A 72089-nucleotide genomic window follows, 5' to 3' on the forward strand; every position below is an offset into this window, starting at 1 on the left:
ATATCATCCTCTCAGCCCACCTTCTCTTTGAATGCTCAGGCTCTTCCCAGGCATGGAGAAGACAGAAGGGGCTGGCTGGGGAATTAAAGAGCTCAGTTTCTTGGCTCCTGTTCATCCACAGAGTGGTTTCCCTTGAGGACATTCTGATTATATACACACACATATACATTTAGAACATCTATAACTCTAGAGATCTCTCTCAGTACATGACCGGGCCTAGAAGAAGTAGCTGCTGCACAAAGGCAGGGAGCAGAAAAACCTGTGTGTTTATCTGATTTTGTGTGTCCAAAAGATTAGAGGTCTATTAACATCTGTCTGTCACACCAGCAGGACGAAGTTTGAGAGTCGCTCTGCCATCATCACCCAGAGCCCAGGAGCCTAACTCACTCTTTTTTCTTCACTTCATGCACTGATGAGCTAGAACATTATTAAGGACATTTGTGTCTAAATCCACCTTTTAGTATAAAGTCCAGGTTGTTTCAGCAGATCAACCCTAAAGATATGCAGGTTCATAGAAATGCACTGATGTGAATATTGATCAATATATGTGGACTGGCTAAAGTTCAAAGGTTTATGAAAGCAGGCACAATAGTGAACTTCTCCTCATTTTAAGAGTTCCTAAGAAGGCAAAAGTTTGCTGTCTTTTTATTCTTTTTGCCAATGAGTTTAGGATACTGTTCATAAATGAAAAATAGTGAATTGCCTTCTCTAGAAAAAAAACTCACTAAAGCTGTTAGTACTGTTAAAATCATTAAGGTGACTGTGGTGTTAAAAAAAATTAACTACAGATATGGTACCTTTAACATTTTGGGTTGTCACTTTGAAACTGATACCTTCCCATCGCCTGTGTTTTACGTAATGACCAGACCTATTTCCTTCTTAAAGACAAAACAAGAAATAGTTTTGAAAGATTCTGATTTTTTTTTTAACTTTAAATGGAAGAGTAGGTCAGTAATAACAGCCATTTAACATAGGTTGACATTTTATGGGGCAAGTAAATTTTCCCAGTTGCATTAGTTGGTAGTAATTTGAGTTTTAGAAATAGTAAAAAATCAGGTAAGTATTTCTCAACTCAATCAAAGAGGGAAACAGCTAAAGATTGGTAGAATTTACCAGCAAGGAGCCTATTTATTTATAGCTGGCCTCTTGAATCTTGATTTTTGGTAGAAGTTTTGCCAACATGCAAAACATGTAGAAGTGTGTTAGTATATGTAACTTCATTCACTTGTCCTAAGCGGAGTAATCTGTCCTAAAATATTGCAAATTTCCATGTTTCATTTTTCTTTTTTGGAATACAAGACAAGCTTCTAATGTTTTCTTTCACATTAATATTGATCATCATTATTTTAGGAGTATATCAGCCTAAGAGAAAATTTATATGAATTTAAGTAGGTCTAAGGTTAGGATAGTTGCAGAGTTTCTCAAGAAATGGCCAAACAGAGCTCAAGTAGAGCTTTGACTTAGGTATCTACAAATCAGGCATAAGAAAAATGAAGCAAAGCTGTCTTTGCAGATTACAATTCCTTTGTTTCTGAGAATATTGCTTTAAAAATAAAGTAAATTTCTGTATTATAGTAATGTAAGTTTCTCAAGCTATTCACATGTGATGAGGATGCCCTGCTACTGTTGCTTTCCATGGAATGCAGTTAATTCATAAAGAGTATTTTATTTAATGTCATTATCAAGTAACAGGTGCTACAGCCATTATCATCCCAAACTGGGTTCCCATTCATTCTAAATGGATATTATAATGATCTGAAGCCAACATATCAATAGTAACCCAGAAGACTGTGGCTGGGACTGATAATGCCTGTGAGATGACACATGAAAATGGAGGGGACACTTCCAGTATTATCCATGTTCAGCCTATTTTTCAGAGTGGTATGTCAGACTACAAATTTATTATCTGGCTAATGGTGTGCATTTGGCTTACATCAGAAATGCAGTTTTTGTGGAAGTTCCTTTCTTCCCTTTTGGTAGGTGTGGTCTCAAATGAAGAGCATAGTGGGGAGTCAGAAGATAACTTTGATTCATTCAGGGTGAGGGAGTGGCCATGTGAATGGATGGAGATAAATCATGATAAAGCATATGGAGAGGAAAATAATGGCAGAGTTGAGATTAGGACAAGGGGTCATAAATACAGCCAGATCATGTTACAGCAAAATGGCTGTGATTTCAGGACACCACACCATAAAGTTTAGGTGATCACAGGAGAAATTTGGCTGATTTATAGATTAGCTGAAAAGAAAAATCAGGTAACTATTCATTTGAAGTAGAATTTCAATAGAATTCTGTATTGTATTCAAACTCCTGACTTGAGAAAGAATATAATGCTGGCTGCTCTAATGGAAGTAATTATTGATAATGTGGGAATCTGACTGGGTAGAAAAGTTTTTGCCTCACTTCAGCAAATTTCCAGTGAAGGTAATTATTGACTAAAGATTCTACTTTATAAGAAACTAAACAGAAATGAGAAGGGAGCAGAAGACTGTAAAGAAAGTTGGGACTACATTTGAGTGAAGATTTTTCTTTTTCATTTTCCAGTCCTCTTCAGGGGAAGGGGGCCCGTGGATCTCAGGAGTGATGCTAAGGCCATGCTAGCAGGGTGGAGGGCTGATGGCAGTTTGCCACCACATGGTATGGATTACAAAGGAAGTGTGACCTGCACTGGACGAGTCATGGCCAGATGGTTCCCAGATGTGTTATTTATGAAGTCACGGCCTACTTAAACCACATTCCTGGTGTCTTGTCTTCTTTTCCTGCAATGTCCAAGACATTAATGAAGGAATGTATGAGAACCAAATAGCAGACCAGTTGTCAAAAACCAAATGGCCACAGAAATCCTTTCCTGTCTCTGGATATATGTAAATACATATTAGATTAACAAAGCCAGCTTTAAACAGCTGATCCCTGAAGAGTCATAGAACTGGCAGTAGTGCATTTTAAGGACAGTACTTATCTTGGCCTCATCATTTCCTCATGAATCTCTACCATAAAGCTTACCACATTATCCCTGATGATTCTGCTCTTATAACTTCTTCTTTCCAAAAAACTGTCTCTCTCTTAGTGCAGATTAAAAAAAAAAAAAATCTTATACATAAAATCCAGGTCATTCTTCAAAATACCAAGTAAATCTGGATGAATGCTGTAGTGTTTCAGATGATCTGACAATGTCAAATATAGTTTGTGGGTTGATTGGTTGGTTGGTTTGTTTGCTTAGATTAGTCAGGTCTGGCAGCATGCTGATGTGACTGACTGATCATGCAAGTTTCTTACCAGAAGGTAATTTATTCAGTTTGTGTAATGCATCTGAGGCAATGCAGTAACAGTGCATTAGAGCAGAATTTCCTATTGCTTTTGTTGGTGTGGGTTTTTTTGTCTTTTGTTAGAAATGAATGGAATATGATTTGGATTTTTTTTCCAGTTGCTATAGTTATGAGAAACAATTCCTGAGTCATTGCTAAGAAGGTAGAAAAGAACACTGCAAACAAGCTACCGCTTTGTAACATCCTAGAGACAGAACTGTAGCAATATGACTTGACATACAGAACAACATCAGTTGGCACAAGTTTTATTGATTACTACCTACCATGTGATGGGCCCTCAGGTTTTAATAAATAAGCTGGAATTCTACTGGTACAAGAAATAATGGAACTATGTTTAAAACAATTCAGAAATATTTATTCTGAATGCTGAAAGCTCATGACAGATTATTTTGCATACAACATTTTTTTGCAGCTATTCAAAACAGACAGCAACCTGTTTGCATTCTATTCCCAGAAAGTATGGGATATATATTCACATTGATTTTTCATTACAGTGAGCCGTGCTTCTTTCTCAATTTATTCCCTTGGTGAGCAGCTTTCCTAGGTGGAGGCCAGTGTAAATGAAATCTGAATATGTCCATAATATGAAATAGTGCTGCAAATATATTTAGGGTCAATGGGTTTTTTCTATTTATGTAGTACTCTACTTTAATGTAGATACCAAGAAAAATGAAACTCCTATAATCCATTTCAGACACATACAGAACAGCAAAAAAAGGATGTGTGCAGCATGTTTTGTATAGGCACAAGCACACAATGATAAAGAGATTAGTCATCTTCATTACGACAAAACATTTTATATCATTCATCTGACTGTTAGAAGGAGAGAAAAATTATGGTTATCATTATAGAAAACTCTGGAATCTGTTAGTTTCTTGTTAGAAGGATTATCCTTTGTTAATATTATATGAAGTTAATACTATGTGAAGTAAGGAAGGGAACAGTCACACACAGTCACAAACATATCTATGTTTAGGCTGAAGGCATGTGGGATTTTGTGCATACATTACAGGACATAGAGCTCACAGATTAAGACCTAATAGTTTGACAAAGAAGTGAGGAAGTAATTTATTGAAACAAAACCAAACTAACTACCTGACTTTTACCACTGTTTAAAATATGGCTTTTTGGCACAGATATGTCAGCCAGGTTAAAATCATTTTAGAGCAATAATGACTAGCAGGGAAAAGAACATCAGTTTTATCAAAACTCCCACAAATGGGAATTAGTAGAACAATGCATTAATATAGTCTAATTATTTCAGATATTTTTAGACATTAAATTCTTACAAAATTTATATTTCAAAACAGCGGACCAAATTAGTTTATACTGCCAGAATCTTATCTTTCCTGATTTCCAGTTAAAATTTGATTCCAGTACAAACTCATCACTGTTGTAAACTGTACAATAAGTGCAATAGATTTGATCAGTGTTTGATTCATCCCAATATGTTTTTATGAGGAGAGTACACAATTTCTTTTTTTCAAAAAATATTTAACCTATATTCTACTAGGACTGGTTTAGAGAGGAAGTGATTTATAACTTAGCTTTTACCTGACTCATGTAAAAAAGGTATTAATATGAGAAAGCATAGTTCCAGTCCAAACTTTTTGTTCTTAAGCCCTCAATACCCAATGATGAAATGTCTCTACTGTTTTCTGCACCTTTTGTAGAGATACCAACAAGGATAGTGCAGTTTGGAGTATTGTGTGTGAATACATATGAGCTGGCAACAGATAATGAACTAACAGCTAATTTAATCTTTCCATTACATCTTTGCCATTGCAGTATGACCTAGATTGAATTTGCTACTCACTTAAGATTTTCTCTTCCTCCTTACACAATCTGAGGTTCACTTTGATTTCTGAATGTTCATACCAGCCAATTTTGCAAAACAACAGGTCCTGGTTTTGGCAGCACAAAAGCGCTAGCAAAAGATGGACAGAAAGAGGGAAAGAGGCTGGACAATGAAAGAAGATAACTCAGAACATTAACATGAAATGATCTGGAAGATGGGACAAGTGTGCTGAAGACACAAAAAAGTGAGGAATGGTTGGTTTGTCAGAGGGTTGTGCAGCCATCCAAAGGGCTGACAGGAATCTCATGAAGTTCAAAAAGGGGAAGCAAAAAGCCTTGCCAAGCAACAACCCCATGACCTGGCATCTCCTGGGTGGCAAACACCTTGAAAACAGCCTTGCAGAAAAGAACCTCAGACTCCTGTGTGAGGAGTAACATGCCCTGGCAGCAAAGAGGGCTAGTGGCATCCTGGGCTGCATTAGGAAAAATGTCAGCAGGTCAAGGGATGTGATCTTTCCCTTTTCCTCAACATTGGTGAGGCCCTAACTGGCGCACTTTGCCCAGTTTTGGGTCCCCTAGTACAGACAAGACAAGGGCATATTGGTGAGAGTCCAAGAAAAGGCCAGATGAGTATCTGTAAGCACCTGAAGGGATGGAACAAAAGGACAGTTGTAGTCTTTCCAGTGCTGCCCCATGACAGCACCAGAGGCAAGGGGCACAGCTGGAAAAGCAGAAAGCTGAGCCTGAACATCAGAGAACACTATTTACCTGGGAGTGTGACTAAGCAGGGGCACAGGGTGCCCAGGGATATTGTGGAGTCTTTCCTCCTCAGAGACTTTCAAAAGCATCTTGCAAAACTGTCTTTACAGGGGGCTTGAACAGAGGTTTGGACCAGATGATTTGCAGAGGTCCCTTCCATCCTCAGCCACTTCATGATTCTGTGACCTTGAGAGAAAGAAATTCACTCTAATGAAAGTGCATTGATTAGATTAAAAATAATGCAATTATATATGGGATCTATATATTGCTCTAGATCAAAATTTGACTTTTTTTTCCCAAGGTTCTTTAAAACCTGTCTTTATAAATAAACATTTTTACTTCATATGGCAAACAAAATTCTCCACTGTTATGTATTTTATGGAAGTTTGTAATCTCTCTAGAGGATCCAAAACCATGACCATGAATAACCTAGTATCAACTTCCCACTTGTTTCATTAACATTTGAAACTTTGTTTTGTTTTCATTAGATTTTTTGAAACCTAGGAGAAAACCCTAAAATTACAAAACGGCAACATTTACTATGCCAAATTATTTTTAAAAATACCCACCTTACACAGATTTCTAATTTATATGCTTTTGTCATCTTTGGGTTTTAAATGTTGGGCTGTAATATTGACAAGATAATTTGCAGAGCATTACTCATGCCATTTAGCATAAGTCTTCACTGTTTCTTATTTCCTTTTGGAAATTTTTAAAACAGAGATGATTACCCAAAGAACAAGTCAGATCCTTTATCACAGTGAAAATTACCAGTAATAGATTAAATTTATAGATATTAGGAAAACATTACTTTAAAGTTACACTTACAAGAGTGTTTGTTGCTTTACATAGTGGTTTTCAAGGGTTTTATATAGTTTCTATTATTAATGCATATTGTTTGACTGGGAAATTGAAAGAAAGGTTGAAATCTGAGACAATATTAAAATACTTTAGAAACTTTAAAGCATTATAATAGTTATTTCAATAAAACTACTTCAAATATTTCTTCAAGAAGGAAACAATTTGGAGTTCAAGTTCAGCAGCATAATAACTGAAAATGTATAACAGTACTCTTATTCCCATCACTAAACTATAGATTACGGTCTTTTTCAGTTGTTGCCATTATAAATCCCTTTTCCCAGGGGTGCTAAGCTATCATAAAAATTTGCTTTGGGCAATGCTTTGAGATAAGTTCTTCAAAAAATGCATAGGGGATTGGCTTGCAACTCCCACTTGTGTTAATAGGAGCTATCAAGGCAAATCTCTCATGTATTCATGGGAGAAAAGGCTCCAGAGTATAAGAAACTTTCGGCCTGAGGATTATTTGTTTTTGATATATATCCTGATAAAAATATGCTCTAAAACAAAACACTTCAAGCCAGTGTTCTCAGTTATTTGCTGGGTCTGTTAACACTCAGTAGATCTTGTTAAATTAAAATTTCACTAATGAAGCCTGCAAACATAAATTATTTCCTAAAAGTTTGTGGAAGAAAAAAACCAGTTTGGCTGAAGAAATATAAATTTTCAAGGCAATAATATATCATTATCTGCACAGAAACACTATATACTAAGCTTTTTGCCATTTTCTATCTAATCCAAAATGCTGGTAGAAGTTCACTTGGACTTCAGAAGATGGAGATATAGATTGGTGTGGTTGATCTGAGTGTAAGCTTAACTTCTACATGCAGCTTCACATTTTCCACTTTGATGTAGGTTGCAGTGGTATATCAGCTCATCTTCCCCCTTCTGGGAGAAATTCCATTCCCCCAATTCCAACAGCTCGCATTTCATACAGTCCATCCACAACCAGGTCGTGGGTTTACTATAAATGAGTGTGCTGCTAAAAAACCTGACACACTTCATCTTCTAAAATAATCTGGCTATGTCTATGTCTCTCATGTCTGCATTCCCCAACTAGCTAGGCAGTAAAATATACCAGAAATTTCCACTGAGAACCATAATTTTCCGTTCTCTGAATTTCTTCTAGTCACTTACATTAAACATACAAGTGTCTGACTATTGAAAAAGTAGAAACATCAACTTCATACAGACATATCAACTTCATCAGTTTCAGCACATTGGAAAGTAGCTTAATTTTATGTGTTCTGAATCATTCCTTGAAGGAACTCTTTTTTCACAAACTGTTGAGGTTGCAGTGAAAAGAAAAATCAACCTTACAATCTAAGGACCACCTTTATGAGTACCACTTTTCTGCCTACACATTCTACATTCTTCTTTTTCTTAGGCAAGGATTTCTGTAAGAACATGCTTCTGTCAGAGGTTGACTATGTCAGCTCAAAATACTTCTTCAACACAATTATAAAACTACAAAGTCATCTCATGACCTGGGGAAGTGAGCAATTCAATATAATAGGTAAGGCTAAATATACTCTTTATTTTCTGCAGGCAGACATTACAAGTCCACTTCTTCATGCTTCTTTTCATTTCCCTACATCTTTCTGATAAACAGATGGCAGAAACTTTAAATAGTACTTGAGGTGAGATCTCACTAATGTCATCCACAACAGAAATCCTACTTTTCCCTCTGTACTGCAGAAATCTTACTTGCCACAATCTCAGATCATATTTTTCACTTCAATAGCCTCTTCACATTGCTTGTTCATGTCTTTTATGTGACTGATTAATAGCACCAAACTTTATCTTTTCTATTATTTCTGTTCTGTAAGCAACAAAGCCTTGCTATTTGTCCTAAACTCCACACCTACTACTGTTGTATGTCATCCCACCTCTTCTACTCCAATGTTTAGTTGTCCATTTTGCTCTGATAGTCTGAACCTCTCCCCTGTTTATGTAGTATCACTGCAACCATTTTACTTTTCCTACGAACAGTTTCCATGAACAGTATCACCTACATTCTTTTCTTACCCATATTACAATTCTTACACTAGTTTGTTTCAATTAACTTATTAAACAACTTCATATAGGACTTTGCAGTAAATCTGGTGCCAGATGTATTTTAGCTAGTACATTTTCTTTGCCTAGAAAACCCTTTAGTTTAGCCAAGAAAGGCACAATTACCCTGCATGATTGGCTTTTGCTGAACCTATTAGAATTTTCTTAATTTCTGATTTATACACTTAATTATACTATGATCCAGGTTTGTTCTGAAATCACCAGGAGGTAGGATTACTGTCAGTAATTACCCAGATCATGTATCTTCCTTCCTTATATATATATAACATTTGTTTTCCTGCAACAAATACAATATGATTTGCAATATGATGGACTCCTTAAAAATACTTGCTACCAATTTAAGTTTCTGTGAGGAAATAATGAGTTGAAATATGAAAAAAAAGTTAAACAACATTGTTTGTAGTCTTGTGAAAAATATGTTTCAATAATCAGTGGAAGATTATCAAATTGCATTTTGTTGACCTCTGGTTTGCAATGGGTAACATCTGAAAAATAAATAAATAAATCATGAATATTTATAATCTGTCTACTTTTAATGTAGTCCATCAAATTTAAATGAGACAAAGGATTAAAGCTACAATTTAAAAGCTTAAAACTAGAATGGCTTATTTTTAACCTTAGGACAATCCAGTGTTTAAATAAGACCAATTGGAACCGGGAATGAAAATGAACTCTTAATTTTATTAATCTCCTTACACTTTTGTGCATTGTTCTGAGTCACCAAAATATGCATAGCTTCTGAGCAGCCTGACACTTTGCTTTGCATTTCATGCTATATTTTAAGAAATATGTATCATATATCACTTGTTAATGGTTTCTGTGGGAGGAGATGAGTAATTAAGGACTTGTGAAATTGGGGCAGGGTACGTTTTTATAACTGATAACATAAGCTCACAGGATGGCTGCAGTTCAACAAAGGGCTTAGCTTGCTCTGTTCTATAAATAAGCACAGGAAATTAGATTAAAATTTTAAAATTAGATTGGCAAGATTTTTAAAACTGTGTCTTTCTTTGGGACCTCCACTATGAAGTACTTTTCAGAATCCTCACATCTGATGGCTTTTGAAAATACTTTTTTAGAAATATTTTATTTCTTCAACCTTAAAAAAAATATAAAAGTATAAATTTTTGAGAAGGATTTAGCTTGGCTTGGAAAAAAACCCAAAGAGAGCAAGCAGGACTACTCTTGCAATTGAATTGTCTGGTTAGACATGTAATATATAACACATTATGGAATTCAAATTTTCTTTATAAGGATGAATTGTAGTCAAACAAAACCTTCTGTATGAGTTTTTAGTGTATTTATTTGTAATATTATTAGGCAGAAGTTAATCCTTACAGTTCCTTCCCCTTCACTATTGTTTTGAAGTTTTATTTAGGAATGTAATGAATAAGTTTAATTTTTTTTTCCTAAACATTGGTAGAATATGAGATAATGCCATTTACAGTAATGGAGAATTTATCTGGGTTTGTAAATAAACCAGTTATATTCTTTAGGGCTTAGATGCTTGAGTTTCAGGCAGAGAGAGGAATGGGGACATTTTTCCTCCTCTGGTGTTTAAAAAGGTGTCTGGTATCTGGCAGCAGATATCTCCTCAATACAGCTATCATACTAAAGTGAGCTTGTAACTGCAGTTTATGACTATGTTGTGAGATTCAAGGTACTCTCCAAAGCCCTTGGGAAGCTCAAACTGTATTTAAATTTGGTGTTGTTCCTGAGTACTACACTCCATCTGTTTGGTTTCCAACAGGAGAAAAGTGGAGGCCAGGAAAGACACTGGTGTGGATGATGTGGATAACATGGAAGTTTTCAAAGTATACCTTACATGTGAACTGTATTTACTACAACAGACCTAATTTTATAGGAAGCCTGGAAAATGATCTATACAGTTTTCTCTTTGGCAGAAGGAAAGTTGGGAAGATCCTGGGCTTGTATCTGTGTTGTGTTTTTAAAAGAGAATGAAACACATACACCAGAGAAAGAAATTTTATTCCCCCTTTCTTAAATTCTGAGGGATATTTTCAGTCAGTTCTATTTCACTGATTTAGTTGTTTATGAAACAGAACAGAACAAACAGCGTTAAGGATAGAAAATGTCCTAATATGCCCTACACATGAACTGAGCATAAATTAATGTTAATAACATGTAACAGATATAAAGCAAAAACAAGGAAAAGGGTTGAACATTAAGGCTTGATTTTTCTTCTGCAGCTGTTTTAATCATTTTTAGTGTTGTTACCATTTCAAAAGTAGGTCCTTAGAGAATTGCAACACCCAAAACCTTATCTACTACCCACATTTTAACATTGTACAGGAAAGACAGCTACATGTACAAATATTTAATGAAAGAGGAGTCTTAAAATTCTCACCAAGAAGCAACTGCATAAAAATGGAGACTGAATATACCAGTCTCTATTCTCCAGTCCTTCTTATCTTCCTTGAATTATAGGCCTGTGTAAAAGGATTTGGGACACCTGAACAAAAAAGATAAATGGACAATTATTGCAGTTTTAATCAGAAATTAGATGAGCCAACTGGCAAGTATGGTTTTTGCTGTTCTGGTCATACAGAGGGCAGGAGCAAACAATATTTGTGGATAAACATGGAAATTCTTTAATTTTGTAAAAAACAAACAAACAAACAAAAAACCAACCCAAAACAAGCAATCAAAGATTAATAGAAGAAATGCTACATGTCCTTGGAAACTGTCCTTGCACTTCTAACCTGCTGCATGAAATCAGTCTGAGAGGAAATGTGAGGTAGGTTTGTCACCAAGAATGAACTGTGTCCTGAACTGGGAACTCTTCCTTTTCTTTGTCTCTTCTGTCCCTAATAGACAGATATACAAATTACAAATCACAGTACCAAAATTAAATGTCCAAACAGCACCTGGCATGAGTCTGCAGGTTGTCTAATTCCACTCCTGTGAGATTCCATGTAAAACTGCATTGATGGCACCATAGCCTGCACAGATACTCCTTCTGCCAGTCCTTCCATCTCTCACAGAAATAAACTTTTATATCTTATTTTTATGCATTAAATTAATGTAGTGTTTGGAGGGTAAAGGCTGTTTAAGAGAACAGTTGAACTCTATTAACAGCCATGAAGGTGGGAGGGAAATAGCAGAAAAAGCCACATTTACTTTGATGACATTCAGCCAAAATGGAGAAAATGTGGCTCCCAATGCTGTTCAGAAACAATCTGAATTAATTTGTGGGTATTTTGATGCAAGTGGAGATAAAGATTCAGAACAAATTTGCTGTGTGGAGGAGGAACTGCACAACAGGAATTTTTTTTCCTCAGCTATCAGATATTAAAGTCAAAGTTCCATTGTGTGTATTTCTGTACTAACTTATCCAACAGTATATATATTGCATGTTAGGTATATATGCAGCATATTTCAGTCAGTATTCTAAAATCTTCATGTAAAGCCTGTTTGTTTGCTATGTGTCTGCACAGCAGTTCCAATCTATGAGGCAAATAAGTAGGTAGAATTATGTCTTAATTTGCTAAAAACAAGTATTATGCAAAATAGAAGACTTTGTTTCTCAAGAACAGTAGATGACTGATTTCTTATACAGTATATTAAGGTTTACAGTCTCAAAGGGTTTTCTGGACTCAGGCCCCAAAAACAAGTAAAGTGGTGCTTTGTAAGCTAAATGGAAATATTTCTGCTGTTACTAAAAAAAAAAAATGAAATGCTGTATTTTGTCTTGTGTCACTTCTCAGATTTAAACATAAAGGCACAAAAAAAGTTTACTTTTTATTAGCACATAGTAAAATAAAATCTTACAATTTGTGGTGAACTTTAAAATCATTTTGAGATGATACAATTGAATATAATTTAGGTCCAGTATATAAAGATGAAGAAGAAATAATACAAATGCAGAAAGTACTACATTAACAATGCATCAAATCATCCCCTTATGGCTGACCCAGTTATCCCTGACCTCTAAGGGAGCTTCAGGAAGAAGCTCTAAGGTCTTCAGGATCTCCTGAAGGTTGAAATCGAAGAAGATAGAGAACAGGCAGTCAACAGAAGAAGAGAGAAGAAGAGGTATTAATTGTCAAAGTAGTTCTACCAAAATATTACTTTGTTATCTTTTAGTTAGAAAAAAAAACCCAACAACTTTCTCTGTGGAAAGCAGTGATGAACCTACAGAAAAAATAAACAAATCATTAGGACACATCTAGGTGCTGTAAACTCTTTCATTTTGACTGACTCTCCTGCAGCCTAATCTAGAGCTGGTGCTGTCTCCTCACAGGCATGTGAGAGTTGAACTTCCAGGAGGTGTAAATCACAGAAACCAAATCTCTCACTTCTACCCATTGTTATATTAAAAAATATGGATATAGACATTTGCATCTCTTACTTCTTCTTTCTGTGTTTTATGTGTCACACAGTTGTCAATGCAGGTTTGGGGATCCTGGTGCTGTCTGCTGAAATGCCCCTTTCAGGATACATGGGTGACAGGATGGCTGCTATATAAATCCCAAATTCTCTCAGACACAAGCTGGACATTGTCATGCTCTGCTCTCCCCAAGCAGCTGTATTTGGGATATGCAAAGTACCAGACTAAGACATGCCTAAAAAATTTGCAGTAGCAATAAGGTTATTGGTAGAAAGCAAGGTGACTACATATTCCATCCTAATCTGGATCATTCCCTTGGATTTATATTTCAAATACTTCTGAGCCTGATTGTTTCTGTTTGAGAACTAACCACATTTAACTTATTTATTATTTACTCTTTTTTGTGAATATAAAGTTCAAAATAAGTTCTCCCTTATATGTTCCTACGAAACTACTAATTTCTACATATCTGCTCTCCGACCCCATATAATAACTATTAAATTTATTCAGTAGAGAGAAGAGGAAACTTAGCAAATGAGTCATCTAAGATGCAGAAGGAAAGAGAGTGCATTAATTTATACAGAGCTTTACTTCATTTTTTTCTTTGCACAATAGAAATTAATTATTTTTGCTAGTTGTTGGCAATTATTCATGCTGTATTTCTGGTGAGTTTGGATTCATTAACTAAAATACAGATTCAAGACCCGTGTTAAATTAAATTGGAATATAAACAAATTAAGAAATCCAGAATAATATCATATCATATAAAAATGACTAAATAGTGATGCTATCAGAGTTCAAACAAATATATTTTCTTACTGTTTTTAATTTCTCTCACAAAATAATAAAAAGTAGTTTTTTCTTATTCACTTTTCAGTCTGGTGGTGATAAAGGCACTGTTCAAGAATGGAATATGTAGTTTCATCCCTTTTCCATTTGGCCAGGAGCCTTATTCAGATCAGAAATAAAATGGTAAAGTAAAAACCAAAAAGATTGGAACTGTTGATGGAAACAAGTATAAACTTTGGATGTACAAACTATTTCCACATTAGTGCTATCTCAGTTTTTTTGCTTGTTTTTTGTTTTTGTCTTCAGTTTTTTGTTTTTTTTTTTGTTTGTACACACAAGGTACACTTGCTGTTCTCCATTACAAATTAGCAAAACTTTTATTTTTCTAACTGTATTATTTTACTGGTTAGAGAACAAACTATCAGTCATAAATTGTGATTCTTATATTCTTTCCCAAATTTGAACTTATTATTAAAATAATATTTTTAAATTTTTCCTAAGAAGTAAAATATTATTTCAGGTTACATTGTCTCTGTATATGATTTCAGCTAACATCACCAACAATGTATTTTTCCTGCACTGTAATTGTTTTAGGCATGACTATTTTCTCATTGCATGCAGCTACCCTTGATTATTAGAAATAATATGTGCTGTATTTAGATAGAAACATATTCATATAATACTTCATTAGAAATACTTAATTTAGAATTAGTTAAGTGATGGCTTGGTAAAAAGAAATGTCTGGAGTTATTATTTATCAAGTAAAACTACCATAGAAATATTTTATGCTTTTATGATTATTCCACATTTAAGATGGAGTGATTAGTTTATTTCAAGAGCATTTTGTGATTCCTGTTCTGTTACTACAGACTTTTTCCCTAGAAGACTTAGCAAGATTTGTATCTAGCACAAGATTTTGCTGTCACCAGTAGGCTGAGTGATCAGCAGCCAGACATTGGACCAGTATCTCATTTCCTGTCTTCTGCAGGTTTCTATTGACATAAAGGAAGCAATTTCTTCCTGGCAGTCAAATTATTTTACTTGTTTTGGATGGACAATCTTGTTGACTGGTTTCCTCGACACTGACATGAATCAATAAGGACACAATCCATTCTATGTTCATGAAGCTGAGGGGTCATCACAGTAAACTGCTTATTATGCATTACCACTTACACCTAAATGTGAGAGAGGAGAGCCAATGCCTTATAGTTCCAGATTCCAAGCTATGTAAGAAACTCGGACTCCTGGTTTCAAGAACCTAAGGGTCAAAAATCTTGCATGCAAAATATCATGCTAGTGTTTTCAGGGCATGATACCTGTTTGAATTGATACAAATTAAATCAACATGTGGACACTGTTGGAGATTTTGGTGTGATAAATCCTAGGATCCTTTTGTTCATGCTTTATAAGTTACCTTGTCATTTAGACCAAAGTTTCTTTACCATTAATTTAAATTATTGCTTAGTTTTCTCTTATTTTAATGTGCTATATATACAACATCTTCTCCAGTATCCTACCTTTAAATCAATTTGTTGCTTCCAAAGCTGTTGTCTCATCTTATCTTAGTTTCTACAACATATCTACATGAGACTCTAATAGCTAAATAATTTCCTTTTATGTTCTTTGGTTTTACACTTACAGGGTTTACACATTGGAAATACTTTCTCTTGCTTCTTAATATCTAGAAACTTCTAATCAAGTACTCTTGAAACTGTTGTGTCCTTCAGTTTTAACTGCTTGACTTGGTTAGCTTTACCTTGAAGACTTTCAATTCTCAATGGCTTTTCAACATATAAATTAAATATTTCACCTGAAATTTGACTGAACATAGATGCTTTTCAATACCTTTACTCATTATCTGTTAAGTATGTTCATTAATCAACATTTCCTATTTTAAATAAAAATGTATTATTCTGACACTTGTGATTAAGGTCTCCTAGCAACTTTCTCCAACCTGTTCTTTTAAATTTCTATGGTCTAAGGCCAGAACGGAGTGAAGATAACCCTAATTCTGTGTGTGGTTTAATCCTTTTCTCCATGTGGTATAACTTTAATTTGTTAAAGGAGCTGATACCTATAATTTCATTGGACTAATGATAAAGTACAGTATTAAACTTCCATTCTAAATGTCAATGTAATCTATATGATAGAAGGAAAATTTTTTTCCACATATTCACTTAGACGCTGCAGTTAGCAGACTGATTGTTTTTCACACAGAAAGCTCAAGCAAATCATCTTAGAGGAAAAACCTAATTCAATAAATATTTTCAATACCTCAGTAAGAATCAACTTTTTTCCATTTTACACGCTGCTCTCTTCAATCCAAGTGGCTGCATGAGGTAAATTTTCTTGTTCCCAGTTGCCAAGTGCCTTCTCCTTTTCAGTTCTCCTTAAGCATTTATCTGAAATTACTTCCTCTTCTTTTCATTTATGTCCATATACCTATAGGTTTTTTGGTTTTTTCCTCCTGGAACATATTTTTGTGTCCTGTCACAGTTCATTCTTACAAAATTGTGTCAACTCCTTTCCTTAGGTGCCTGATCTTACAATCTCTGGCACGCTGTGGGACAGCTGCACTGCCTTCAGAAGAGGGAAGCTTGAAATTCTGCAAGAGTAGATCTTAAAAATAATAGTTCATAAACCATCATATATCTTTACATATGTATAAACTTACATATGAAAAAAACCCATTCTTCCTTGCTATCAGGGTGCAATTTCTCATTTTTCACCACACTTGAATTTAGGGCTGCACAGATATGTTTGTGTTGGTTTGCACTTACTCCATAGCTCTACCTTCTTGGATGCACAAGGAGAAAGAATGACTAATGATAACATCAGTGTTCATTCTTTCTATGTAAACCAAAGCTGTGAAATTAAATATCTGGTCCTGTTCTTTAATTGAAATTTGCTAGTAATCCATATTGTTAGCAACACAATTTAATACAGACATGCAGGAAACATTCTGTGGATTTTGGAAGGAGTGGGAGCCTGCATATGCTCAGGGCTTTAGTATGGGCTCAAGCTTTTGTTTCTATAATCTGCATAGGGCAAATACAGGTAGTTTGAGTGCACTGTCCTCTAGGAGGTATGACAAATTCAGTTTTCCTTTGTTGAGAGAGTCAACATCCTGGTCCTGTGTGGTTTGGAGCTAGATAAAAGTTTAGAAAGCAAGAGCCTACTAGACAGGCTCTTAAATCATGCTTCAACCCAGTCTAGGCTTTGCCCCATTGTCTTTGCAGAGAAGAAACCTGAATGGGAATGAGCAGATTATTTCTGCAGCATTGTTTCTAAGAAATCATGCATTCTAGCCTGGAAACATGGACACCAGCAGTTTAAGCTCCTTTGCTTATTCTAACAGTCACAGGAGGCAAACCACTCAAAGATTCTGCCTGGGAAAGAAATGAACTGAAGAAGCAATAAAGAAGTAGAGAGATGCTGGGGCACCCACAGATCCTTCTGCAGCACCAGTGATGTCAGAGTTGAAACTGATGCTGCATTTATGACTCCCTAATTCTACAGATGTCCTTTCTTTTCTTTTCTTTTTTTTTTTTTTTTTTTTTTTTTTTTTTTTTTCAATATATATATTTTTTATTTAATGGGGGTTATTGGAAGAAGGCAGCATGCACCCCCTCTTTTTTTATCTACTATTGAGCTCAGTGACACTGAACAATCTGAGAATACTTGCAATACATGGAGAATACTCATCACATGAAATGCATTTGAAATGACTTAGCTCTCTGTGGTTGTTTATAGATACAAATACACTCAGTTGGGCTCAAGCATTCAAAACTATCTTCTTATGATGGGAAGTGAATTTACTAACATAGATGGGAGCTGTGCCATGTATACTGGCCAGAATATCAAAACAACCCCTGTCCAGACACATTTAGTTTTCTGGTGTAGGTATAGTGTAGCTCTGAACTCCTAAATCTGATCTGGTTAACAAAAGTCAATTGGATCTGTACTTTCCTGTTTTCTCAAACTTTGAACAAAGGGTTCTTCTTTAGGACATTCACTATTCATTTTCAACATCAAATTACATACTATTATTTTGGATACAGATACAAGATAAGCTACTGAGGAAGTGCTAATTGAAACACTTTCATTTATTTACCAGCAGTTCTGGATAATCAGGGAGGTCCCTGTCCAGTGGAGGTTGGCAGATGTGACATTTGTCTGCAAGAAGGGACAGAAAAAGGAGCTGGGGAACTACAGGTCTGTCAGCCTCACCTCAGTGCCAGGGAAGATCATGGAGTTGATCATCTTGAGTGCCATTACATGGCACATGCAGGACAATCAGAGCACCAGGCTGCACCAGCCTGTGTTTGTAAAAAGCAGGTCCTGCTTGACCTCAGCTTAACTGCTGATACAGCTTCACCTTGAGTCCTGTGTGTGGTTTTGGGTCCTTCACTGCAAAAAAGACACTGAGGTGCTGGAGCATGCCCAGAGAAAGGCAATAGGGCTGGTGAAGGGTCTGGAGCACAAGTCTTACCAGGAGCAGCTGAGGAAGATGGGGTTGTTTAGCCTGAGGGATAGGAAACTCAGAGGGGACCTTTTGGATCTCTACCACTCTGTGAAAGGAAGCTGTGGAGAGATGGGAGGAGGGCAGTTTCTTTGCCTGAACCACAAGTGATAGGATAAGAGGAACAGGCCTCATGTTGCAGCAGGGGAGGCTTAGATTGTATATTAGGAAAAACTTCTTTATGGAAAAGGTTATCAAGCCTTGGAACAGGCTGCCCAGGGAAGTGGTTGTCATCATCCTGGAGGTATATAAAAGACCTGTGGATGTGGTACCTGGGGGCATGGTTTGGTGGTGGACTTGACAGTGGAAGGGCAATGGGTGGATTTGATGATCTTAGAGGTCTTTTACAAATTAATAATTCTTTGATTCTAGATTGGATCTTGCTGGGTTTAGTTCATTGATTCACATGTTTGGAGGAATGCTCTCTTTATGCTATGTTAAGAATAGTAGCAATGGAGAAAACAATCCAGGGAGGAAAAAAAAAATAGGACATAGAACACTTACAGCAAGATTTAAAGCTGTATAGAACATGTAGCTGCTGACTTAACCTGTGCATTTTGCTGCTATAAGCTTCTTCTCTAAGGGCTAAATTCAACCCCATCTTGGAGATATCAATAAAATTAATTCCTCCTACTGGGGAAAAAAAAAATCTCTTTCTGATTCCCGCTGCTTTCCAGCTACTATTCTGGTTTCTCTGCTTTAAACTTTTTCCATACCTTTTCACTTTAATCCTAATATATTCCTTTGTCTCCTTTCCCTCCTTCAGCTATCAGAATTGAATTTTGTATCTACATAAGTTAATGCAGTGGAAATATAGTAGGGTGGATTCTATATGTTATACAGAATAGAATTAAACAAAATTGCACACATTTGCAAGAAGTAGTTTTTAGGTCTATCCTTTATTTCTGGCTCATTGTAAAAAACCAGAATTGAATTAACTAGTTAAGTACTGGTTCTTAGAAAAAAAACCCCTCTAATTCAATTTTTTTTAAAGGGAAGAAAAAGGGCAAGTTTGTTAGACAATGAAAATTAGTGGCTGATTACGACGGGAATTTTCTATATTTTGAAGTATTAAACAAGAAGGAAAGAATGGAAGAATGGAATGAAAAAAGCAAGAAAGAAGAAATGAAAGAGAAGAGAAAGAATGAAGAAAAGAAGGAGAGACAACTATGTAACCCAGTTACATTTTGTTTAACCTCAAAGGAAGATTTTGCTCTCCTGCAAGTTATTCACTTATGCACTTGCTATGAAATCAGCATTGTGAGCAAGTTGATAGCCTGTACAGGGAAGGAAAGAATGGCAAGCTGATTACTTTATGGTTATTTCACAAAACTGATGAGACAGCAAATGATATTCAATCCTATTAAAAAGACTAAGCACAGCCTTTTTTCCACCCTTTAAAAAAAATTCCTACATTCCTTGTGCTGGGATTGGATGATATGATTCTACAATTCAGGGAGTCTGCAGAACATCTGCAATGAAATTGGTTTTCTGTGGAAAACTGATGAATCACTTACTGCCAATGACTGGAAGGAAAAGTACTTGTTTATGCCCTTATGTAATGAATTTTTATGAGGTGAAGTTTGCTGTTTATAAAAAAATATACTTTCAGTTGCTGCAGATGTAAAATAATAGAATTCAGAATTTAGACCACCACATTACTGAAAAGGCAGTTACTAACGGAATATCATCATCTACTTACAAAATACCAAAAAGAGGCTTTTGCTTCTGTAATAGAATTAAAATTTCCATCCATTCCACAGGGACTTAGGAGAGAAGCAAAAAAAAAAAAAAAAAAAAAAACCAAGGACAACAGTAATATTTACCTTTGTTAATATATTTAAAAATAAAATTAATACTTAAAAACAAAAACATGTTCTGCTTCAAAGAGTAGATCTAAAACATCATGTTCATGAGCAGCTCCTGAGAAAGCAAGCAGTGTCTCTCTGTAATCATGGAAAATCAATTACATGCTTTTCCTTGAATGTCCCCCAACAACCTCTTTAAAACATGAGTTAAAGTAATAGCTTAGGTGTAAGATCTTACCATTTCACTGTGAAAAGCAACTTCTCACAATCATATGTACCTTAAGAGAGTTTTATGCCTGCAAATTAATTAGTGGAGCTAATTTTAAGAATTAACCAAACTATTTCATTCTTACATTCACCAAGAATTGAGTTTGCTTGCTACAATATTTTCTTTTAAAATTCTGAGACATTTCAGTGGAATATTTCACAGCTTGAATGTTGTGTCTTTTTGATCCTGACGTATTTCCAGGAATAGGTGTAGGTGACTGGAAATGTGCAGATATCTATTCTTAATGACTAATGCATTTTGCATTTCTGCAGCAAAAGCTGTTCTGCTTTGTATGTGAAAACCTTTCAAGTGCCATTTTCTTCATACTTCTAATCTCCATGTCTTGATATCTATATTGGTTCTGCAAGTATGGATAATGCACCAGTTCTTCTTGGAGCAATTTATATTTTTATGAAGTTGGGTTTTTGTGGCACTAAGCAATGATGCAATGAGCAACCTGCATTTTTTGTGTCTTGCCACTCTACCTTTGAAATTGTTGCAGAGTGACTGCTATTGCTGCTATCAGTCACAAGGATTGTGAAAGGAAGGTTAATCTACACCTTCGGCATTGGCCAGGGTTTGCTTAAACCTGGAGACAACCAGCCAACACAATTGAACTGTTACCTTATTTTCCACGACACGTGTAATAGAAGTTGTGCACTTGGCTAATTGCCCATCCCATGCTTTCATCTGCAGCATGCTCTGGCCATTCAAGCATTGCTTTTGGAGAAGAAATACCACATAGGACCCTTTTGTCCTTTGCACATGGAATGAACAGCAGTGAGTGCAGTTTTTGCATACAACAGGCCCTCTGAAAACCTCATATTTTTAACCCTGCAGACACATTCTACTAGAGTTCTGATTCTTGTGTCCAGCACCTGCCTCTAGTTTTGCCCTATTCTTATCCTTTTAAATACAGAATAAATAAGGAATAGGTTATTATTGGCAGTGTAGCAGCCATAGAGATGTTAGAGCTGTTATGAAAAGTGTCCTGAAACAATGGTCATTATTTTTTCCTCTATCTTTGAATCATGTGACTTTATTAGGTGGAGCGATCCATGGGATCCGCAATCTTTGGAAACAGCTGGAGTCAAAAGAGACTGGAATTAGAAGTTATCAATAAATACTGCACACACATCATGAAGCTTTTATTAATTACAGAGAGTGTTCAGCAGCTGTGGTGGTCACTCATGAGAAACTTACCTATTTAAGTGCAATCAGACACAAAAGCATTTTAAGAAAAGCTTAATTAGCTCTGGGTCTGCATTGTGCACACACTTGTTATGCCTTGTCATAAGCCATACATCTCTGCCCAGATAATTGGCTCTCACATAGCATGTTCATAGCTTCTGTTGTGGTTTAATGCATCCGAAGTTAAGATGAAGAACACCAGTGACAAACTGGGTATCACCATCCAGAATGCCAAGCCCATTGTCCCTTGCTGCACCATGCACAACCATGACTAAAGACTTTATATCAAAACTGGGTACAATGGGAGAGAATTCATTCAGAGTAACCACGTAACAGGCAGCAGACCTCAATAAAACAGGACAAGTTTCAAAACTCTTTGCAAGCCTTCAGAGGTATACATAATCCCATGTAAGAGTCAGTACTGCCACAGATGCCATTTACTGTCTTTGCCTGCTGCAACAGGCATGCTCCTAGGGGCCTATCCCCAGGAGTCCTGGCTCTAGGCAGAAAATCCTGATCCTTTCTGCACCCTGTCTTCAGGCCACAAAGGAGAAGTAACTACAGAGGGTAGGCAAGCAACCTTGTTAGTAATCAGGTATCTGAAAACTTCTACTGAACCTGTAAGATGTGACTTTTTTTCCATTAAGACAATGTATCTCCAAGAATTGTCCTTGACACAGTTATTGCATCCAGCAGTATTCCTGCCAATTGCAGGAGATGCTACCTAGGGTTATTTTCTTGGCACAGTGTGTCCTGCAGGACTATTTAGGTAACAGCTTCAAACAAGATGGCACACTAGCTATTGGCAAGTGACTGAAAGCTAGGGAACATGATAGGATGCTTTGGTCATGTTAATGAAAGTTGCCAGTTATGCAGTCAAGAAATGAAAAACAAGATTGCAATGAATACAGAAAATGGCAGAAGAGAGTCAGCTTTCTCCCATCTCCCAAGCTATTCCAAAGTACTGTGATTAGTTTTCCAGTACAGCCTAATGCAGAGCATTTGCAAGACTGACCACCTCTTTTCCCCCTGAAAGTAGACATACCTGAGATGAATGGTAGCACACTGACCAACTTTATCATACTTTGCACCAGTTTGGTCTCTTAGGAGACCCAAGATCAGAGAGGTATGCAGCCAAGGATTTTGTAGTAATTAGAAAATGCCTTCAAGACATAGAGCTACCTGCACATGCTGTTGCATAGGTCTGTCCACATCTCTTATCTGAAACAGATCTGCATGTTTGTATGCAGATCAAGTTAGCTTGAGAATTCTAAAAACCCAGGCGTGCTCTAGGGAACAAAAAAGATGACTAGTTTGCTTTAGCAGATGCTCTACAAAAATGCTTGTTTGTGCATGTTTCTGATTCATCTGGTGCCAGTCAGAGAGGGTTTCTGCCCACAGATGTCTTTTCCTTGAATGATATTTGGCCAGGCTAGTGCCAACTCCTTGCTCTGGAAGTGGACTCCCCTGGAATGGCAGAAACTTAAGGCTATGGAGAGGCTGAAGGCAGGCAGCTGTAATCTAGTCAACCAATTCCACTAAGAGTTCCTCTGGGGAATAGGCAAGGGGCTGAAGAACCATTTTGAAACTGCTTGTGGTGGTATGCACTGTGACTTGCAGCAGCTCAGGCTACTTGCACTTGTATTAAAAGCCAATGACTTATCAGTTTTATTATCTATCTGGGCACAACCCTCTCCTGTGCCCAGCCATGTCACAATTCTCTCTTCTCAGTACAATCCAACACAGCTCCTAGCCAACACACAGTGAAGTGTAACAGCTAAGACTAACCTGCTCAAAAGAAGAAATGTGAAAAAAGATAATTTGTTTAAACCTAAAACTAACATAAGTTTTAAAGAGAAGTCTAAACTAGTTTCTCACTTTGCATTTTTTCTCATAAATGTCAAGTATGAAGTCACCCACTGAGTAAGAAATAACCACCCTTTCCAACATATCTCTTTCCAAGAAAAAGGCAAATTTCACAACCTCCTGTTAAAAAATGTCATTTATTTGTCAACTTGGTTTTCATTAGAATGACACATCCCAGATAAAAATTGCATTAGTATTCTCAAATAAGGACATTAGAATAGATTGTATTTAGCAAATACATACCTTTCATCTTTGTTTACATCATCTCCTTACTAATGCTGAGATCATCCTTGTCCATTGTATCTCACACTTACAAAAAGTAAGTATTTCCAGGTAAGGCAGAAATTAAATACTATCCCACTCATTTCTTTTACAGAAACTCCTTCTTTTTAGTCTTCTATACAATTATTTATAGAAGACCTCCCTTAAAACATACACAGTAGATGGAATGGTGATGGTTTGTGGAAGTAAAAACCAGCATTCTCTGACTCCTTTCAACTGAATGCCTCCTGAATCACACCTTGTGCAACTGGTAATTCTCACTCCAATGAAGAAATTAAAAGTTTTCTAGAATGTTTATTAACATAATTAGTCGGTTTCATTTATGCCTTCTTTTTTGATAATGAAAATGTTCATGTAGCACACAAACTCAACTGAGCACAAAGAAAACTGGTAATATAAGGCTGTAACTTCTATCTAAGACTGAATAGAAGTTCTGGTTCTTTAGCTTCCTTAAATTCTAAGCATTCATCCTTTTCACTGATGCACATATGGGTACTCAAAGTACATTCTAATTGGTAGCTGAACACTAACTCCCTTTAAAAAAAAAATTAACATTCCAAAACAAATTTTATTCCCTCTTCTGCAGAAAGGACAGCCAGATGTAGCAGTCCTCTGTTAAAGTAGAGTTTAAACCTGAAAAGTAATAAATAAAAATAATTTTCAAAAAATTATGCTTATGAGGACAAATTAGCAGTGTAATTAATACGTAAAACTAATTATCCTTTGATTGGTCTACAAATTATCTGATTTTTTTTTCCTGTGGTATCTTCACCTAAGACTCTTCTGCAGCTTATATATCACAAGACACAACAAAACAGAATTAAAATACTTTAAAAAGTATTATATATTCAATTTTCAAGTGTTTCAGGAAAAAGCTGAATTTTGATTCTGAAGTACTAAAAAGGTAAGCTGGTAGCAAGGAGTTTTTCAATATTCAAGTAGGAACCCTGCCCCATTTAATCTCAACTACAAGTATAACTGAGCAAAGATTTTACCATATGGGAGATAAAAAAAAGCTGTATCTGACATAAACAACCATTCTTTCCCAAACCACCTACTTCTGTGAGATGCTTGGCACTTGCTTACTTGCATGAAAAATAAAAAAACTAAACCCTCACCTTAAGATCCAGGATCTTTGGGTAACAAAAACTGTTTCTGCCACAAGACACAGACTTTACAAACTTTGATAATGCTATGGGCTACAACCCAACACAAACCCAACACAGTGATGAGGAGATGCTACAGAAGTAAGCCAATGCTTTGCTAAAGTCAGCATAAGTTAAGTATTAAAAGTTTAGTTCCAGAAAAAAAAAAAAAAAAAAAAAACAACAGTAAAGTGTGATACAGCAGAGACAGCAGAAAACAGCTGTACAACAAAGGTACTAAACTGCTTCAAACAGGTTTTGTATTGATAGTGTAACAGGGATGAAAAACAGAATACAAACTTTACCTGCATGAAGCTGCAAGGGACAAAACAAACCCCAGGAAATTCATACAGCTTATGCACATCAAACAGCAGGACAAGAGGGAGGTGAAATAAAAAAGGAAGAAAAGATTCGTTAATATTCAGGAAAATGAAACATTTCTAAATTGGAAAGAAGCTGACTCCTACATAAGAAGGACATGACACCTAGCAGAGGCCAGTACAGAGAATCCATGCTCTTTTGATAAAATAGTGCTCTGAGACTTCAGAATAAATGAAGAGTCCACGGAAAACAAGCTACAAACACTAGATTTTGAATGCATACAAGTTTTAATAAATAAACATAGTTAAAGACCAATGTACCAAAAATATTCATGGTGTTTCTGGAGACATTAGATCACTTTGAAGTCAGGGCTGCTTATACATTTCCTTGGGAAAAGTGACATGGAAGGACAATTCATACAAAATTCCTTCAGGATCAAGAAATAACTTCAGGATGCTCTTCAAATGACTTGCCAGTTTTCATACTCTATTAAAAAGAGGTTACTCTAATAAAAGCAGGTTTGCACCTGCTGCTTCTCATAACAGCAGCAAATAACAAGAAATATGGCAGGCTGCTAATATACACATTTGACAGCAAATAATATTGCAGCACAGTATCTGAAAGCACTTGCTCTGAAGTCTCTGTTGACTCACACAACAGTAGCAGAATTAATGAAGTTTTGGGCTGCCCACCTGCTAACTATATCTAATTACACCAGATGAAAGCACTGTGTGTTACTCTAAAGATCAAAACCTAGAATTTAAGATCTTCAAGCAAATAGGTTAGTGGGTTGTTCTAATCAGAATGTAGAATGAAGAATGTAATAAACCATTTCATAAAAGTAGATCAAAATTACTCAATCAGCAGTTACCCTGCTATTTTTGGGACTGACTATTGATGATTGCTAATCAAGAACAGAGTCACTATAAAGCTATTTATTTATTTTAACTGTATATGTTTTTGACAATTTAAGATTCAAAAGAGGACGTAATGTATCTTTGTGTTAATGAGACTCTTCTGGATAAGACTTCCTGCTAAAAAAGACTGCAACTAAAAAGGAAATAATCTTATAAAATCAGGTTGAAGAGTAAATGGATGAAGTGTTAGAACAATTAAAACATTGCAAAGCTAACCAGGAAATCAAATATGAAAGCAAAAAGCAGGAAATTACTTATTTTATTATGTTAACATGCACATAGCTGTGATCTTTTTCTGTGTAGAAGTGAGCTCTAGATCACACCAAAAAATATGAGTGGCAATTCCTAGAGACAGCATCTTAGGAGTAAACAGTTTACTTCAGTGTCGCTAACTCAGAAGAATGTGGGCTAAGCAGAACAACTGCCACATTCCAATGGTTGATGGGTTTCAGAGGTAGAAGACAATACATGTGTAATTAAATCTCAAAGACATAGTTGCCAGAGAAAATTAGTTGTCATCTCATAAAGGGTTAGAAAGTGCACCGTTTTCCTTAAGCCTTTTTTACAACTTTGGTTTTTTTTAGTGCAGCATCATATTGGGAATTGAAATTTTAAATTATTCTTTAAGCATGCAAATAACAACTTTCTCACTAAATCCATCTACTAGCTAAGTTGGTAATGGCACTGTCTGATGCTAAGTCAAAGTTTGCCAAGTGCCTTCTTCAATTGGAATGTTCTGAAGTTTGCAAGTAAAAGTTCTTATTGAACCTCCTGAGAATGTTGTTTCTCCCACGCTCTACCCAGAGCAAATCCAACCATGTTTCCCTAACCTGCCAAGCAGGGTAGGGCATTATGGCACTGCTACTCAATAAAAACCTAAGACTAGTAAAAATACATGTTACAATATATTACAGAGTCTCCAAAACCATCCTTCAGCAGTCTGCTTTCAATAATTTCTGAATTTTAATCTCTTCAATATATATTCATGTAGAGTATAAAACTAAATCAACCTCATATCAGACATGCAATTTTGTCATTTCAATTTTATACTTCAATGGCTGAAGACTGTGTACCTCAGAGCCACATTTAGGACATGTAAAATACATATCAAATAAAAAGTTACTTTTAATACAGTAGTAACAAAAAACATGTGGACAGCCTATGGTGTGTGGCATGGTAGGCCATTCCCCACACAATGAACATTCCCTGCAGTGAGCTGCTAATGTGTTTTCACTATTGGAAAGACCAGTGATGGGCAAGCACCAAGATGAAATTTTAAGTTTCAGTTTCTGTACATTAATGAGTGGTAGCAGATATATCAAAAATTCAGCAAAGCCATGCCATAAGAGCTCCCTGTTCATGTACTCAAATCCTATCTGACGAACACTTTGCGGCTTACAAAAAACTGACCTAATTCCTAGAATACGTTCTGTAAGTGTGGCAAATGTTCCTTGCCGAAGAAAAATCAGAAAATTTAGAAGTCCACAAAGCTTAAGAAGTCCAGATCCAAAACTAATATAGCTCTTGATTTTGCAGAAAGATTGCTGTTGACGATTGCTAAATAAATCATAACATCTTTCTTCCAACCATCTTCCACCAACAGTGAAAATAAGATACCATAACTTCTGGTGTTTGCTCAGAGGCTGGTATTTCTCTGTCTGAGATAAGTTATTCTTGTATTGAATATCGAGAATAGCCTGTCCCACAGTTGCATTCTTGGAATAGACAGTGAATTTCCATAATATAAGACCTAAAAATGCTTTTACTTCTGGTTCAAAATGAGCCAACACCCCTGGTTTAAATCCATGAAAACAGCTGGTAAACTGAGACCACACTAGTTGTTCCAGGGCTTTGTTTAGTTCAAGAGCATCAAGTTGACTTATTCTGAGCACAGGATTCACACTCCTTTCATTTCCAACGCTGGAGGCCATTTCTTCACAAAAATAACTTTCTAGAAATGAAACACAGATAGATTTTAGTATAGTGGAATATTTCCTATTTCTATTTTTATTAAAGATAACAAACTTGCAATAAACCAGCAGTAGACAAGAAACAACCAAGTTCTCAGAATGCTCTATAAATATGTTATTAAAAAGCAACAGTTCCTTTCTGGAAGTTTTACATTAATATAAAATTAGTACACATTTAAATTAGTTTAAAATGTCATTTTTAGAAGAAATTATACTTGACTATTTCTCTCAAACAGTTAACACTGGGTAACAAACAAGTGTTCAACATCATCTAGATATTCAGAAAAATCAAAAATTTATACATATATACACACAATAATAAATGCATATATACATTTTTAAGAAATATTGCAGGGCATAACTGTAATATTCAATTGAACCTTAAAATTGATCAGAAAGAAGAACTGTAACACTATAGAGTGTTTTATGGAGAAATAGGGAAAATGAAGATACTAACCAAAAAATCTGGAAAAGAACAGTGAGGCAGACAAAGTGCTGCCATATGAACACTTCAATTGCTACAACTGAAAGCAAAACCATACAAATACTGACAAATTTAGGAAGATATGGATGAAAATTAAGGTGGGAATGAATAAAATTTTCTCAACAAAGGAAGTGAGTTGTTTAGAAAAAAATCATATGAGATTAAAAAAATATTCAGCATTCAGACATAAATTATTATACAGTACTTCACTGAAGTCTGCATATATTTTCTAGAGTGTTTTTTGACAGGTGTGGGATTGTGCTACTTGTCGTATAACACTTTCAGGCAAGATGATTAATGAATACTAGCAACTTCTACCAACATATACTCCTCTTGCTCAAGCATCATAGAGAAACACTAAAATAATTTTTAAAATGGCTTCTTTTAAATATTGTTGCATCTGGACATCTGACTGAGAAATAAATACATTAAGTTGCCAAAGCAAAATACAGGTAACACCTCAATGCAAAATTGTAGGGTAACCAACTTTTGCTCCTCTTAATGAACAGAAAAATCCTCAAAGTGATTCAGAAGTTACTTCAGACAATATGTAACATATTTCACTTTCTAAACCAGATTCTTTGCATAACAGCCCTGCAAGGAGTCCAAAGCTTTACGGAGAAAGGATAGGAGGTAGAGCCTCAAATTTTTATTTATAAGAGAAAAAACTTATAACCATACAAGATTACAGTGAGTAAAAGATGCTGCAGAGAGTCCCAGTAGCAATGGCCGCTAATGATGCCAAGAATACTAAAAATAAAATCCTTCAAACGAACAACCATATTTGCCAAACAGAAAACCCCAGAAGTTTTAAAACACAATATAAAACATCATCTGTAGCTTTCCCACTGTTTTCCATATTTATAATTAGTTATCACTGCAAGGAAATATGATTTTGTCCTTAGTGTAGGGTGTGCAACAGCAATTTTCAATTAGCTAAGATTGCTACATGAGTAGAGTATACAATAGCTCCACCCAGTTTTTTTAAACTCCTCCTTCTATATTAGAAAGTAAAAGGTAGCATAAGGCCACCTCCTCTGGGCAAACAGCTGTAGGGCTCATTGTATGAACCCACACCAGATGGAAAAAACAGGACACAAAGGCTAAGTACCCAAGCCTGTCTCCCTCACACTTTGTCTTTTCTGCAGCAGAAACCAAAACACAGGAAACATTTTCCAGTATGATCCAAATTACTTCCCTCCTCTAAATTTATGAACAAAGCATCAATTCAACTCCCCACTAGATTTTGCTGCATCACTCATTTCAAAAACTCCAGCATCAATGACCATCCACCATCCTATCCCTCATCTTTTCACTCCACTACCATTTTAGGAACCAGAGCCATCTGCTCTGGAACCTGTCACTGGTTATTCACTCAAAATCCCTCAAAGTCTAATGTCATCTTCACGTTCTCTTTTCTACTCATTCCAGTTTGTTCTACTTGTTTCAGTGTTCTATGTAACTCCCAATACACAAACCTCCTTTAAAAATGCTGAAGTTACTCAAAAGGGACACATTATTAAATAACTTCCTTGATCCATCTACTAATACTATTTTCCAACATCAGTTAAATTAAACCATATTTTCCAACTGTTTTTCATTACTGCAGGTTCTACGAATAATTTCTATTGTAGGCTTCTCATAAATAAGGTAGACTAAATACAGATTTTTTCCCCCCTGTTATAGCTATATTATCTAAAGAAACCTGAGCAAGTGACAAATGGGTCATCAGGAACTTTCTGAAGACAAAGGAAAATGCGTCAAATCCACAGGACTATGACGGATCATGAAATACACATACAGGCTGGAAGCCTGTATGACTGTACACCTGCTTTGAAAAAGAGGATGTGGGGATTCTGACAGGAAGCAAGCTGAACACAAGCCACAGTGCATCCTTAGAGCACATTAGCATGTGTATGGTCAGCAAGCTGAAAAATGTGCATAACACCTTCCACTTCGCATTTGTGAGCCTACCGAAGTCCAGTTTTGCCTCTTTTCTATGAATAGCTCAAAAAAAAAAAAAAAAATCTCAACAAACTGAAAAGATAATACCAACAGGGTACTATCAGGTAATACCATCAAGTAATACCATCAGGGAATCCCAGGTCCCAATATATGAGAAGAGCTTGAAGGAACTCAGATTGTTCAACTTAAAGGACAAGGCAGCTAAGAAGTGGTCTATGAATAATCTACTTCCTAAGAGTTGCAGAGAAGATTAAGTCAAAGTTTTCTGTGAGATGCAATAAAGGAGAGGCAACTGTGTGTTAAGTCACTAAATGAGAAATTCAATTGGATCCAAGGAAGCTGGAACGTTTTGTCTACCGAGACCAAAATCTCCATCCCCAGAAATTCTTGAAACTTGACCAAATGCCTGATGCCTGAACCTATCTGTTTTAGCAATTAATTTATTCCAAGTTTTCACAGGAGAGTAGACTAAATGTTGTAAAAGATCTTCTCTGGGAGGACTTGGAACCTGACATCCCCATTGCCTCACTGCAAAATCTAACAGATTTTTTTTTCATGTCTGTCATCCTATACAGGAGCTTATTGGAATGAAATAATTTCATTGGATCTCTCAGAGTGCACTGGAACTTCGTACATAGAAAATGGAGACAACTTTTGAGACAATGCCTGAACAGCACAACTACTGTTCACTAACCTTTGAAATTTTTTCATATCCAACCAGTCTTCTTTAAAAACACAGAATCAACACGATATATACTGTTTAAGGGTGTCACATCTACTTTCTCCTCCTGAATTATTAATTATCAAATTGATTGAACTTTTAGTCATGTTTATACAGACCATATGGAAAAGGAAGAATACCAAACAACAATAAGGACTCTAACTTTTACATTATGCTTGCAATATAGCTATATTAAAAAAAAAATAGAAAATTAAAGCTTTCTTTTTGATGAACAATTAAGTGTTCTCAATACAAGCAATAAATATGGGCATTATTCTGAAGTTCTTTTCTACTAAGAACATTTAAAGTGTGCTATAGGCCATGACTGTTAACTAGATCCTGCAAGTTACCTAAGGACTATAACCATATACTTCTTATTGTAATGTGAGCACATTTCAGTGTGCTTAGTGTTCTGCTATATGCTATGTTTTCTTCTGAATTAATTTGAGGCTTTATTGCACTTAAAGGGAAGATATTTACTTCCCATAGGCAAAAATTAAAAGGAACGGTCTGAAATCTGCATTTTCCTATGAAATTGTCTTCAAATGTCCTAATGATCTGAGTAAGTGCAACTGTTTCTTCGAGAGATGAGCCCTAAATTGTAATCTCAATTTTGCTATGGTAGAAAATTTCTCTTTAAAAATTACTTCTATACAAAATCCTTTCAGAAACTTGTTGTTTTTCAGTTTGTATTGTTTTTGCAGACAGTAATACCAAGTAGAAATAAATGAGATCTATAGTATCTTAAAACTAGATTAAAACACACCCTATAACTGTTAAGACTTATCTTCTACTTTTTTTGATTTTTTGCATTCTAAATTTTGCTGAGCTACACAGAATATAGAGAATGTTCATTTGCCTTCATGTTTTTTAATTAAATTCTATTTGTAAAATCCTTGCTGTTTTAACTCTAAGTTGCTTAAAACATAAGAAGTCAGAATCCTAGATCCAGTACTGAAAGGGACAGGGATCAACGTTCAGATCTACAATAAACTCCATGTGTCATCAACTTTTTACATAAATACTCTTTAAGGCAAGAGAAAAGACTGGTACTTTTAAGGTTCTCCCTTTACTTTATACTGTCAAAGATATTGCATACAAAAATAAATTAATTGTCTACCAGAAAAACAAACAAACAAACAAAAATCCTAAAATGTTCTTTTCTCAAATAACCTATGTTTTGTCTGTTTTGTCTTTTTTAACCAAATAAATAAACAATCTCACTTGTACAGTAAATAAAAAATTACTGTATAGCACTAGGGAAAAAGGAATTTCTTCTGGTTTATATTAGTGCTGTTATTGAGCATTGTAGAAATTATGAATGAATATATTTTATTTGGAAACATGTTATTGACAGAAATCTATCAATAGTAATGTGAGTATTGTCAACAGCCTGTCAATATTAATGTAATTATAATTAAGGGGATAACATGGATTTTAGCTATAATACCAAGTAACATCTCCTGCATTGCTGCTATCAATATAAGCATTATTATTGACCTGTTCTGGGACTATCAGTAGGAGATGTATTACCATCAGGCATATTTGTCAATGCATTCTGCCCACAAAAATTCTACATTTAAATTTACAGGTCTGTAAACTTTGCCTGCAGAAATATACAAATCCAAGTAACCTCTTGGGTGCCATTTTTTCCAAAGGGCTTTTCTACTGTGGATGAGTAATCAAGGGGTTTCTATCTCAGAGCAACTATACTCGCATTCCCTGCTTTTCTAACACAATCATTAGATGACAAATAGACATATATGCAGAAGCCTCAAAATAATTTTAAGTATGATCTGTCAAATCACTTTTTGAGAAGCAAAATAAAAACATATTTATTAAATTAAAAACCAAAATTTGTTCCTAACAGTTGGCAGCCAGTCACTAGTGGTGTCTCCTGGGGTGCTGGTGTTTAATACCTTCACTGAGCATCTAGATGAGGGAATTGAGTCCACCATCAGTAAATTTGCAGATGATATCCAGCTGGGAGCATGTGTCCATCTGCTGGAGGGTAGGAAGGCTCTGCAAAGGGACCTGGACAGGCTGGATAGATGCACTGAGTCTAATAATATGAAGTTTAACAAGTCCAAGTGCAGAATCCTGCATTTTGGGCACAATGGCAATGTTATAGGCTGGGGATGGTGTGGCAGGACAATGCTCAGGCAGAAAGGAACCTGGCGTACTGGTTGACAGCTGACTGAACATGAGCCAGCACTGTGCCCTGGTGGCCAAGAAGGCCAATGGCCCCTGGCCTGTACCAGGAACAGTGTGGCCAGCAGGAGCAGGGAGGTCATTCTCCCCTGCACTCAGCACTGGTGAGGCTGCACCTTGAGTGCTTGGTCCAGTTGTGTCCCCTCAGTTTAGGAAGGACCTTGAGACACTTGAGCACATCCAGAGGAAGCAACAAGGCTGGTGAGGGGCCTGGAACACAAACCCTGTGAGGAATGGCTGAGGGAGCTGGGGCTGTTTAGCCTGGGAAAAAGGAGGCTCAGGAGGATTTCTGACTCTACAACTGCCTGAAAGGTGGCTGTGTTGGTGTCGGTCTCCTCTCCCAGGCAACCAGTGACAGAATGAGAGTACACAATCTTAAGCTGTGCCGGGGGAAGTTTGGTTAGACATCAGGAAAAAATTCTTCACTGAAGGAGTGACTGGGCACTGGAATCATCTGCCCAGGGAGGTGGTGGAGTCATCATCCCTGGAGGTGTTTAAAAAAAGACTGGACAGGGTACTCAGTGCTATGGTTTAATTGATGAGGAGGTGTTAGGTCACAGGCTGGACTTGATGTTCAAAGATCCTTTCCAACCTAGCTCATTCTGTGAACTTAAAATTACATTTAGGATGCATAAATAGCACATTCACTAACTTCACTGAGTTTGTGATTTAATTATTTTACACAATCTCTTCTGTATAGACAAAACTGTACTTACAGAGATGGAATGGAATACAACAGACCACCAAATCGTAACACAGCACAAACACAGGCTCAAGAATACACTGACAAGTGTCTAACAACCAAGAAAGCTAATTCCACAGTTTTTCTAAGTAGTCTTATGACTACTTAGTGTTTTATGACCCTAATAATTACAAAGACTCTTCTCCTCATGTTCAGTATAAAGCATGTTTAGTACAAATCAGGATGGTTCTCATCCCATAGCAGAAACTGGGAACAATGAAAAATAATTTCCATTTTGCTGCACCTTCTCAAGAGCAAAAAGCAGCAAGGCATGTGAGAGGACCAACTACCCAGAGATTTGCAAAACTAGACAATATCTGCCTTCCTAGAACAGGCCTGGTATGATCCTCTAGAAAAACCAATTCAAACCAAAAACCCAAGAAAAGTCTGCAACAAAACAACTCTACTCTTTTTCCCAGCAGCAATTTACCTTGAGATGTACTATAGCTTCATGGCTTTTTCCTCTCATTTTTCTATCTGAATAATTATTTCCTGTTTCAAATTAATGTGTTTTGAGTTTTTCATGTTAAATGCCTGCATTGTTTTTCATCTTGTTGATTTTACACTTTCCAAACTGATTAGGAGTACGTTGGATTCAGATCTTATGTTTAAAACAAAGAAAAAAAGAAAACCCTAAACTTTCAACCTCCCTCCAGCTTGTATCATCAGTAACTTTCCTAAGTATGTGTTCTCTTCCATCATCCAACCCACTAATGCCTTTTCATCTTGACAGGGTACTATAGATAACTACTCTGTAAAGGCAATCTTTCAAATTGATGCTGATAACACCAACATTTAATGGAAACAATATTGATATTACATTTCCTTAATTTGCTCATGTAAGGAAAAAGACTTTATTAAAATCAAGCTGTATTGTAGCTGAAGTTTTCCTCTTAACTAAACTTGTTATTCTTATTAAGAAGAGAAAAATATTGGGGTTTCTTACAAACAGGTCTCACCAAACCATACTGGCTGTTTTACCATCGTTCTTCCACACATCATTAGATACAAATTAATTGCTAAACTATTTACTCCGAAACCTTTATTTGGAATCAAAACTGACAGCTTCAACAATTCTCTTAACAGAAGAATAAAGAGGCACAAAACCAGAAACACACAAACCCATTTTGCTGGCTATTTCTACCCTCTGGGATATTAAATAAATAAATAAAATCAGCAGTGCCTAATTCCTCAATCATTCCAGGACGAATTTTATTAGGATTTGCCACTTGAGCACATCTATATTAAGATTCCTTAGGCTATTCCTTCTGTGCTTTGGTTCCACTCTTATTTCCTGTCTAAGATTAATTTCATGAAAGTAGCAGGTCACAATATATCTCTTTTACAAAGTATGAAGGAAAGAATCAGTCTTTGAAAGTCTGTTCCTTGTTCTCCTTCCTTATTTAATAACAGATCTAGGTAATGGACTTATCCCTTCATGCCTCCTCTTACTCAGATTTTTGGACCCTTTCATTGATTCTTTTCTTGTGCTTTGTAAATTGAAACTTCTTTTGTTCTTCAGAGTCACCAATTTTATTCTTACATTCCTATGCTATTTCTTTATGTTCATCGCTAATCATGTTGTATTATTTCTGCCTGTATAACTTTTTAATTTTCAGGCCATGGAAGAATTCCTGATATAAAGTCTTTTAATATTCACTATTACTGGTTTTTTATTATTTTAAACTATCTCAACACAGACAAACAACAGGATATACATTAAGGTAACAATTTTTCAGCCTTTTCAACAGGCTAGGTTCTGCCAAGTCCCAGCATTGGGATCAGTGGTCCAAGCATGGGGAAGCAGTATGCAGAGCAGGCATGCTAGAAATCATCTCCTCTCTGGAGATAACACTAACACACAGCTCCTTTTTCCTTTGGGAGCTACAGTATGTTCAATACTGTGCATTCAGCATTGCTATACTGGCTGTGTGTGAGAGTAGAGAAGCAAACCATAGCCTTGGTTTATAATCCCTCCTTTGACTCAGGGTATCAACAGATAGCTATGAAAACTACCTTTCCACCCATCACAAGAATGCTGAGAAGTTTTTTTAATGTGTGTTTTAAGGAGTGTTCTACCTTTTTCTTTGAGAAAATGTGTATCACTTAACTGTTCTTTTTGGGTATTCTCAGTAGCAGAGGATATTTTAGATGTCAATTTAAAATCAATAAATTTTAAAGATGAGAAATCAAATTATACATATTCAGTTAATTCTAAAATCTTCCTTTACACTAACTCTCATAACACAGAACATGAACCCCAGCTGCTCAAAGCCTCATGTCTCACCATTAATTCTCATCTCTTTTTTTTCCTTATCAAGTGCGGAAATATCCTCAGATCAAAGTCTAATTGGGAGCCCCAACTGTGTTGTCACTTAATCACTGTAAAATTAACTTATCACTATATCATTACCTCAAATAACCCTAAAAAAGATTGATTTTGTATTACTGTCTGGATTTCTATATACTTCAGACAAATACCTATCATTTTCTAAAGAACATAAATTGATTCTTTAACTGTTTGGAATAACTACTAACACTAATTGAAAAGTCAGTAACATGCACTGCAATCACAGAAACTATTATTTATTTCTTATATTCCTGGGAGAAAGGATTATTTCTCAAAATAGATTAATTCAAGGAAAACACTGAATGACTGTGTAACAAATCAATCCTATAGATAAAATTAAGAATATTTTTATGGAGGTTAAGTGAGCAACTAGTAAATCATCCCAGAATCCTAAATTTTCAGTTACTTTTCAGGTCCAAAGAACAAGCACAAGACAAAGACACATTCAAATAACAGGTTGCTTTTCCAATTTTAACTCAGTAAATTTAGATTTCATAAAATGAGATACAAGAGATTAGCCACTGCTGAATGCCTGGAGACAGCAAGGAAACATTATGATAGCTCATTGATTTATCTTCCATAAACTATCTGCCAGAATCAAAATATTAGGGCTTCAAGTTACAAAATCAAAACCAGCTCAGAAGAGCCAGAATTGATACAACAGTAATGAAGAGCAGCAGGAAAGTGCTGCACTGTAAGAAGCTGTAAATCAGTCATTTCTGTCAGCATTTGATGGAAACTGAAAATCTGACATCAGTGTAACACATCCCCCCGATGAATGCTAGCAACCAAGACTATTACTGGCCACTCCTAAAGATACTCTGAATGCCAAAAGCTGCTACTAACTTCAGATAAATTCGTCATCAGTCAGCACTCTTAAAAGACAGATTATTAGATCCAAACAACCAGATCTGATAATTACCTCATAACTAACACTTAAAATACCGCCTCTTAAAATTTGTCATGCTAAACTCAAAGCTATAAAAACCTCAAAATACATTTGTATTCCTCATAACATAGAAGCCAGAGACATCACTGTTCTACCAACTTTCTTGATATGCCCTACATTTCATTTATTGGAATAAACAGGAAGATAAGCATGTAACAAGCTAATGTTCCATCACTATTATTCTTAATCCCATATCCTTTTTCTCTTCCTCCCTCATGTTATTTCCTCTTTTGTCATCCTGCTCCTTAGTACATCAAATTACAAATTCATCTTTAAAGAGAAGTGTCAGTTCCACTTATAAATTCTCATTCTCTGTTATACTAAATGAAATCTAGCTGTTGTTCCTTTTAAAGCAATCAGTGACAAAAATCCAAAAGTGTAAAAAAAAGCTGCATAGTAACTTGAAGACTTCCAAAACCATGGTTAAAAATGCCTTGATCTACATGCTGAGCAAACTATGTGCCTAGTACACAATTTTCTTTTTTCCTTTGGAACTAGGTAATGGGAAATATTTGGAGAAGTGCCTTACCTTTATTCTTGATGAACTAAAATGGTGAAGAGAGATTTGGTTGAAGTAGTTGAACAGAGTGGTAACTGTGATGGCTAGCTGAGAAAAAACAGCCCCTTGCAAGGAAGGGGCAACACCTCTGACGTAACAGTACCAGGAGGTGTAAAAGCTAAGTAAAATTAGGAATTAAGTTAATAATGTAGGTCTCAATTGCTGATGTGATCAACAGATGACTTTGAGACTCTTGTATTTGAAGACATTTTGGGACTGATAAGGATATGAAGTTCTGGTAAAAGGATGGCTAAGTAATACTGCAATGCATGTGCATCAGTGAAAAGAATGCAAGGCTTAGTAAATGTGCCATCTTTTGTGTAAAGCAGATGAAATATCAGCTGGTGGCAGAAGTATGCAGCTCCATTTCAGAATGGTCCAATGACAGAACATGAATGCATACTTGTGAGCACAGGGAGGGCAGTTACAGCCATAACTCTTCCTTTGCTGGTTACTGTTACTTTTCTGAAAAGTTAGTCTTATACCTCATGATATATGTAACATCTGCATTTCATTGTTGTAAGGGCACAGTATCTCACATCACCTTATTTGTCAAGTACAGTGTCAACCCCAATTTTATGTATCTTCTCCATGCCTCTCCTTACATTTCTTCCTTTCAAAACTACCTAAAAAACAAACAAAATGTCATCTAAGTTAAATTCTCATTTCATAGCTCTGTGTCTCTGTTCTGCTCCTACCTGTCTGATTCATATGAATGGACCACCAGAGAAGTATGGAGATGCCAGGATGAAGATTGAGAAGATACATACAAGAGATTCAGAAGCAACACCTGCTCTATATACTCTGACACAATTTACCACAGATGACAGAACCTTGCAATTTTGCATTAAACACTTTACACTTATAATTTATGAAACACAGTCACTTGCCCAGATTTTATTCCAACTTTTTTCCTTTCTGCATACATATGTATACCAACTGCATAGTCATGAATATTCAGCAATATGCAAGTGCAACAATGCTGATCCAAGTACTGCTCCACAGGAACATAAGGTCTTTTACCCTTTTATTAGAAATACTTATTAGATATGAATGGTAAAATCTGTCCTAAATGCCTAAGTCATAATTAACCCCTGCCCACATCTGTACCAAAAGGAGGACTCCATGTAAGAACAGTGTTGTTACAGACTGTGTATATTTATGATTTCCTACAACCAATGAAGTCCTGCATCAATAAAAAGACAAGCCTGTTCACTCTAGGTTGTAAATTCTGTATTATGCGGCATAACTTATGAATAATTTGATCTAATTATAATCAAGAACTCTCAACTGGTCTAAGGATAAAGAACAGTACTTTACTTGATATATATGCCTAATTTTTCAGGCTTTTGTTCGATAAAAACCTAAGGTAATGCAATTTTTGACAGCTACAGTCACTATCTCCTATTTTTCTTGTACTGAGTATTCTGTCCTTATCTTACAGATTAGCACCAGCACTCATTTTAATTTCTACTGAATTGTTTTTGCATGTTGAACTGGCAAAAGTCCATCTTATTTAAACTTATTTTTCTGCAGATTTAGTACACAAACAAGTCACCAAAGAATCAAGTAAGACACACGCAGTACAAGTAAAAAGAACAACAGGGTCAGGAAAACCAGATAATCGTGAAACCAAATGCCTTTGAATCTCAGCATCATATTCTTACATCCACCACCAGTTAACAGCACAACAGAAACTCAAACTTTTTGTCTGACTTGAAGAACTGTCCTTTCAGTCTTCATCATGCTGAATGTTCAAGCAGAACACCACAACGCTACAAATACAAATAATGCAACTTCAGCTGTCCTTCAAAAATAAAAAGAAAATAATTATTTGTAAAGTTCACTGAAAGATTCATGCAGACTGGCAAGTGCGAGGCTACTCTATGTTTAAGTAACACTATGTGACAACTCCCTACTTGTAGCTTTTTTTGTACAATTGTACCTTGAAATCGTCAGGCATACACAATGGCTACTGGGGTGCTGGGAAAATTTTATGTGCTCAGTGTCCCTAATCTTTGACAATTTTATTACTTGGTAATTATGGGAACTTTGAGCGCACTGGAAGGAAAGACTGATACACTTCCACCACACTTCTCCTCAATCCTGTAACTTCATTAGCATTTTAGAATCAAGTGAATGGTTGCATACATCTATTACAACTAACAGTTTAGAAGAGGGATAATAATTTCCTTGCTAGGCAGTCTGAGTGTTACAACTTGTGAAATCCCTCTGCAATTCCAATGCACATTTCCCTTCATGATTTAGTTATGATCCACACTGTCAAGGCATTATAATAATTTCCTTTCCAGGAGAAGTTTTTCCTCCTTACCAAACCCCTCCTGTGATATTTTTTTGTCTGCTTCTCTGCCTACAGAATTAACATTACTTTTGAATATGTTTTATTTTAATGTGTTTTTTCAAGTTTTCTTAGAATTTAAATTTTTATTAACTCATTCTTTACTAATCCCACCCACAACATTAGCAAAAAGCAAGAGTGGAGATAAGGAGAGTCAGAGACAAGATTTTTAGGGACATTATTTCCAGGCAGCTACTGATACAGACACAATGAATATTAGGAGCATTCAGATCAACTTCCTCCTAAAAGCAAAAAGCTCCTCAGGTCCTCGCTTGCAGGAGAAGGATGAAGTGCCCAGACTCAGTCAGAATCAAACCTGAATCAAGAGTTGCACCATTATTGCAATTCCTCTTCCTATATTGTGTATGTTCTCTTTTTCCCTCAAATTTCTCTACCTTTATTTCTCTTAATTTCCCCCCTCACTCTGAAAAATCTGAATTTAGTTTCCTTTTCAAAGGAGTCTGAAATAAACTCAAACGTCTGAAGTTCTTGTATTCTACTTCCAAACCAAAAAACCCCTACCCCCATCTCTGAGAGAATCATGTTACAGACAGCATCCTTTCCTGAAGATTTTTGTAAAGTTTACATGTGATCTGATAATGCTTGTAGTTGAAAGTCAGCTGTATGGCTGCAGTAACAATTTAGTTCTTGAAGAAGCTACAGAAAAGAGAGCCTACCTTCTCTGTATATAGCACAATCTGACTATGAGCCTGCATCTTTTTAGCACAACATATTCACCATTTTACAATACAGTGAGTCCATTTCCATTTTACATCATAAACAATGTACTATCATTTAGGTTGAAAATTTAAATTCCTTTCTGGATGCTCTGAAAAACTGCATTAATTCAGATGTTTTTCCTGAATAGCTAACATTTGGGAACCAGACCTTGGCTAGGGACAAATTTACATTAAGCTATTCCACTGAAAGACTGATTTTAATTGACAAAATTATCATCTTCTAACTGCACACACTGCATCATCCAGATCATTAATGGAGATGTCAAACAGGGCTAAACTGAGTATTGACCCCTGGGGTACAACAGTAGTTACCAGCTTCCAACTAGACTTCACACAACTGATTGCCACTCCCTGTGGTCCATCTGTTCGGCACATTTTATGCTGACCTCACAATTTGCTCACCCAGCCCATTCTGCAGCAGCTTCTCTAGGAGGATGTCACAGGAGACACTGCTGAAAGACTCACTGAGCAAGTATTTACTGCCCTCCCTCCCTTGTTTACTAAGCCAGTCAATTTATTGTAGAAAATTATCAGGTTGGTCAAGAATGGCTTCCCCTTGGTAAATTCATGCTGACTACTCCTGACCATTGTCTTTAGAAGGGTTTCCAGGACTAGCTGCTCCATCACCTTCCATCCTTCTGGGGGATCAAGCTAAAGCTGATCAAGCTGTAGTTCCTGGAGTACTTCTTCCTGCCCTTTTGAAAACAGACAGAACATTAACTTTTCTCCAGTCTACAGGCACTTCTCCCAGTTCCTCAGTCTCTCAGTCCTATCATTATTGAGATTGTCCTCACAATGGTATCAGTCAGTTCTCTCAGCACTCATGGATTTGTTCCCAGAGCATTATCTATGTCATATTTACTTAAGCATTCTCTGACCTAAACCTCTTCTAAGTGTTTATCTTCCCTGCTCCAGATTTTTCCCTGTGTTCTACAGTTCCTGAAAGTATCTGCCAGTAGAGATGGAAGCAAAGGTGGCCTGCAAAACCTCAGCCTTTTTCATAGTTCCCTTTTCATTCAGCCACGAGATCCAATTTTCCCTAGTATTCCTCCTGCTACTGGTGTATTTACAGAAGCAATTCTTGTTATCTTTGACATCTCTCTTAGATTCAACCCCAGGTAGAGTCTGACTTTTCTAATCACATCCATGCATGCTCCAACACTGTCTGTACTGCTCCCAGGTTATCTGTTCCTGATTCTGCACATTCACTTTCAATGTCTGACTTTCAGGAGGAGCTCCTTGCTCATCAATGCATGGCTGCTGGCATTTTAGCCTGACTCCATAACTGTTGGGATGGACTGCTCCTGAGCTCTGAGGAGGCGATCCTTGAGTATCAACCAGATTTGCTGCATCCCTCCAGGGCTTGACCCTGGGGGATTCTTCCAAGTAGATACCTGAAGAGGCCAGACCCTGAGCTTGCTTTCCTAAAATCCAGGGCAATGATCTTACTTTCTTATCCTTAAACCAGGCTCTCAGAGAAACCCAGCACTAATATCACTAACCGACCGAATAAGGAATAGATTACATTAGTTTCTGTCAGAGACCATATAGCTTAAAGGAAATATTGCTAAAATGGCACAAACACAGTGAACTTCTTTATTGAAAAAGTTATTACCTAGAGAGTCTTAAAAAAAGCCCTCTCTGCCCAAAAATCATTAAATACCTAAAAGGTTTAGGAAGTAAGGTATCAAAAATGTAATATACCATATCTTACTCTTCAGTTGGACTGACATTAATACAGAATGAATTTACTAGTAATATACGAAGAATATTGCTTATTAAATACAGTGCAATCTTTTAATTCGAATGTTTATTTGTATTTCTTCTTATTATCTTAATTATCATTATTGGAGTGCACCATGCTTGCAAGCTAAATCAATGAAATTGTATTCATGTCTGAAGCTTATCAGTTAAGTGTTAGCTGGACATTTTATTTGTTTCTTTACATCTTCTTGATTGTTGTTTTCACAGAATAAATGTAAAATTTTTAAAAGTTTTGCAAGAGTAGGCCTTTATAACCAATAAAGAAATAAAACACTTGAGTGACAAGGTACATTAATTATAATCTCCAGTTGTTGATTGATTCTGTCTACTGTTTAATTTACTACTAGTTTTCCTTCAAGAAGCTGTCCATCTCTTCCCTTCTTTGTCCTCCCCTGCCCTTGTCTCTGAACCTCATGGCTTTGAAACCACTTTCCTATGTTTAAAAAATAAGAAAAGACATTCCCATTATCCCACACTTGGAACATGTACTTAAATGCTTAGGGTTTTTTTTCCCTGAAAGAACATATGTTTACTATATCCAGTCATATGTTAATATTGGATTAAGATATCACTCCCTACACTTTGACGATTTATATATTGAAGAGCCATTTATTTTACACCATATTTTTGGTATTGATACTATGTAGCCATAAAACTGTTTTTTTCCTTCCCAAATATTCTCTAGGTAGTGGCTTTTAGCCATTTTCAAGACTGTCACCTCAAAAGATTATAAACAGAGAAGATAAAATGTCTTTCTAGACTTACATCACAGAATTTGATGTCAAAGAAGAAATTAAGGTCCTTGGATTATAACAGTCAAAAACTACCAGAGTATAAAAATAATCTTTCCTGCTCTATTCTATGAAGGGTTCAATCAAGTCTTTATATCCTAATAATACCTATTTGAAAGTTTTAGTTTAATTTAATGTGCTCTGTTGCAGGAACACTTACTTCCTACATGTCTTGAATCACCTTAAGTACCAAAACCTTTCTCAAACTACAGTCTTTAAAGAAATTAAACCTACAGTCTTCACCTACAGACATGGGTGAACAATAAAAGAATCTGAGACAAACAGAGCTATCAAACAAACAAAAAAAATCCCCTCCCAAATCTAAACACCTTCCTTGCACAGAACACAGACCTAGCCTGAGCTCTAGCACTCTGCAAACGTGAACTGAGGCATGCCATTCCAGATACTTGGGAGCCCTTTAATAAGGAGACAGATCCATAATGCATCTGAAGGCCCTTTACCTAAGAAATTTTTTTTTTAAAAAACAAATCCAGAACGTGATATTTTATATGTCTGCACTACCATACTAAGAGTTCTAAGATTAGCTCAGAGATATGTAAGCATGAGCTGATTCAAATACATGTAAGTTTGCTGCTATCACTTTGCAGCCTTCAACATTTCTCAGAAAAGTAAAAGGTATTTTGACACCCAGGCAGAGAGGTATCTAATTTTAATTCTTTACTTAATCAGAACAACATTAATGGGAATGGATTTTTTTTCATTTGCTGAAAAGGATGTTCTTGACAAATAAAAGCCATAAGTTTGAACAAAGATATGCCTCAGATTAATGCAATTTCACAATATTCTGTACTCAATAATAAACATCCTCAATTCCTACTTTACAGACTGCAAATATATACATGTTATACTGAGGCTTTTGAAATATTGATATACACACAAACTCTCACTACATAAAAAGGCCCAAACACCTCACCTCTTTCAGACCCTCCCCAAAACATCCAGACTAGCAGGCAAGAAAAAGGGGGCAATATAATATCCTTGCAAAACCTTCACAGGCAATAGCTTTAAATGTATTCCACTTTCCAATCACAGACTCTACCAAAAACCTTACAATACAGAGAACACTGCAATCATCACAGTAATTAAAAGTGTAAATCACAGAGTCCTAGAATCATTGAGATCATCTAGGACTTTAGGACCAAGATCATCAAGTCCAAGCATCAACACAGCACTAACTCCAAAAAAGTATTCTTGCTAACATCTAATGCTAGAGGCACTAGCAACCGAAGTAGACATTTCAATATTAACATGATCATGTATTTCTGTACTAATTTCCAGAAGAATTAAAATATAACTGTTGAATCCATTCAGTACTCTAGATTATGTGCCCTACTTATTTCATTTCCACTGAAAATTAAAAGAAAAAAAAAGCCCATTTAATGAGCTAATTTATAAATCTTATACATGTGAATTTTACCCCATAGCAAGTAACAGAAATTGATGACTTCACGTTGTATAAACAAGCACTGAAAAAACCCTCAAAACATTAATTTTTCCTCTCTTTAACAGCTTATTTACTACTCAAATTAAGTACCAGCAATGACACTTTCAGTTGTTTCGCTACTAATCACTTCATTAGATAAACTAGTCATGATGGACAGCCAAGAACTGAAAAAGAAGCTGCTGCTGAGGAGGAACTGCAACAGAAAGATGAAAAATAATTCGTAGTAGAAAACAATGATAAATCAGATCTTCAAGAAGAATAAAAATAGCATTAGTCTTAGAAATAAAACTTTATCAACAACTGTTGCTAAACTGTATGTCAAGAAAAGTTTCAAAAAAGTCCGACAGTAATTAACTAACTTCCAATGAAATTAAACAGCAAAGTATTTTGGACTCAAATTTTAGTACAGACTTCATAATTTAGTACAAAGTTTAGTCTTAGTCCGTCTTCGACCTTAGCAAACACCCCCCTCACACTGACAAGGTCAAAGATCATACAAGAAATACACAGTGCTGTGGTTTCCAGTATGGGCTATGTCATAAGCAGAATTTGTTCGTCAAAACACATTGGCCATTCAGAATAAATCCACGTTTCTTTCGTGGTGAACCAATGGTTTGCTACAATGCTGCACAAAACTGGGTTAACAGAAAGTGGAAAGGTGCCACCCTCATTTTTAGGCTCCTTAGCCACCTATAGCAGGCAGTCAGAAGAATGACCCTTGAAGATTATAAATGTTTCAGCGTCTGAGCTGATACCAAATTTGGATGATAATACCCCTGACAGGATGCGATGCCCTTTTCCCTGCGCAGAGATCGTCCCAGGCTCTGTCCTCTCGCACCGCACGCCTGGGCCGAGCTGAAAGCTCCCCCGTCCGCAGGCTGAACGCCAGCGGCACTCACGGAACGGGGCGACCGGGGACTGCAGGAGGCCGAACACAAGTTCTTATAAACAGGCCCTGCAGGAGCTCCGGGGCTTGAGCCAAAGGGACTGCCCGGCCTGCAGAAGGCCCCGGCCCTGCAGCGGCTCCCGCCCGCCGCAGCCGCTCCGTCTCGTCCCGCCCCGCGTCCCGACTGACCTGTGCCGCTCCGGGCCCAGCCCTGCGCGACTCCGCGGGTGCGCCGGGCTCAGCCTCGAGCCTCCCAGCGAAGCTCTGCGCGGGCGGAGCCGCCCCGGGCGCTGTCCCGGGTCACTGCAGCTGCTGCCCGCAGCGGCGGCCGCACGCACCGCACTGCGCCGGCCAGCGCCCGGCGCGCCTGCGCAGGAAGCGCGCCGGGAGACCGGGACGGCGCGCGGGAAGGGCGCTCCGCACGGCGGCCGTGCCGGGGCGGGCCGCGCGCTGCTTGACTGACAGCCCCAGCAGCGAATCAGCGGCCCGGGGAGAGGCGGAGCAGCCAATGGCGGCGGCGGGGCCGGTGACCCCGGGTCTGGGGCGCGGTGGGAGCCGAGCGGTGCCGCCGCCGTTTGCGGATGGGCCGGCGGCAGTGCCGGCTCCTGCTCGGGGTGGGGGCTGCCCGTGTGGGAGTGGAGAAACTCCCGGCCCGTGTGGCATGGTCAGCGAGCCGCTTGGAGTCTAGGGCAGTCTGCGGTGGAGTCCGTGGGGAGGCGGGAGGCCTGTGGAGCGTTTGCGGGCAGGACTCCCAGGCCTGTGAGAGGAGGAACGAGCAGACTGGGGAAGGAGCGGGGCAGCCGCGCAAAAGCACTGCAGGCACTGTTCCTCCAGCAGTTGCACTGTTCGGTACATGGTTGCTCCGTTAGTTACTGGCATCCGTGTCAGGTTTTCCCTCACGGGCTCGGAAGTGTTTTAGGTGATTCAAACGCTATGATTTAATTGCGTTGTACGCCTTAGGTGAGGCGAACTGCACTGTGATGTTGGCTATTACTGTTCTGGAAAGCAAATTAAAAAGAACTCTATGTGAGGAGATTAGGGGGAAATTGTCAATGTTTATTAAACAAAAATTAAAAATACATAAATAGTGATTCATTTTTTTCCAAACCACAACTATATTTAGTTTTGACGTATTCATGAATGCAGATTGACAGGTGACATGAAGGGTTCCAGTTCCTCGGGTAACTTCCTGAGGTTGTCTTTGCTGAGGAAACTGAGGGGACATTCCATAGGCACATACTGCTAGGTTTTCTACTATTTTTTTCTAACTCCTGGGAAATTAGATAGCACTCTGGACTACCTCAGGTATCACCAATCCAAATGCAGACCTTTATGAATATCAGGATTCTAAAAGAACAGTTTTGTTCAATGTTTACATGTATTTTTTTCACAATGAGAAAGCAGTAAGGCAAAACAGAGGCCTAACTTTTTTAATAATGAGTAATTCCTCTTTTAGAATACCTGTTTGAAGTGAATAGGGCTAATTCACATGACTGATTTCACAAAAGGGGGATTAGATATTTTTGTATGAAATGTACATTTTAAGCAAAATGAGGTAACTATCTTCTGAGTTTGACTCTTTTGTTTAATACGAAAACATTGTAGTGAAAAGCTTCTTACCACTAATAAAAAACAATCACCCCAAATATTTAAATAGTATACTATGTACACCAAGGTATGTACACGAAGAGGTGATTTTTGCTTTGTTTTTAAAACAAAACCATGTAACAATTTACTTTGGCTGAGGAGCAGTTAATAGAACCATGACTTTAATTTATTATCATTATTTTATCATTGTATATTTCAATTAGGAACAAAGAAAAACACTTCCTTGTGTGGAGCACTGTGGAGAGCTTATCACTTAAGACCTTGTGAAGTGAGACTGTGTGTCACATGGGCGTAGCAGAGAAAGGCAGCAGAGGACCTGCAGCTCCAGAGGTTTGTTTCTCCAGTGTGCTGTTTCGTGGTGGGGCTGGAGCCATGCTTGCCTCTGGCTATCCTCCATCACAGGAGGTCTGAACAAAGGCTTGCAGACTGAAGTTGTCAATGCTTGGCAGACTTACAGACCCTGTAACAGGAAGTATCATAGGGCAGTGCTGAACAAGTCTTACATGTAGAGTAAGAGTTTTGACATGAGTTCTGGAAGCTGAGTTTCAGAATAATCCATTAACTCTTTATGAAAACACCTTGTTTACTCCAGTTGCTGAAATAAGCAGTAAACAAATAAGGTACTTCATATACAAAGTGTGTCCTCATTTCTGCATTTCTGTATTCATCTGACACTCACATTTTCTCCTGCTGTTACTGCTCTGTTCATGTGGAGATCATCTGGCCTTCAATGCTGCTGAGAATTCTCTCTCTCCTTAGGCCTTGATATGGATAAAAATAGCAAATTTGTTGCTGAGCAGGTTGGTTTTACAGACTGGATAATCTTACTGTTTTGGAAACTGGAAAAGAACATGCTTGCTTAAAATATACTACAGTGGAGAAAAAAGGAGTTTTCAGGTATGCTCTCTATAGAAATAGAGAGCAAACTAAGATTATCTTTCTCTTTGAAACCCCTTAAACACCCCTTCCTGCATGCAAGCAGTACTTAAATTGTTGTGGTTTGCTGGTGGTTCAGTAATCAAAATGTTATTTGTAGTGTCTTTGTAGTAGGCTGCACAGATTGGGAATTTAGTCGCTGCTAATATTCTTCCTGAAGCAGAAAACCACAACTAAGGGACTGAAATATGAAGAAAGAGAGGGGGATGGAAGAAAAATGAAAAGCTAAAGCATACCTTTGTCGAAGGTTTTCATTTGTGTCCAACCTTCTCTGTCATTTCTACCCTTCTAATTCTTTCAGGATATGATAGAAAAATGTCTCCTCTGACTATAGAAAAGCACTCTCAAATTTCTGTGCCACTACTTGAAACACGGTGATGCTTTTAATGCAGACATTTTCCATGGCCTTAACTGCTCACAGGTCTGTACCAAACCAAAGTAGCCACTGTGAATACCTAGCAAGTACTGTTCATAAACATTTTTATAATGTTTGACCTTAAGAGCGACCTGAAGATTAATGGATATGTTGTATCAGTTTTAATGGGTCTCTTCTCCCTTGGATACACACATGTGACTCCCATTAGTCTTAATGGGAGTTATATGTGTGCCTAGAGGTTAGACAAGATCTCTAAAGGTGCTGTTATGCTCTCTTGTATTAACGATCTCATAATTGCTGAGGTGCTGCACCTTTGCATTGAAAGCAAACTAATTAAATAGGTCTAGTATAAGTTGGTATACTAGCATACCTGGCACGTATGTGTGTCTTCCTGTGGGCCCCTCAGTGCACAGAGGTAGAAGCCAAGCAAATGTGGAATTTAAATTTTACATGGGACTTGACTGTCTTTGTAATTGTTTTTTGTAATCGAAAATTAATTCATGAGTTTGATTTCTAAGAAAGATGATTGTTCATGTGAATACAGAGGAAGAAGCTGAATGTGGTGTTTTATTTTATCATCAAAGCATGTATTGAGAAAAGGGACTGAATTGATTCTTATTTTGATGTTCCAAATCATGCACTTTGAAAAAAGACAGTTAGGTCTAGAGGATTAACATGAAGCTTGATGTTGAATTTTAATTATGGCTTTGTTACTCATTTCTTCCAAGAGCCTTTAGACAAAGCACTTCACCTTTCTTTGATTTCCAGGTATGTAAAATATCTGCTTGCTTCTTAGTGCTGCAGACATAAATTAGTATCTGTTCTGTGCTTTGAAATTTTAAGATTGGTATGTTTAACAATATTCTGCTGGTATAATCACTGAAGTACAGAAGGAGGAAAAAAATCACCTGATACATCCAGGCAGAAGATCTGGTGATAATGCAGATCTCTTGAGTGGAGAGATTCTGTTCCATAGTTTATGATACATAAAACAATGTATTGGTGATGAAAAAAAATTTGGTACTTTATATATATATAGATACACATATATATATAGATATATAGATAGAGATATATAGATATATAACATCTTTCTTTTGGGCCAGGTTTTTCAGTGAAAGTGATTGTTCAACAGGCAGATTGACATTGTAGAGACATTTGACATTTGTGTCAATCAAAATAATGATTAGAATTTGATGGTCAGTGTGAAATTTGTGCACTCTATTCTGTGACTGTCTCTGTACATGTGAAAATGAAACATGATGTACTTTTCTTTGAAAATACAAATTTGGGGAAAGAATGAACCTTCACATTTACATGTTGAAGGAGAAGAAACATTTATGTACTAACCTTCACTTTTAAACTTGGTTTATTGTTTTCTTTTTTCTGGTTAATATATTATATAAACAAAATTTCCCAATTCAGTTTTACTATTTGAGAAGTAACAGATCCTGGGGTTTGTTTTCGGGTTTTTTGTTGTTGATTTTTTTGTAGTTTTTTTGGTTAATATAATTATTTTATATTTGACCTTATGTGTTTCTTACTTTCTAGAAGAAAATAGCAAATATCTACTGAGATTGTGATGGTAATGTCTTTAGCACTGTAATTTAAATTACTGGAAAAATCTTGTGAATGGTTTTGTGAATGTATTTCCTTAGATTTCACTCCAGTGTATAAAATATATGGATCAAAATTTTCTTCCTCATGTAAATTTCAAATGTTAATTTCCTTGAAGTTTTATAGTAATTTGTGATTAGTTCTACAGTACTCTTTAAAGAAAAAATAGTTAATATTATTATTGTTATATTTTAAGCTATATAAGATATTTTTAAAGAAAGTTGAAAGTTAAAGCAAACCTTAGCTAATTTTAAAAGAATGAACAGGTCTCTTTTGTAACCATGGGAAACTTGAGTTTCCAAGGTTTTTTGTGTGTTTCTATTTACTTAAAATTATTTGACCTAAATTCTGCTTTGATGCCATACTGTAAACTTCCAGACGTCTTATGTATTTTTACAATATCAAAAACTTGCACTCTTATGAAGCAAACTACTTTTGGGGAAAAATAAGCTCCAAGCTTTGCTAGTATCTATAGATTCTAAGCAGAATAAGCAACATCATAAAAAAATTAGGTGTTGTTTTTTTGTTTTGTGGGGTTTTTTTCCTCTAGAATTATTATGCACATATTATTTTTGTCAATATAATGTTTAACTGAGAATGAGTAATTTATTCTGTCCCTCATATTTTAAGGGTGATCAAATACTGGAGCAGATTTCCCAGGTGGGTTATGGAGTCCCCATCCATGGAGGTAGTTAAAACTCAACTGGACACAACTGTTAACAACCTGCTTTGAGTCTGGAGCTGGACAAGACTTAGCCATTCCATGATTCTATAAATTGTGTAGTTGACTTGTTGACACTTTTTTATCATAGACCAGCTTTCAAACACCAGTTCAGATATTTCAAATGATAATTGAGATAGGGATAAAAACTACTCAATCTTGAATTAAGAAGCACATAAACTCAAGCAGTTAACATAACATTACTGGCCATGTGAAATGTGAAACTAACAATTGAATATATACAATGTGCTGTGCACAGTTTTTCAGAATAGAAAGACAGTACCAGTATCCAAGCTGCCTACTTTTTTAGCCTCCTTTGACATGCTACCTAAGTAAATGCTGCTGTATTTATAACATATATATTTATAATATAATGTATATATTTATAATATTATAAATATTATATTTGTATTTATTTATAACTGAATGGGTTAGTTATACATGATTACTTTTTATGTGTAGACTCTTGATTGCTTTAGAAACTGCTTTTGTATCTAAAATGAATGAAATAGTAAGACCTCATAAGAGAGGTTTTGTGTTAAATTTTAGTGTTTAAAATTTTAAATTCAGTGTTAAATTTTAAATGAATCATGGAAATATTGGGTCCTTTACTGGAAAGTTAATGTGTTGAGGCTAGGAATGAAAGTAAGGTATTGGGTGTTTTTTGATTATGGCCATTGAAAACTAATTTTTATTAGTCCTGTACATATTTTAGTTCTGTGTCTGGTATACTGAGGGTTACTGTTGCCAGCCTCAGTTCTGTTAAAAGGTAGCTGGGCTGGTAAACTAAAATATGACCTTGTATTTTGTGCCTTAACTAAGAGTTGTAAGCTTTAGTGCTCTGAAAATAAGATGGTTTAGGCATTGGCACCCTTGATTTTTGACTGTAGGTGTTACTCAAACAGTGCAAGTGGAAAACAGATTTTTGATACCATCTCAGTAGCAATCCTTCTGAGCTTGCCCCAAGTGAAAAAGTGATTTGTGATATCATCTCAGTAACAATTTGCCCCCTGGGCTCTTGAAGATTTTAGAACTTTGTCATTAGGTAGTATTCCATCCAGTTGTTGTGAGTACCAAGTATATTAAAAGTTACTAATTATGGCTATGGAAAAGGTCCATTGCATATGCCCAAATTATTTTTAGCATGCTAATAAATCACTCTAGATTAATGATTCCTGTATGAAATTAAAAAAAAAAAACAAGTAACTCAAAAAATTATTGTTGCTTTTGGTAACCCGTAGTTTTTATTGCCTTTACTTTGACACTTCAAAGATGGGAGAAATGGGGTGATTAAATTTGTTAGTGGTCTATGGAAAGATTGATTTGATATGCTTTCTCAGGCTTATGTTGAACTCAGGTGAGAAAATTAGTAACTTGGTAGAAAAATGGTAGATGTCAGGGTGTGCATGGGAGTTGGTTAAAAAAGGCCAGAACTCTTCTTATTATTTTCTATTTTTTATACAATAAAATTTAAATTTCACCATGCTTTTACTTTTTGTTCATCTTTTCCATGGGACAAGGAATGGAGTCCAACTCTGCATTCTTTTGTGAGTGAATAGTGCATTCTGTTCAGTTCATTCTGCAGCTAATGTCATAGAAAAATGCTGAAGGACTTCAGTGCTTTTTAACTCCATTTTCATAAAACACATAGCTGACATAAAAGGATTAATCTTATTCTGAGTGACGGTAAGTAAAGAATAAACAGGAGTGTTCCTTGTTTGTTTTGGAGTCCATATTAATAATTTCATCACTCTTATACAAACTTTGCAAATTAGACATTATTACCAAACACTTCTTTGGAACAGTGACTATTCATGTACTTACGTATGCAAAATCATCTATATTCTGCAGATGTCTAAAAGCAGAAGCAGAACTAGATGTTAGAGGAAGCCTGTGTTGTATTCTGATATCAACAGCAACTTAGATCACATTGGTTTTACATCAGTATAATGTTTTAGAGCCTCTGCCAATTTAAAAATCAAATTGATGCTAGATTTGTATAGAACAACACATTTGACTGACAGAAAAGGCTGTTATAGATGGATGTGATGTTCTATCCTTGTATAACAAGGGTTTTGACTGACAGTTTAACAATAGTACACTTTCTACCCCATATATTCTAAATGATTATTATTACAATACAAAGCATTTTTGCACTTGCTGTATATAGATAACATGTACACTTTTTGTGTAATAACATTCAAGAAGAGAGGGTTTCTTTTATGTCTTAAAGATGATGACAATTAATGAAGGCTCCATCTGACACTTATAACCAGTGTCAAGGCTTGCTATTGTGGTGCATGGTAATGTAAAAACTATCAGGGTACTTAGCTCTTAGTGAAGGATCAGCATAACTCTTGACACATGCTATATGGTGGATGAAATAAATCTCCTCAGAGAGCAATGGAAATATTTCTTTAACTGAAGACTACCCTTTCTGTTTTATAATCCCTCTTTTCAGCTTTGCAGTTCTTTGCATCACTGTAAAATGCAGGTTTAATGTAGAAAGTAACTGTGTAAAATGGTACCTATTAATGCAGCAAATATGCTCTCTGTGCTTTGCAGTCAACATTCCTCTAAAATTAGATTTAAGATGCTTTTTCAGAACAATAGCTAGAGATAAGAAAGGTATACAGTTTTTCTTGCTTGGATCTCATTCATTTTGGTGAGACCATCCTTTAATATTTATCCTTTTCAGTTTAAAAATTTTATTTTGAATTCTTGGCATCCTTTTGCAGCACTTTATATAGGTTCCTCCTACTTTGTGTCAGTTTTCACAAGAGCAAGGGCAGTACAATGTGTCTACATTATATTTGATGATAATAAAAAGACCAATATTAAAGTCTAAACTTCTCTGTAAACTTTGGTTTAGTGTTGCATGCAACTAAGGAAGATGGTACACTCTTTTATGAACCTCCCAACAATGAAAAATAGAGAAAGAATTGAATAGAAAAAAATGGGGCCTCATTGATAAAACACATCTACCTCTTATTTTCTGATTCTCTAGATAGGGAAAACATGATAAATGCAAATATTGCTTTTACAATATGGATTTCCTGTTTAAATTGGCTTACTGTTAAAAGTATTTTTTCTTAAATTACTTTGTATTTAGTAAGGGAATTAAATAGATTTTTTTTCACCTCATTACGTATGATCAGTGGAATCTTGGTATCCCACATTTATTCAGCAAGATTTTATTTTTCTGTGGAAGGACAAAATCAGTATACGTTTTATCAAACAGCAGAATTATTTATTGGCTTGGGGCAGTCATTATGATGTTTCCTGCAAGGCACTGGAAAGATCTTTAAAGAATTTTTGCCCCATCACTAGTGGTGCCATTTCAACTCTGTCAGTTTTATATGTAATACCAGTACTTCTCTAGTGGTGACTTGTGATTTGAAGGAAGAGATAAAAGTAATTTGGGAAATAGTATTATCCAGTTAGAAAATGATCCCTCAGAAAAATTGTAATTTTACCAATGTAGACTGCTATGCTTTAAAGTGAAGCCTACTAAAAAAAAAATCCATGATGTGGAATTATATTGATCTTCACATAGTTCCTTATGATAACATACTCATCTGGTACTTAATTTGAGACAGCACTAATGATAAACATCTATACAGGGGCCAACTTGTAGAGGTTGTTACATTAAAGCACATGCTTTGCTGTCCAATGGAGACGGTTGGTTGCATTTGCAAACTCAGACTGAGTTCCAGTTTCCACACAGGGTGTGTTCTATTGGTACAAAATCGTCCTCTACCTCTCTCAGCTGGCAGCATCTGTTGAATACAGCTTTTCTGTCCCTGACATCATGGCCACCTTACTTTGTGTCCTGATTTTGCTCATTGTCCTTCATGAGCAAATAAAGGTCTAAAACTGTCTCATCTTAGTTTCTTCCCCTTCTGATGATTTTTTTTTCCCTCTGACCTTTTGTATCATTGTTCCAGTAGCAGTTGTCTGTCTAATCTACCTAATTGTCCTTGGTTTTCCTTGCCTCTTTTATGCTTCTCTCATCTGTGAACTCTCAGTGCTCAATTAGTGAAGGAACAAAAGGCACAGAAGGAAATGTTCCCTTGCTGTCTCTTCTTGTCTTTGGCATTGTAACAGCCTGGAACAGAGGCAACTACAAAGGGCTAGATTAGTTCCTTCATCTCCAGCTTGGAGAGTACTCAGTAGGGATTTTTTTTTTTTTTTTTTTTTTTCTGAGAGACTTTTTCTTTTGGAAGGTACTTTCTGCTGAGCATATGCAAAACATAATTTATAAAGATTCACAGCTTGTCCAAAGGTGGGAAAATTTTTGTAGGGTTCATGAAAGCACAGTTTTGAGATAGGGCTTTATGGGATAATATTTTAAACTTCTATGTTAAATTGTGATGAGGTTTACTCTTTTAAGCAAAACACTGCTTCACTTTTGATAAGGACAAAGCATTTTTTTCTACTTCATTTTTAAGTAAATGAACATTTTTCTTGCTGTTCATGTTTGTAATTCTTTCCTTTCTTTAACAAAAAGGAGAAGTGTAATCTCACATGAGCGTAGAAACATGCCAAAAAGCAAGGATTTATTATTTGGGGAGCTGAAGGTTTTAGAATAGGTTAAAATCTGATGTGTTTAACCATTTGCTGTGCAATGAACACCACTTACAAATATGTGTGAGAGAAGCATACACATTTGTCATGTTACCTTATTTTTCTAATTAAAAGGAAAAAAAATTAATCTTAGCAGAGACATTTCCTCTCAGAATAAAGACCTGATTCTGGAGTCTCATAGATATTTAATTTGCAAGATATCATAATGAAAATATGTTAATAGCTTTTTCAACAAGTTAATAGCTTTCAAGTTCATACTAATTAGTTTGTTAAAATATTCTATTGGTAAAATACTTTCTTTTTTCCCCCCAGTAAAAGGTAAGAATGTAATGCAGTCTTATAAGGAGTATCTTGCCAATAGTAAGGATAGAATCAGTAATATCAAAATTATTAAAAAAAATAATTAGCAAATGAGTCTTGAAGGAAGCTGCTGCAATTGCCATCAAAGATAACTTTCTGTCATTTTTATAGTGAAATCTGAGAGAGTATAGGAGTGTATCTTGCACAGTTAAGTAAGCATTCTTGGGAGCAAAGATGTGAAAGCAGACTTCTCATGGTGTTGTGCCTGCTCACAGGTGTCCTGCATTCCTGACTACTTACCCTGGCAGCTGCAGGAAGGGTGAGTGGTACCCCATTGCCTACCCATCCTTCCTGGCAGAGCACCATGAAATTAAAGCATACATTGTCACATTGATAACATAACCCATACCTCTCATTTTCTGTATTATTTCTGTATTATTAAAGTAGTGTAATACTTTCTCCAGTCAAAAGTAATGAATGGATTTTCTTTTATCCTTTTTTTCTTTGGGGGTAGGGTCAGGGAATGAGTCCTGACACTGTAAAATCCAGCTATTTGCTACCTCCCTCTTCATTTGATGTCTTTTAATAGTACCCTTAGCTCTCCTTAGTGCTTTCTAAAAAAATACATATATATATCCTTATATATTCACTCAGAAATACTTTGAATCATTCTGCATTTATCTGTATATTTCTCGTGGTTTTTTGGAACTTATGCTTGTAATACCTTCAGCTTCCTTTTGCTTCTGTTGGCTGGGCAAAAGGCATCATGTGCTCATACTTATTCCAAGGAATTCATGTGCTAAACGAGCTGCTGGTTGTTGTCAAACAGAATAACATCTAAAGTCTCCCTGTCCTACTGTTGGTCAGGAAATTAATAGAGATTATTCTCACTTTTCTATCCCCTAGTCCTTCCATTTACTGATTACCACAGTAATCAGTAATCTTTGGGAACTCATATTCTCAAATTTAGTTGAACTAAGTCACTATATTAAAATTTAAAGTAATACAGTTGTAATCTAGAGTTGGGGAATTTTACTTGAGGTGATTTATTGTGAACAAACAGGAATTTGTGATAGCTCTTTCGAGTGTTAATAATAAGAAAATGGCAAGCAGTTAGACACACACTTATATGAGCAACTGATCCTCCCTCTGGCCTGGTCTAATCAAGTCCAGAAGATTCCTAAAACAGCTGGATGACAACTTCATGATGCAGGTACTAAGCCAACCTGGAGAGATGTCCTTGATTTTTTACTTGTTAACAGAGAGGATCTGGTGAGCAAAGCAGAGATTGGTGGCCATCTTGGCCAGTGGCCATTCAGCCAAGTTTAAAAATCTCTGTTGACAGAGGAAAAGTGCCAACAAAACTTCAACCTTGGCCATGAGAAGATCATTTCAGGCTTCTCAGAAAACTAGTTAGTAAGGTCTGCTTGGAAAATGCTCTTGCAGGTGCTGAATTCCATCTTAAAGGCATAGGAATAGGCAATTCCAAAATGTCAGAAGTCAAGCAGACAAAGCAGAAGGCTGGCTTGGCTAAGTGGGGATCTTCTTTTGGAGATAAGGTAGAAGAGGGAGGCATATACCCTGTAGAAGCAAGGTCAGGCAACATGGGAAGAATACAGAGATGTTAATTGCCACTCTAGGGAGAAGATTTGTGTGGCCAAAGCTCAGTTGGAGTAGCTGGTCAGAAATGTGAGGGACAGTCAAAACAGTTTTTTAAAATACATCACTGGCAAAAGTCAATGCAGATGTTACACGAGCATGTTAGAGGATGATCACCCCACAAACAGGGATATAGACAAGGTGAAGATGTTTATTGCTTTTTTTACCTCTGTCTTGAACACCAGTGATGGACTAAAAGGTCCCCAGTACCCTGAACTGGAGGACTATGAGTGTGAGAATGATAGACTCCCAGTTAACCCTGAAATTGTAAGGGATCTGCTGTTGTAGCTAGATCCTTATAAACTCATAGAGCATGATGGTATTTATCTGACAATAGCTAATGAGCTTTCTAATGTCATAGTGAGGCTTCTCTTAATGATTTTTATATGCTGTTAGGAATTTGGAGAGGTCTCAGTTGACTGGAAGCTGGTCAACATTGTCTCCATTTCCAAAAGGGGTGAGAAGAACAACCTGGAAACTGCAGGCTTCTTAGCCTAAAGACTCACTTTAGTACCTGGTGAGGTTATGCAGAATATTTTTCTGGCAGCATACTTGAAAGACAAGGCAGACATTGGTCACAGCCAACATGGGTTCATGAGTGGAAGGTCCTTCTTTTCAAACCTGATTTCCTTTTATGACAAAGTAACCCACCCAGCTGATCAAGTGAATCTAACTGATGTAATCTTCTTGGATGAATGTAAAGCTTTTGATCCCATCTGTTACAGGATCTTTCTGGATAAAATGGGTAAGCAAGTGGCTCATGAGTCAGCATGAAAGGTTACAGTAGAGAGAGTGACATTAGACTGGAGACCTGTCACTAGTGGAGTTCCACAGGGCTCCATCCTCAGCCCTGTGCTCTTCAACATGTCCATGAGTGATTTGGACACAGGACTGGAAGAGATGTTGAGCAAGTTCACAGATGATACTAAATTGGGAGGAGCTGTTGACTGTTTTGAAGGCAGGGAGGCCCTGCAGAGAGACTTCAACATATCAGAGGGGTGGACAATCACCAACCACATGAAGCTCAACAAGGGAAAGTGCTAGATTCTGCCCCTGGGATGATGCAACCCTGGATGTGTGTATAGACTGGGGAGTAAGATGCTGGAGAGCAGTGCCATGGAGAGGCAGCTGGGAGTCCTGGTTGGTGGAATCTGAGTCAGCAGTGCCCTGGCAGCCTGGAGGGCCAGCCCTGTCCTGGGGGCATCAGGGACAGCATCAGAGCTGGGCAAGGGAGGGGATTGTCCTGCTCTGCTCTGAGCTGGGGCAGCCTCACCTTGAGTCATGTGTGCAGTTCTGGGTGCCACAATATAAAAAAAAATACATTAAGCTATTACAGAGAGTGTCCATAGGAAGGCAATAAAAACGGTGAAGGGCCTTGAGGGGAAGCCAGATGACAAGCAGCATTTGAGGTCCTGTTTTTCTTATATTTATAATCAGTGCTTCTTCTTTCTTACGGAACAGCTGTTATAATTCCTAATTATGCAATTAACTTTCCTAATTTAAAAAAATGTTTAAGACTTACATTTGGTTCAGAATTTCTAGGAATACAGAGTTCTGGTCAGCATGTGAATTTTCATGTTAAAATTCCAGTTTTTTGTTCATTCAGAGTTCTCTCAAATTACCTACTTTATTGTGACTAATGTAACACTTCAGAAAAACTCCTCTGTCTGAACAGTGTCTCATTTTTTACATATATATTATAATTGGATAGGTCACTTTGATTTTATATTTTTATCCTGAGAGTATTTTTAGTTTGTTCCAGAAAATAATTTTCTGGTTCCATACCCTTTGGAGTATATTTTTTTCTGTTGGTCATTAACAGGTTTCAGCATTTTTTCGGCCATTTAATTTTCAACCTTAACTCTGTATAGTTATTAGTTTCATGTGAAATCTGGTTTGGTCACACATGATACTGTTTTAGCTCTCTTGTAGGAAATTTATAAATCCAATATGGTATAGGACCTTAAATTTTGAAGTATTGATATAATAATTATTCATTAAATACTTGAAACTATGTTGGTGTTTTGCAAAGGAGACAAAATCCCGTTTACATTAGGGAAAAGGATGGAGTTGTAGAAAATGATAAATATTGTATTTTCACTGGGAGAAAAATAATTTGACTTTTTCCAGTCTTGGTGGCAGTCATGAGTTTATTGAAAGAGTTGAATGAGGCAAAGAAGTTTGTATAGCAAACAGGGTTAGAATTGTACAAGGAGCTAAAATTTGTCTTGGTAACCGTCCAAAAGCTATACCCTAAAGGAAATCATGTTGTTAGTTTGTTACAGAACCTTTAACCTATAGTTCAGTCTAAACTTTTTAATAAAAGTATGAAACCTTGCCCTTTTCCTCAGCTGTTCCTTGGGGCTACATTTTAAATATTTTCATTCTGTTTGATTGGTTTTTTTTCAGTACATATTAACTTACATAGGCATGCTTATTATGACAATTAGGAACAAAGGAGTGATGAAATAATGTTGAAAGATTGGGAATGAATGAGTATATTAAATCATGGTAAATGCCAAAAATTTGAATGACTTTTTAAATTATTTTTTTCTTTTGTTTTCAATTCATTTGTGAATATTTCAGGTCTGTATAAATGACCTAAATGATCAAAATACAATTTTGCTTTAAACAGCTGAATATTTTGCAAGAATAGTATAATGAAATTGCTCAGTCCAATGATTTCTTTAGAAACCAGATTAGATAACTAATGTAAGATAATTTTTCCAACTTTATGGTTACTTGTTATTCTGACTTTCTGCTTCTGTGTTCAATATGCATGTTTTACCCATACATTTCTCCATAAGCTTGGGTTTACCATTTCTCAAAAATATTTGCTAAACTGGATTAATTTTATCACCACAACTGAGACAAACTAGAATTCTAATTTAACTAAAGAAGTTTATGAAGAGAATTAAGTAAAATTTACAGAAACCTAGAGGAAGTTTCTGGAGGTAGGTTCTTGCATCTGGTAGAAAGCTGAGCAGTTTGATGCATGTTAGGTGAAGATAGGCAGATTTAGATAAGAATTTAATGCTCAGGGTACTTAACCAATGGAACAAATGGTTTAGGAATATGATAGGCTTTTCAGAGTTTGAAGTCCTTCAAATAGGAATTGGAAGTCATTCAGTACAATAAACTGTTCTGTTAGCAGGATTTTATAGATTTAATTTGGAATCATATAGTTACATTGTCTGCATTATTCAGGAGGTCAGCATAGATGGTCATGATGATTTTCATAGTCTTAAGTCCTCTAAATATACAATTTGACCTCTTACCTATGTGAGAAAAAGCAAAATAATTATCAAGGAAGGTAAAGGAAGAGCACAGTAGACCTGAACATGAATGATACTGTGACAGAAGACCTGTTGTTCATTTCTTAGATAGCTACAGAGAATGATGTTCCATAGGTATGGCACTCAGCTCATGGGAGGAATACTGAAAATAGCTGTGAGGGGATTCTAAAAGCATATCTGCAACTTGCAAAGCAATCCCCTTCACAGTGTGCTACCAATGAAGCTATTAGGAGTGAAACTACTGCTTCTATGTATTATTTTAATATGGCATGTAAATATATTAGCTGATGATATAGTGTTAATTTGGTTGTCTCTAATGTGAACATTATGTTGCATGGCCTTACTGTGCCCTTGGAGTTGCAGTGGACTTTCTTAAAAGGATTTTAGTTTTTAGGAATTTCTCCTTTTCATGCAAGGAAGAAACATAAATTAAATATTTAATGCCTTTTGTTTTATTTTGGAGCAACTATAAGACTTTTCTGGGGAATTCTTCCTTTTAGCTAGTTTTTTTGTTTAGTTAGATAATGGATTTTGTGCATCTATGTTGTGTCTGACAGACAAATTCATTTTTACTCCTGGCCAAGTCAATAAAAAAGAGTAACCAGCTAAAAATGATGCTAATATGACTCTGCCTTTCATATTTTCACTTGTGTGCAGTTGGTAGAGGTACAGACTATCAGTATAGTTAATCATATCTGGTTAATCTTTTTAGAGGTAAAAGGTTTGATTGAGTATGAAAAGTAAAAGTATGATTGAGTACAGTATGGGGAGGCAGCAAGTCAATAGCCAGGTTTTTCAGCTTCTCAACAATGTTTACACATGCATAAAGCAAAATTAGAATATGGGATAATAGATGTTTTTTGAAAAGTCTTCTAAAAAAAAAAGTCTTGACTTGCATTTGCATATGGGCAGCAATGTTTACCTCTACCTCATTTAACTGTAATGGGGTTTCCTCAAATACAACATTAAGAGCTAAACCCACAAGAATCTATAGAAGTAACTGAAATACCATAAACAGGCAAATTGTTCTCCATCTGAAGCAAACTTGACTGTGCTTATAAATTACTAGATAGAGTGTGCTATTCAAGTGTCATATAATTTTTTAAAGTTTTCTTTAGCTCTAACTGTGTGTTGTGTAATTTTTAGCTGAACTGACAAGTAGTGTGTCACTCTTGGGCATGTCTGATGTTTCTACCTGGAGACCATTTTCTAGAATTATAGGAGGTAGCTTTGCCAGCTATCCAGTTGGAGTGATGAATTTACAAAAGGCAATACCCCACATAAGCAAACAGTTTGTTCATTTCAGCCCTGAAGTCCAGAAAAACTTAAAATGTAAAAAATGTTGAAAAATATTTTAAAATTAAATATTCTTATAGATCCCTTCATTTACATGACAAGTAGCTTGAAAATGTCTATATAAAAAATTAATTAAAACTTTAAATAAATTTTAAATTTGCCACTTATATAAATAACATATATATATTCATCATCTATGTATATATTGTTTCTGTGATTTATACTTGGAATTCAGTATATATAAATGAGATACCATAAGAGATTGTGTTCCTTTCTACAAAACAAAATCAAGATTGGAAAATAAGGTACTATACAACATGGTATCTTTATCCTTTAGTGTCAAAACAAGACATGACTAGTTTATATATTTTAATGCTTGGTTTTAGCATGGCAACATTTGTTCTTAATATGTTAAAAATAAGATAATTTTCATCCTGTGCATACAAAGCTGCAGACTTTCTGTTACATGTTGTTGTATGTTGTGTGTAGTAATTTTTTTGGTTTGTTTTCTGCATCTTTTGTAAGCCATGATTGCCACATTGCATGGTTCTTCTTGCAGAACGTTTCCTGGAACACATAATTAACATCATACAGTAATTTGGAACAAGTGCTGTTAAAAAAAAAAAAGATAACATCCCAGTTATTTTGCTTTCTTTTAACCTTCACGGGTGGTAAATAGAAAAGGTAAATTAAATAGTTAATTTTGGGGTTTCATTTTTATTGTTTGTCTAGTTTGTATTTTTATAGCAATTTAGTTTAGTAAACTTTTTCTTTTTGTGCAGATTATAATAGCTTTTCTTCCTGTATAGCTTTTCTTTTAAGACAATCACGAGATTTATTTTAGGAGTTCTGATGTTTCTCTATTTCAAACAAGGTGCTACATATACATTGTGTACCTCCATTGTAAATTTTTTAATATAAACTTGAGATTTTGATGAGGATTTTTTCACTTGTAACACATCTCATATTTTGGTATGTTTTTTTAAATGACATTTTTTAAGCTTCCAAAGGCAAGTAGAAAATATTTTTATCTGTTTTGCTTAGATATAAATAATAAATATGTAGTTAGGAAGAAATTCTCTGCTGTGTGGGTGGTGAGGCACTGGAACAGGTTGCCCAGAGATGGTGCAGGTGCCAAAGCCTGTCAGTGTCAAAGGCTGGCTGGATGGGGCTTGGAGCATTCTGGTCTAGTGGAAGGTGTCATTGCCCATGGCAGAGGTTTTGGAGCTACATTATCTTGAAGGTTCCTTGCAACTGTCAGAGAGTGAAATGTTTTGATTTATGGCTTAAGCATTTTTGTGAGACTTTTGCCTATTATAGCAATATTGTATAACAAAGCTGCACCATGGAAGCACAACCTGGACAGGCCTTCTGGCTGAAACCCCGAAACGTGAGTCAAACTGCCTAAGGCTACTCAAGATAACAGCAAGTGACACTATTGCTCAAATAATCTCAGGTCTGGAAAGTAATGTATAAGGCTGAGAGCATTTGAAGAGCCAAGCCCAGCAGCTTCAGGGTGGAAGCCCTAGCCCCAGGCTTATCCACTGCCAGGTTAGCATAGCCTCCCTCTCCCAACCCAGGGAGGAGGAGGAGAGGTTTTGGATAAAGTAGCCTCTGGTGAGAGGTAGTGAATGCCCATCCTCCCTTACACAAACTGGCTCAGCTGCAGGGCCCCACACCATGGGAAAGGTACATCTACAGGACATTTACATGAGTGGCAGCTGAGTGGTGTCATGGTCCATCCAAGGCCCCCAAAGTGTACCTCAGACCCCGCACCAGATGATGCACTGCACATGATGTGAAACGATGCAACTGACCCGAACTCTTGCAAGACAGTGTCAGATTTGCCCCCCTGGGGGTGGGGGGTAATTGGGCATTCCTACCTGCCCCAAATATATATTAATCCATAGGATTCTATGTTTTTTTGGTGGGGAACCATCACCATAAAGACAACCACCTGACAGAGATCAACAAGATATTTCATAGAGTATTAATATGTTTCTATTTAATTTGTCCTCCTGACCCACCTCCCAGCCCTCAGTAGGAATCAACCTGGCCTGTTTTCCAAGTCAGACAACTATTACTGGAAAAGATCTGTACCCCAACCTTAGGCTTTGGCACGTATCTGTTGGAGTTTTGACAATCCCAGTTGTTGTACCAAGGAGCTATGGGAATACTCATGTTAATGACTCATAAATATTCCCGACCCTCATTTTCCAGTCATCATCACCACTCCCAGCCCCTAGAATATTCTTCCTTCTTTGTATCCCCATTGGCCCTCATTTGATGCAGTGTCCCACCCAGCCTACCCTATTGGAGCCTGCCTTCCCTTACCCCACCTCTGCACCACTTTCCCCTATACCCATTGGCCCTAACCTGGACTCCATCCCCTTTCCTGCCCCACATTTATACCCCAGGCCTCCTTCATCTTTGTCTTGGACCATGGACTCCCACTGTGGTTAGTGTTTGATTTCTTGGGCGTCATCCCACATTTGTTTTCACTATTATTAAAGTATTTCATGTTGCAAGTTGAGGTCCTCACACCACTCTCCTTTTATTTTGTCACGATCACCCTAATATCAGTGGAACCCTCAAAAGTGTTGTCGGGGATCCCCCTCACCCCTGACATGACCTGACGTTCAGGGCTCCTGTCTCGGCAGCAGGACAGCGTCCCTGGATGGTGGCTGTGCCGGGGTCCGGGGACACGTCGACAGGGAGGGACTCGGCCGGCACCGGGATCGTGAGGATGGTGACGGGGACATGGTGGAGTGCAGGTGGGTTAGGGCACGGCAGACACAGCACAGCCCACTTTGCTGCGGTGTTTTAAAACACTGGTCCTCGTTTAGGCTAGGGGCGTCCCAGCAGCTGCTCCCTGTAAGGTGGGAGAAAAGAAGATGGGTGGTTACATGTTGAAAGCAGAGAAGAGCACTTCTGGACAATTTAAGTTTATTACTAGAAAAAACGGCGAAGATTTCTCCAAGAGAGAAGTGAAACTGCTTGTGAGGTGGATCTGTCAGAACATCCCTGACACCTCAGCTGATCATACGTGAGGTAAATAGGGGTTACAAATAGTTTTAAAAGTTGTCCCCTCTGTTAAAATGTTAAGCAACTTACTGTTCTTGATATGCATGTTCTGTATCCCCAAGTTGGCCCTCTGTTTGTATTTTCCCAAACAATCCCAGTTCTAGTTCAATCACTTCCTATTTCTGCCCTGTCCCTCACTTCGCTTCCGGCTGCCTGCTGCTGCTCCCTGTCAATCAAAAGACACTGCCCCATATGCAAAGTTTCCAGAGTTCCCAAGAAACACCTCTTCAGTGGAAGTCCTAACTACCCATGAACTAAGGAGCTGTTGAGAAGAGTGGCACCCTTGGACCAATGAGCCCCAAACGAGTTCTGGACGTGCCTGTGAGGTTGGAACTCCCTTTCCTGCCCTCGGACAGGACTGCATGGGAATCTCCTTCCAGCGTCGCCTAAGCAAGCAGCAGCAGGTGTCGGCCCCTGGCGACCCCCCCAATTCTTCAATAAAAGAACTGCTATTTAATAAAGGCTTTGGCCCTGCTCCGTTTATTACAATACGGGGAAAATCAAGTTCTGGGACCCAGTGGAGGCCAAGATTTATCAACTTGCAGTAAAAAGGGACTTCAATGCACCTCGCATGCTCTCTATTTATCACCTTATCCTTGAAACCCTGCACCAATCCCAGCGTCGATTACCTGGCTCGTCGGTTTCTCCTAACCCTGCACCTAACTGAGCTTCAAAGCAGCCTGTTCTCTGCTCGTCCCCTGTGGCTGACCCTCCAGCCGAGATTCGCGATGGCAGTGCGCAGGCATCATGCATATCCCCTCTTCCATCCCTCCGGTGCCCTCCCGTGTTCGTCGCCCTGCTCTCCATCCTAACAGCAGTTCTTCCCCATCAGTTGCCCTGCCGCAAATGGCGGCCATTTTAAAATCACCAATAACACCTTCGGTCGAAACCCTGGTCCGTCGGGTGACCCTGCCTCTAGCTCCGCCTGCCAGCCCGCCCTCGCTCCCTGGCTGCCCGCCCGCCGCCCTCAGGGCCCGCCGGGACTGGCACTGGATGCACGTCCCCTGGGAGCAGACCGGAACTGCCCCCCGGCACTTCCGGAAGAGCCCGCCTCCAAAATGGCGTTACCCAGGTAGCCTTGGTCAGCACTGAGACCTGATAAGGAGGGCAACCCTAGGAGCAAAGGAGTGTTCATTGCCGCAGGCTGTTTCTCCAGATTGTCCTCCTCTCCTTCTGAGGAAGTTCTCTGCTGGTTGGAGAACAGGGAGAGAATTGTGGAAAGATTAAAAGATCAGATCTAGAACAGGGTGAATGGGAGTTGTGTTCAAAGCTGGATTTAATAGCATCATTACTCTCTTCTACCGAATTTTCTGTGTGGGAGTCAGAATGGAAAAGTGTATTACTGGAATATGCAAGGGATCCAAGAGAAACTGGCATTACACTTGACTGGCTAGCAGGGGAGGGAATCCATCCAGATCAACACACCAAGGATTTTCAAAAGCCTGTGTTTCAACATCAAGAGCCTCTTTTGAATACATCTCTTGCCATTCAGACTTTATCAGAAGTTCTTGCACTCAGCCAAGTTTGCCTGTGTTGGCGACCACTGTGCCCAGTTGCAGCCACAGGGATTTCCAGCAAATTCTGACGATGCTGTTACTGCCAAAAGCAAAGATGTTACAGCGAGCTGTGGTCAGGAACACCTGAAACCCAAGGCTCCCCAGCATCAACAGCAGAGAGGAAAAGGAAAAACTCTCCTTGCTACTACCAAGCCTGCTCTGAACAACAAATTAATGCAACTGTGCAAGTTTTCTGTGCTGACCCAAATAGGTTTTTTGTCATATTGAGATAATGTTAAGTTTAGATAAATTTTTTATAGCTTGAAGATATGTTTATTTAATGGTTTTTGTTGTCTCAGAATTGAGTGTGTAAAATTAAGAAGCGAAGTTATTTTACTGACGTCAAGTTTAGTTTTATTTTCATCCTGTATTTTACTTTAAAGAGCAATTAAGGTAACAGTATAAATTTCAAGTCCTCCTAAGATAATCTTTATAATATCTTACAAGTTTTACTAATTCTAATTTTTAGTTTTTTCCATTGCTCTCTGTCATATTCAAGACTGAGTTTTAACTGAAATTGATCTTGAGCTCAGTATAAAATTTTCAGCCATAATGCTGCTTCTGCTAGCAGTCAATCAAGCAGCCCCACTGGGTGAAGTGATTCTGCTGGCAACATCTACCTCAGTAAATACTTGTGGCACCTCTACTCTTTCTGTAAGACAATCATCTTAGCAGGAGCTGCCAGGTGTACTAATCAACAATCTCTTACAGCCCCCAGTCTTCATTAAAAAGAGTAGTTTAATTTAATAGCACTAAGTCTTAAAAGTTTTTAAATAGTTTTTACTATGTTTCTATTTAAAGATCAGTATTCTTATTTAGTTGGTTGATGTTGATATGATTTTTACACATCATTAATATCTCTTCATTTTTGCATATACATGAATGCAAACAAGTTTTTAAAACTATCCAAGAGAGTTCTATTCCTATAAAGCATAAAGTGCCTCTGTTCTAATTAATTTTAAAAAATGGGTAGGATACATTCTTGATGTCCTGACTATTGCTCTTTCTGCAAGGGGCTCTGCAGAATGACAATATTCATGGTTCTTATGATAAAGAGTAATCTCTTTAAAAAAGAAAAAAGTGCCACATAACTATCTCCCCCACAAACAAATAATAAAAGAAAAACAGGGGAATATGTAGGCATAATAAGTCTAAATTAATGTTCAGTTTTTCACTGTTTAAAAAGAATTTTACAGATGATGAGTTTTACTTTGGTATGTCTTACTTTTGGACTTGATGTGTTAAACTACATTTTTTGTTAATAGAAAAGTACCAGAAGTTTAAATGAGAATGAAAAAGAAAGTGAAGAGAAGATGTGTGTATGTTGGTTAATGGTAAGACAAGGGGTGATGGAGTAAAATATTTACAAGATTGCTACAAAGAAGAGAAAAGGAAGAGAAGGAAGAAGGAAAGGGAAACAATAAGAGAATGAGCAGAAAGGAAAATGAGTGATTTACTAAAAAGGAAAGGTATTAAATTGAGAGCAAAGAAGTGAAAAGGTTTTAGTTATGTGCTACATTGGTCATTACGTTAAACTCACTTTTCTAAGTACACCTTTTACTCTTCATACATGTCAAAATTAATTTCTTGTGTGTGTATCCCTTTCATTTATCCATACAACATCTTTATGTGAGTTCCAGAACAATCTAACTGGAGATCTGAGTTTTATATTGCAGAGAAAAAGCAGCAAAGACAAGCAAGGCAACAGCTCAAGCCAAATTAGAAGGGAGCCACATTTCCCAAATGCGCTGCGTTTGTTGGTCTGAAACCCCTAACAAACTGTCCTGAGAACGTAGCAGAGCAAAGGAGAAGAAAATAAAGACCACAAGAGGAAGGAACAGGAGACTAATTGAAGGGACTTCTAAAATACGAGCTTTTGTATTGAGACTGCTTGTTGTCATAAGTTTGATTCAAATCATTAGTTTTGTAATTGTCGTTGTTGTTCCACTGTTAATTGTTCCTTGTGTTCTTACAGAGTTTTATAGAAATCATTTACTTCTATTTTTATAGTTAAACAAAAAGGGGGAGATGTGGGAGTCAGCCTGGCCTGTTTTCCAGGTCAGACAACCATTACTGAAGAAGACCTGTACCCCAACCCTAGGCCTTGGCACGTATCTGTTAGAGTTGTAGCAATCCCAGTTGTTGTACCAAGGAGCTATGGGATTACCCATGTTATTGACTCATAAATATTCCTGACCCTCATTTTCCAGTCACCATCGCCACTCCCAGCCCCTAGAATATTCTTCCTTCTTTGTATCCCCATTGGTCCTCATTTGATGCAGTGTCCCACCCAGCCTACCCTATTGGAGCCTGCCTTCCCTTACCCCACCTCTGCACCGCTTTCCCCTATAGCCATTGGCCCTAACCTGGACTCCACCCCCTTTCCTGCCCCACATTTATACCCCAGGCCTCCTTCATCTTTGTCTTGGACCATGGACCCCCACTGTGGTTAGTGTTTGGTTTCTTGGGCCTCATCCCACATTTGTTTTCACTATTATTAAAGTATTCTACGTTGCAAGTTGAGGTTGTCGCACCACTCTCCTTTTATTTTGTCACGATCACCCTAATATCAGTGGAACCCTCAAAAGTGTTGTTGGGGACCCCCTTCACCCCTGACAGCCCTCCATCCCTTTTCATATATTTTTTTCTTTCTATTTCTTTCTCACTCTACTATTAAATAAAATGCATCAAATTTTTTGCGTCAACATTTAACCTTGTTTGATTTTCATCTTGTTCAAGGAATATTTGAACCTCAGGATTCTATCCATAATCCGTAGAGCACTCACTTTGCTCCTCTGTGATTAGAGAGGATCAAAAACTATCCAGCTCAAGCCATCCTGGGATCATCTCATGCAATGGAAATACCCCTGTTTTAAAAGTGTGCAATTTACACCAGATACAATAGAAATTGTGAATATACAGGAAAATATTATATCCTAAATTGATAACTGTTACATATCTCTGTAGATCTGTGTGAGGATATTTTTATTTTGAAATAAACGTGGCCATGAATATGGCCATACAGTGATATAATAATATCTAGTGATATAAATTCATAATTACATTATGTAAACAAGTTGAAGTACGTGTGCCATGTGCAACCTCCTGTGCACTGTGCCAGGAAGGAATTCAAGTTGGCTATGCTAGTGGATCAGTTCTCCCTGTGTGAATATAAAAGGAAGCAAAGTGGAAAACAATGTAAAAAGGATGATTACGTTGATAGAAAAGTAAAAACCATCAAATATTTTTTAATTTTATGTGCTTTACAAAGAAAAAATAGTTACTACTTGATAGTGTAGTACTTAATTGAATATTTTGAAAACTTTTCAAAGTAAAATTTTTATATTTAGAAAGCTGAAACCAGTCAAATCTATATATATAATCTGTTACTAAATAAATGTGGTTCAAAACAAGTAAAATTCTAACTAGGATGTTCTACGTATAGCATGTTCCTTATGATGAACAGCAAAATACAGTTATTGTGGGATTAAAAGGGCCCTTAAAAATTTAAAACACTACCTCTGTTAAAAAGGTGTGGTTCCACTGGTTATTTCAGTGCTGTAAACCTTCTTCTCTGTATTGGGGGATAGAAATCTATGAGTCTCACACTATGCAAACTCATGCTTAGAAACACATTCATTTATAGATATGAAACCTGCTGTATTTCTCCATTATGAAAACGGAATAGCCATCTCTAATCAAAAAATGCTTTTTCTGATTTTTCCCTATTTAAGTAAAATTGTAGATTATAGAGCTATAAAAAAGAACTCTGGGGGTAAAATCTGTAATAATGAACATCCTCCCTCTTCCTGCTGGTGCTTGCCGTATGTAAATAAGACTTGTAAACACAGACAAGACTGAGTGATGAGTATAAATCAGAGGTAGATACTGTTTAGATTATTATTGTAGCTGAAAGAAGCTGTCATCAATGTAGAGCTTGAGACAGTGGGGTTGAGATTTTGCAGTACTATTTTTCATCAGTTTCTGAGATACACAGTAGTTTGCAACAGGATTTAACAATGCTGATACCACAAATTCCAGTTACACTGAAAGTGCAGAACATTGAGGTGAGCTGCAAACCATTTTCCAGCTGTTTGTATTCCCCTAATGGTACTCTTTTACATTGTATGCACTAACACAGCTTGAGAACAGCTGGTGTGAGAGAAATTACATGGTTAGGCCTCAGAATTGTATTTTACTCCTCATTGCTGATCTTGCTATGGACATTTTCATTCCTAAGTAGCATCTGCTCTGCTAGTCTTAAATGATGAGTAAAGAAAGAGTGGAAGCTTTGGAACCAAACCATTTGTAGCTATGTGGGGATTGCTTAATGTGTGGATTGAGGACATGAGACAATTGCAGAGTAATAGGCATTACAGATGGGAAAAAAACTGTTAGATCATCCAGTCTGTCTTCTTACAAATTCAGGGCTATTCCCTACAGAACATTTTCCAACAGTTTGTCCAGTTTGGTTTTAAATATCCTAGATGATGGAGATTCCACTAGCTCTCCTGGGATACTTCTGTGCTGCTTTGCTGGTCTTATTGCCAAGTAGTGTTTCATGATACTCAGACACAGTCTTGTCATTACCTTTTAAGAATTGTTGTTGTTACTCCTTTTAAAATAAATTTCAAGTTACTTAATAATTATAAAATCAGTCATATAAATATTATGTGTAATTGTTAGTATCCCAGTGGCTGGCTGTGATGTCACTTAATCCTCTGTGGTGAAACTGTTTTTAATTTTCAAATATTTTTTACATGTCAATATTGTTGACTTTCTCTTCACATCCATTGGCCTTTTCAGTGTATTTAATTATAC

General features: G+C 36.9%; 1 protein-coding gene across 2 annotated transcripts; it reads right to left on the bottom strand.

Moving 5' to 3' along the window:
• Positions 1 to 23729: 23729 nt before the first annotated feature.
• Positions 23730 to 39950, bottom strand: PEX2 (peroxisomal biogenesis factor 2). Of its 2 annotated transcripts, none has more exons than XM_079300484.1 (2): positions 39932 to 39950; positions 23730 to 28227 (listed from the first exon to the last, which is right to left on the bottom strand). In XM_079300484.1, exon 2 carries the CDS (start codon positions 28205 to 28207, stop codon positions 27293 to 27295), a length of 915 nt encoding a protein of 304 aa, XP_079156610.1. In that variant the 5' UTR covers positions 28208 to 28227; positions 39932 to 39950; the 3' UTR covers positions 23730 to 27292. The 2 variants fall into 2 exon arrangements, with proteins under 2 accessions (XP_079156610.1, XP_079156609.1); XM_079300483.1 differs by lacking the exon at positions 39932 to 39950 and adding an exon at positions 38772 to 39021.
• Between the last annotated feature and the right edge of the window lie 32139 nt (positions 39951 to 72089).

This window comes from Erithacus rubecula (genome assembly GCF_903797595.1).
Source record: "Erithacus rubecula genome assembly, chromosome: 3".
In the NCBI taxonomy this organism is placed as follows: domain Eukaryota; kingdom Metazoa; phylum Chordata; class Aves; order Passeriformes; family Muscicapidae; genus Erithacus; species Erithacus rubecula.

Coding starts and splice junctions, on each gene's coding strand:
- PEX2 (XM_079300484.1), bottom strand. CDS start 28,207: ATGGCCTCCAGCGTTGGAAATGAAAGGAGTGTGAATCCTGTGCTCAGA.